At 41.7% G+C, this 72,089-nt stretch overlaps 3 protein-coding genes across 7 annotated transcripts in view; 2 read left to right on the top strand and 1 right to left on the bottom strand.

The window, feature by feature from the left end:
• Nucleotides 1–5,704: 5,704 nt before the first annotated feature.
• On the top strand, nt 5,705–34,799 carry LOC133647789 (potassium channel subfamily K member 10-like). Of its 3 annotated transcripts, XM_062043485.1 has the most exons (8): nt 5,705–5,875; nt 5,965–6,083; nt 16,981–17,351; nt 21,528–21,645; nt 21,721–21,881; nt 25,430–25,622; nt 25,865–26,007; nt 33,543–34,799. In XM_062043485.1, exons 2-8 carry the CDS (start codon nt 6,032–6,034, stop codon nt 34,215–34,217), a joined length of 1,713 nt encoding a protein of 570 aa, XP_061899469.1. In that variant the 5' UTR covers nt 5,705–5,875; nt 5,965–6,031; the 3' UTR covers nt 34,218–34,799. The 3 variants fall into 3 exon arrangements, with proteins under 3 accessions (XP_061899469.1, XP_061899471.1, XP_061899470.1); XM_062043486.1 differs by lacking the exons at nt 5,705–5,875; nt 5,965–6,083 and adding an exon at nt 11,277–11,667; XM_062043487.1 differs by lacking the exons at nt 21,528–21,645; nt 21,721–21,881.
• Nucleotides 34,800–65,071: 30,272 nt separating this feature from the next.
• On the bottom strand, nt 65,072–67,043 carry LOC133647790 (uncharacterized). The gene is made up of 3 exons (XM_062043488.1): nt 66,998–67,043; nt 66,134–66,425; nt 65,072–66,013 (listed from the first exon to the last, which is right to left on the bottom strand). The coding sequence occupies exons 2-3, from the start codon at nt 66,421–66,423 to the stop codon at nt 65,470–65,472; spliced, it is 834 nt and encodes a 277-aa protein (XP_061899472.1). The 5' UTR covers nt 66,424–66,425; nt 66,998–67,043; the 3' UTR covers nt 65,072–65,469.
• A 2,877-nt stretch (nt 67,044–69,920) lies between these two features.
• gja1b (gap junction protein alpha 1b) overlaps nt 69,921–72,089 on the top strand; it is a 12,633-nt gene continuing 10,464 nt past the window's right edge. For all 3 annotated transcript variants that reach the window (XM_062044545.1, XM_062044546.1, XM_062044547.1), the window contains exon 1: nt 69,921–70,070. The gene's annotated coding sequence lies outside the window, so the exon portion shown is untranslated. The remainder of the gene's footprint in view (nt 70,071–72,089) is intronic.

Consider the following 72,089-nt stretch of genomic DNA (forward strand, 5'->3'; position numbering starts at 1 on the left):
CGTGCAACAGCAACAAACATCAGTAGACGCGAAGTTAAATCATAAAATGCAACTTTACCCGAGCAAAAACAATGCATATTTATCTGTGAGAGTCTTGATGACAATTTCCTTGACCCAGCCACGCACATAGAAGTTGTAGACCTCCATGCTTTTCCAAGTTTCCAACTGTTTTGTCGTGTGTAATGGCGTCTGGAACACAATAGTTCGATATGTCTGAGAATGCAACGGATGTATAATCCTTGATATCAATCAAATCTTTTTTTTTTATAAAGTATAGCGATCTATTCCATTGCATAGTTTGATTTTTTTGCTCGTATCTGCTTTTTGTAGGAAGATTTAAGCAGTGATGGGCAGTAACGAGCTACATGTAGCTAAGCTTTGTCGTTTAACTATATTTCCCAGTAGCTCGGCGGTTAACTTAGCTGCTTTTTGAACGAGTAGATTTTCCTGTTGCTTAACTATTTTTAGAACCATGAAGCGAGGTAGCTTACATCAAAGCTACATGCTACACAAATAAAAAATGAGCACAAGTCATAAAAATGGGGTCCCACAGTACATTTCTGGGGTATCAGTTTTTTGTACGCATTTTGGAAACAAATGATAAATGTATGCATTGTCCTGTTATATCTCACATTCTATATTGTGTTTTGGAAAAAGGTTGTCACAAATGTTACTTAATTCATTAAAAAAATAATACAAAATAAAACAAATTTAGACTTACTGTAGACTTAGACAAACTTTAATGATCCACAAGGGAAATTGTTCCACACAGTAGGTCAGCTACAAAGGATGGAAAGAACAATGCAAGTATGAAATAGACTAAAAATGTACCGTAGCAGCAATATAAAATATAACATATATGTAATATTTACATAATATATGTACAATATATGAGAGAATAAGCGGTATAAAAGGGATGGATGGATGATATATACTGATATATTATATTATATTATATGTTTATATCATATATACAATATATAATGAATGCAGCTGAGATAGGCTCCAGCGACCCCCCGCGACCCCAAAAGGGACAAGCGGTAGAAAATGGATGGATGGATAACAATTACCATGTAGATGGTATTTTTTATGCATATGTAAATGTATTCAGTGAGCGTGTGCCTCACATTACAAAGATCCTGGGTTCAATCCTGGGCTCGGGATCTTTCTGTGTGGAGTTTGCATGTTCTCCTCGTGACTGCGTGAGTTCCCTGCGGGTACTCCGGCTTCCTCCCACCTCCAAAGACATGCACCTGGGGATAGGTTGATAGGCAACACTAAAATGGTCCCTAGTGTGTGAATGTGAGTGTGAATGTTGTCTGACTATCTGTGTTGGCCCTGCGATGAGGTGGCGACTTGTCCAGGGTGTACCCCCCGCCATCCCGAGAAGGACAAGCGGTAGAAAATGGATGGATGGATGGGTATTCAGAGTCACCCGCCTCTTCTGAAGTTTTACACATCATTATAGCAACTATCTTTTAAAACGAGGTGCAGCACTGATTTCTCCCTAGTCAGTTTTGGCCACGGACATTTATCTTCTTCACTTCACAACTCTTTTTTCTTTTTTTTCAGCCTGTGTTCAGTTTTCGGAGACAACGCAGTGACAGGCTTAATTTTCTTACATGATAATGAAGCAGTAGCAGCAGACTCCATGTTACAATCCAACAACCTGAAGACACATCCTCAGCTTCAACAGATGCCTGTGAATCTATCATCGATCCTGCTGACTGATGCAGGGGTGTCAAACTCATTTTAGCTCAGGGGCCGCATGGAGGAAAATCTGTGCACACACGTATTAAAATCATGGCATTAAAACAAAAAAATAAAGACAACTACAGATTGTTTTCTTTGTCTTACTTTGGCCAAAAATAGAACAAACACATTCTGAAAATATTACAAATACCGGCAGTGGTAAAGTTTAGATCCATGAAGGAAAGAAGAAAGTGAATGAATGTTTATAACTGAATACATTTACATATGTATACAAATGTGTTTTTGTCACGGCGGGGTTGCAGCTTGCTGCGGGGTCGTTCTTCCGGAATGCAGAACGGACAACTCCGGACAACAGCGTGAGGTAGGAGATGATTTATTTATCATAAATCACAGCTTAAACCAAAAACTGGAAACAAGCAAAATGAAAGTGTGCCGTTTGCATGATAAGCTAAAGGACCAAAACTTAGCACAGGAGTCATTAGCCAGAAAACAGGAATACCCAACTTAACGGTTGCATTCGCAAACAGTTAAGCCAGACCGAGTGTGGCGAGCAACGTGAATAAACAGCTCTCTGATTAAACGTAAACGTGCCAAACACTAATCAGAGGCCGGTGAAACCAATTAGTACCCATGGTAACCAAAACAAACCCAGAAGTGCACAAAACAGGAACTAAGGGAGTCCAAAACTAACAGAACATAACCAAACAAAACATGATCTGGCCAGGATCATGACAGTTTTCTTTTGTATTATTTTTTTTTAATGTACCAAAAAAAAGTACCAATGATAGTCACACACACACTAGGTGTGTCACGACGTGGACTATGGGGGGTTTGTTTTCCCGAGATGCAAGAGAAGTTGCAGTGGACATGGCGTGAAGGTAAAAACATATTTATTCTGACTATAAAAAGAGTGAACAAAAAGCGCGCACAAGGCGGAGATAAAACTTGGCTATGAACAAAAACTTACACTTAACGAAGACTAAGGACATGAAACAAAATAACTGTTAAACGTGACAAGAATTAACAAAACTTACTTGGAACAAGCATGGAACAATGGCGTGGAAGAATAGCATGATTGACAAGGGTAACAGAAGCAGCATGAGTAGTAATGTCGCCAGGCCGACACCTGGCAACTACAAGCTTAAATAATAGTGTCTTGATTAGTGTCAGGTGTGTGAGTCCAAACATTGAACAGGTGAAACTAATGGTTGCTATGGTGACAGAACAAAGGAGTGAAAAAGCAGGAACCAAAAGCGTCCAAAATCCAACAGAACATAACCAAAACAAAACATGACCACAGAACATGACAAGGTGTGGTGAAATTATTCTCTGCATTTGATCTATCACCCTTGATCACCCCCTGGGAGGTGAGGGGAGCAGTGAGTAGCAGCGGTGGCCGCGCCCGTGAATCATTTTTGGCAATTTAACCCCCAATTCCAACCCTTGATGCTGAGTGCCAAGCAGGGAGGGCAATGGGTCCCATTTTTTTTATAGTCTTTGGTATGACTCGGCCGGGGGTTTGAACTCACGACCTACCGATCTCAGGGTGGACACTCTAACCATGACAACCTTTTTCCATTTATCATACATTTATAATTTGTTTTGAAAACGGTTACAAAACAGTGGGACCCCAAAACTGCACCGTGTGACCCCATTTTTATGACTTGATGGGGTCCTATTTTGAAATATAGCGCCAACACTGATGGAGTATTGGTCATACTTGCCAACCCTCCCGATTTTCCCGGGAGACTCCTGAATTTCAGTGTGCCCCTCCCAAAAATCTCCCGGGGCAACCATTCTCCCGATTTCCACCCTGACACCAATATTGGGGGCGTGCCTTAAAGGCACTGCCTTTAGCATCCTCTCTCACCTGAAAAGGAGACTATTATATATGTCTCCGTTATCCATAGGTTTATCTATAACCCATAAAGTAGGCAGGCACGGAGCTATTTCTCAGCGTGTGTTTATTCCAGTCGGCACGTTAAAGGCCCACTGAAATTAATTTTTTAAAATTTAAACGGGGATAGCAGATCCATTCTATGTGTCATACTTGATCATTTTGCGATATTGCCATATTTTTGCTGAAAGGATTTAGTATAGAACAACGACGATAAAGTTTGCAACTTTTGGTCTCTGATTTTAAAAAAAGCCTTGCCCCTACCGGAAGTAGCGTGACGTCACCGGAGGAGGGGCTGCTCACAATTTCCCATTGTTTTCAATGCAGCAAGAGAGATTCGGACCGAGAAAGCGACGATTACCCCATTAATCTGAGCGAGGATGAAAGATTCGTGGATGAGGAACGTGAAAGTGAAGGACTAGCGTGCAGTGCAGGACGTATCTTTTTTCGCTCTGACCGTAACTTAGGTACGAGGGTTCATTGGATTCCACACTCTCTCCCTTTTCTATTGTGGATCACGGATTTGTATTTTAAACCACCTCGGATACTATATCCTTTTGAAAATGAGAGTCGAGAACGCGAAATGGACATTCACAGTGACTTTTATCTCCACGACAATACATCGGTGAAGCTCTTTAGCTACGGAGCTAACATGATAGCATCGTGCTAAAATGCAGATAGAAACAAAATAAATAACCCCCTGACTGGAAGGATAGACATAAAATCAACAATACTATTAAACCATGGACCTGTAAATACACGGTTAATGCTTTCCAGGCTGGCGAAGCTTAACAATGCTGTTGCTAACGACGCCATTGAAGTTAACTTAGCAACGGGAGCTCACAGAGCTATGCCAAAAACATTAGCGCTCCACCTACGCCAGCCAGCCCTCATCTGCTCATCAACACCCGTGCTCACCTGCGTTCCAGCGATCGACGGTACGACGAAGGACTTCACCCGATCACCGATTGGGTCGGCGGACCGGAGACGGAGGAAGTCAAGGTAAGGTCGGCGGCTAGCGCGTCTGCTATCCATCTCAAAGTCCGTCTGGTTGTGTTGCTGTAGTCTGCCGCTAATACACAGATCCCACTTACAACTTTCTTCTTTGCCGTCTTCATTCTTCATTAAACAAATTGCAAAAGATTCACCAACACAGATGTCCAGAATACTGTGGAATTTTGAGATGAAAACAGAACTTTTTGTATTGGATTCAATGGGCTCCGAATACTTCTGCTTCAACCGTTGACGTCATGCGCAAACGTCATCATATCGAAACGTTTTCAGCCGGAAGTTTGCCGGGAAATTTAAAATTGCACTTTATAAGTTAACCCGGCCGTATTGGCATGTGTTTCAATGTTAAGATTTCATCATTGATATATAAACTATCAGACTGCGTGGTCGGTAGTAGTGGCTTTCAGTAGGCCTTTAATACACTGACACACAACATCCGGATTCCCATCATGCATTGCTTCAAAACTACGGCAAGTAGTAATGTCCAAAAACATAACAGAGACGAAGCAGAAGAACGAAGAGGAGACATGGCGACGAGGAGTAAGAAGAAGAAATACGCTTGCAAGTTCCAAAATGATTGGAAAAAATAATTTCAGTTCATCCAGGACAGCTCGAAGGGGAAGGGGTATGCAAATTTTGTAGATCAGACTTCTCCATTGAACACGGTGGCCCAACGGATATACTCATTCATGAACGGATTATTTGTATATATATAAGAAATACTTGGAAATATATACACCCCCCACCCCCATCTCCCGAATACGGAGGTCTCAAGGTTGGCAAGTATGGTATTGGTGCGTGCAAAACAGCAGCAGGCGGCTGTGGCCTGCGGGCCGGTTCTAATACTAATCTAATATGATCCCCAGGGGCCTTGACTTTGACACATAGGAGGTAAACTCAGACTTCACATTCCCTGAAAGAGAAGATGGAAGGAGTTTCCATCACCACATTTAGGGGAAACTTTTCTGGGGGGGGGCTCACCAAATGATCTAGAGCCGGCCCTGCTCCTGCAGTATCTCCATTGTATTGCAGCTATTATTTCTCTGTCCTGCCTTGCCCCGCAGGGATGCTCCGAGTAAACAGTCTGGCATGGCATGACGTCACTGCGACGGCAGCCAGAGCAGCGCGGTGCCTGAGCGTCCTCCCGACCATGCAGCGCGTGTTTCTGCAGCAGCACGACGCCGCAGCCGTGCAGGATGTTGATGTTCTCCTTATTTACTTGACGCCTCTGCGCGCTCCCGAGGACCACCGGAGGTAAACGGCGGAAGGGCGAGTATAACCAGAAAAGAAGATGTTTATTTTATTTATTTATTTATTTTCCCAAAATCCACTCCCGGTTAAAGTCACGGCGGACGAGAGAGTGAATAATCCATTTCAAGAGTAAAACCATCACGAGCCTGGAGAAGCAAGATGAAATTTCCAAGTGAAAACCCAAGAAAACCAAGGACCAGCCCTTCACCAGGTTAGACATCTTTGTTTATTTCTCACTTGACGTTTGTGCCATTGCTCGCCTGTTATTTGCAAACATCTTTCTCTGCACCTCCTGGCTATTTTAAAAAATGTTCTCCACCAGATGTGCTCATGAAAAATGTATAGTCAAGTTAGTGGACTGCAGCTCCTTCAATCTGGTGAAAACAAATGGTGTTGTGGTGCAGTGGAGGGATGTTAAACATCATAAACCATCGGATCTTGCATGAGTGTCACGTCTGTGGGTTTGCACAGGCTTCCACGCTATCATTTTTAATTTGCATATTGTTATTGTCACACATCACTGGAATATATGTTACTGTTTTCACAAGTGCACCCTGGAAGTTTAATTGGTTGTGTACCTTCAATCAACCAATCAATCAATCAACGTTTACTTAAATAGCCCTTAATCACAAGTGTCTCAAAGGGCTGCACAAGCCACAATGACAGATCCCACATCAGGGCAAGGAAAAAACTCAACCCAATGGGATACAATGAGAAACCTTGGAGGGGACAGCAGATTGCGACCGGCGCAATGGACGTCGAGTGGATGTAGTTGATATGTGAGAGTCCAGTCCATAGTGGGGCCAGTGAGGTCATCTTGAGTGGAAACAGGTCAGCAGCGTAGAGACAGATGAGTGGTCCACCCCGGGTCCCGACTTTGAACAGCTAGCGCCTCATCTGCGGTCACCTGATAACCTCTCCGCGCAGGAGAGGGGGGCAGAGAGCAGAAAAGAGACGGCAGATCAACTGGTCTGAAAGGGGGGTCTATTTAAAGGCTAGCGTACACAAATGAGTTTTAAGACGGGACTTAAATGCTTCTACTGTACCTTGCAAAACAACACATTGAAAATAGTGAAAATACATTGTTGTGTGATTATAAATGTGATTTAAAAATGTAATTATTTAAATATCTTTAAAATGTTATGTATCAGCATTAGTATGACCAACACTGCCCCTGTGACTACTTGGCATTGAGTCGATATTGAAATATGTAGTATCGCACACAACTAATGTAAAGTACTCAAACAACAGAAAAAAATAAATTTTAACAGGGATGTAGATAGAACCCTGTTACAGCAGAAAGTAACACGATATTAAAGGTAAATTAACTTAATTACCTTAGACTAATAATACGTTTTTAGGAAATAAAAATGATGCAATATGTGACCGCATATGTCAGCAGGTAAATAAGATAATAAATATTTATTTCGATGCTTGTCCACCCGCAAACCGGCAGAATTTTAACCTATAACATGCCTTTTAAAAATAAAAAAAAACTCTTAGATAAGAAATATTGTACAAAAACAATACAACAGAATGTATAGTAGTTTTTTCAGAATTTATTGGATATTTTTCAAAACGGAAACAGAATGGCAGCATCCACAAAACAAAACAAAAACAATTAAGATTTAGTGGTCTTTAACATTTGTGAGCCCAAGATTCCTTGTCGTAAGGTTAAATTGATGACATTTTTAAGAAATGTTAGAAACCTGATGAGAATAAGTGATTTTGGAGCTGATGCGGATCATTTCTTGTACGTTACCTTATGTGCAGGCTTAACTTCTGTGTGTGCAGACAGAAGTTGTATTTCTGTGTGGTTTGAAATACAAATCCGTGATCCACAATAGAAAAAGGAGAGAGTGTGGAATCCAAAGAGCCAGCTTGTACCTAAGTTACGGTCAGAGTGAAAAAAGATATGTTTTGCACTGCATTCTAGTTAAGGCTGCAGCTAACGATTATTTTTCTATCGATTAATCTATATATTATGTTTTCGATTAATCGGTTAATCTATAGATTATTTTTTCAATTAATCTATAGATTATTTGTCCTTTTACCGATTATTTTTTTATTCAAAATGAAGATGAAAAAATAAATGTAGGCCCGTTTTTTCAAAAGGCATGGCTTTTATTTACAAAAAAAAAGAAGTATGGCCACTCAGTCAACATTGACAACAACATGACTAAATATTCTGTAACAATGTAAACATTTAAAACTTTTAACATTTAACAAAATTAAAAGTAGCTTATTTGCTTTTTAATGTAAAAATATAAAAGTCAACATCCAGTGCAAATCTTAATATTCTGCAATAGTATAAGCATTTCAAAAGTAAAAGTATTGCTTATTTTGCTTTAAAATGTGCAAAAATAAAGATAAACATCCAATACAAAAAAGTGCCAATCTAAATATTCTGGAGCACTGTAAACATTAAGTATTGCTTTTAAAATGTGCAAAATAAACATCCAGTCCAACACAGTACACAATAACCAATTCTACTCATTCCAGTGAGTGACTAACAGTTGTAATGAAGAAAGGTTAGCATGTGTACATGCTCTGGTTCTTTTCTTGTTTACAATATTCCCAGCAGCTGAAAATAGGCGCTCAGAAGGGGTCGATGTGGCTGGAACTGAGAGGTAATTAGCCTTCACCTCAAGCCAGGACTGCGAGTGAGCTGAGCTGCAGTTTATATTTCTAGAAGGTCAACGGGCTCATAGTGATGTTACTAGTAGTTGACTGGGAGGTGTTTATTATCATTTGGGGAGAGTCCGCTGCCTGATGCTCACCTGCTAAACACCTATCTGCTCCACGCTGAAGCGCTGACTACATGCGCTCTGAATACGCACTGCTGATTGGCTGATAATGCTTCGTGTTTACCAATCAGATGGTTGTGTGGGTGGGACAATGCTGCGTGTGTACCAATCAGATGGTTGTGTGGGTGGGACAATGCTGCGTGTGTACCAATCAGATGGTTGTGTGGGTGGGACAATGCTGCGTGCTGAGACAGAGGCAGAGGAGCGAAGCAGCTTGTTAAGACTTTAGCAGCTGAAGTTAGCTTTAGCTTAGAAACTCGTTCGGTACACCCCCGTACCGAACCGAAAGCCCCGTACCGAAACGGTTCAATACAAAACACGTACCGTTACACCCCTAGCAGATACAAATGACACATTCATGTTTTTGTGTAATGATGACAACGTATGCTCGCGCGGACGATTGACTAGTTGATGGTTTTCTTTTCAAATGTTCGTTCATAGCCGTTGTGCTGCTATGATAGGCCATTTCCGCTCGACACAGTGTGCATACAACAACATTATTAGGCCGTTTATTGAAATACTCCCACACTTTTGACCACTTTTGGCATGCTTTTCCCCCTCGCTCGCACCGCTCGCATCGTCTGCTTTGATCGTCTGCTTTGCGCTTCGCCATGACGGTAGTGTGACGTAAATATGCGACGCGTCGACGCACAAAAACGGCGTCAACGTATTTACGTAACCGATGACGTCGACTACGTCGACGCGTCGTTTCAGCCTTAATTCTAGTCCATCACTCTAACATTCCTCATCCACGAATCTTTCATCCTCGCTCAAATTAATGGGGTAATCGTCACTTTCTCAGTCCGAATCGCTCTAGCTGCGTTAAAAACAATAGGAAAATATGAGGAAGCGAACAACTGACTACGTCACGCTACTTCCCGTAGGGGCAAGGCTTTTTTTATCAGAGACCAAAAGTTGCGAACTTTATCGTCGTTGTTCTATACTAAATCCTTTCAGCAAAAATATGGCAATATCGCGAAATGATCAAGTATGAAACATAGAATGGATCTGCTATTCCTGTTTAAATAAATAAAAATCATTTCAGTAGGCCTTTAACAGGCCGCATGCGGCCCCCGGGCCTTAATTTGCCCAGGTCTGGACTAGAGGGTTCACTACTCTGTTTTTTAATTTCGCTGAAGAACAAATGCGCCCAGCTGCCTTGGGAGATGTAAAGAGTGACCTGTTTGCATTCAGCCTGTTTGGAAGTGACAAACAATAAAAAATAAAAAACCCACACACACAACACAAAAGAAAATGTCATTTATCCTTTTATTCCGTGTTTTTTTATTTATTTATATGCTTGTTAGTTAGTTGGCAACATAGTTCAAAAAGTCATGTGCGGGTTTAGATGAAACTTTCAGGAAACTTCAGAAATGAGATAACGAACAAGTGATTAGATTTTGGGTGTGATCTAGATAATTTTCTGAAATTAGGAATTTTAAAAGGCATTCTTTACTATTGGAAGATAGGGCAGACCTCCGCCATGAAGGCCCTAAGTGCTTTTTCAGTCAGTTATTGGTTATTTATAACATTTCCGCTTTTTTTCGGCTTTTCTTTTTCAGCTGAGTTGTTAAATGTGCTCTGCTGTGCAGGACAGTCAACACGTTTCTTTTTGAACAACTTAACCAAAGTGTGTATGTAGGGTTGCACAATATAGACAATATAAATACCGTATTTTCCAGACTATAAGGCGCACTTAAAATCTTTTTTTTCTTCTCAAAACTCGACAGTGCGCCTTATAACCCGGTGCGCCTAATGTACGGAAGAATTCTGGTTTTGCTTACCAACCTTGAAGCAATTTTATTTGGTACATGGTTTAATGATAAGTGTGACCAGTAGATGGCAGTAAAACATAAGAGATACGTGTAGACTGCAATTTGATGGCAATATGACTCAAGTAAACAACACCAACATTTTAAATGTTCCATTGAAAATATAGAACATAACAAACGGCGCTCAAAAATCTATCGACATTTTTTGTACGACTTTGGTAAGCTATCAAGCCACACCGCTTGATGGATTGTCAGCGCATTAAACAAGTATTATTATGGTGTGTGTATAAGGTAAGACATATCATCTGGCGTTTTGTTTCGCATTATTATGCAAATCAGAATCAGAATCAGAATCAGAAATACTTTAATAATCCCCAAAGGGAAATTAACATTTTCAGCACAATCCCATTCAAGAGCAGACAAACATTACAGGGAGACAGAACAGGATCAAACATTACAGGGAGACAGAACAGGATCGCTGACGGGTCTGCCAACTTCCGGCGCCCCTTACAATAAAGGTGAGAAACAGGGAGGGGGGGGGGGGGGGGGAGAAAAAAATCAGTCTATGCCTGGGCCCCTGGAGAGGGGGTCCAGACTGAGGCCAAGGAAGAAAAAAAAAACTTTTAGCCATAGCACACAAAAACATGTGTGTAATAGGGAAACATCAAACATCAAAGAAAACAAAGGACATTAAAGACATTAAAGGCCTACTGAAACCCACTACTACCGACCACGCAGTCTGATAGTTTATATATCAATGATGAAATCTTAACATTGCAACACATGCCAATACGGCCGGGTTAACTTATAAAGTGCAATTTTAAATTTCCCGCTAAACTTCCGGTTGAAAACGTCTATATATGATGACGTATGTGCGTCACGTCAATCGTTGAAACGGAAGTATTGGTACCCCATTGAATCTAATACAAAAAAGCTCTGTTTTCATCTCATAATTCCACAGTATTCTGGACATCTGTGTTGGTGAATCTTTTGCAATTTGTTTAATGAACAATGAAGACTGCAAAGAAGAAAGCTGTAGGTGGGATCGGTGTATTAGCGGCTGGCTGCAGCAACACAACCAGGAGGACTTTGACTTGGATAGCAAACGCGCTAGCCGACGCTAGCCGACGCTAGCCGACGCTAGCCGCCGCTAGCCGCCGACCGCACGGATGATCGGGTGAAGTCCTTCGTCCTTCCGTCGATCGCTGGAACGCAGGTGAGCACGGATGTTGATGAGCAGATGAGGGCTGGCTGGCGTAGGTGGAGCGCTAATGTTTTTATCACAGCTCTGTGAGGTCCCGTTGCTAAGTTAGCTTCAATGGCGTCGTTAGCAACAGCATTGTTAAGCTTCGCCAAGCTGGGAGTTATTAACCGTGTAGTTACATGTCCATGGTTTAATAGTATTGTTGATCTTCTGTCTATCCTTCCAGTCAGGGATTTATTTATTTTGTTTCTATCTGCATTTGAGCCCGATGCTATCACGTTAGCTCAGTAGCTAAAGAGTTTCGCCGATGTATTGTCGTGGAGATAAAAGTCACTGTGAATGTCTATTTCGCGTTCTCGACTCTCATTTTCAAGAGGATATAGTATCCGAGGTGGTTTAAAATACAAATCCGTGATCCACAATAGAAAAAGGAGAGAGTGTGGAATCCAATGAACCCTTGTACCTAAGTTACGGTCAGAGCGAAAAAAGATACGTCCTGCACTGCACTGTAGTCCTTCACTCTCACTTTCCTCATTCACAAATCTTTCATCCTCGCTCAAATTAATGGGGTAATCGTCGCTTTCTCGGTCCGAATCTCTCTCGCTCCATTGAAAACAATGGGAAAATGTGAGGAATTCTTCGTCCGGTGACGTCATGCTACTTCTGGTATAGGCAAGGCTTTTTTTTATCGGCGACCAAAAGTTGCAACCTTTATCGTCGTTGTTCTTTACTAAATCCTTTCAGCAAAAATATGGCAATATCGCGAAATTATCAAGTATGACACATAGAATGGATCTGCTATCCCCGTTTAGATTTAAAAAATTCATTTCAGTAGGCCTTTAAAAGAGCAGAGTTGATGCAACCAGCCACTTTTATACACAGCCACAAAAGTGAAACAACAAAAAAACATATACACTGTGGTGGCCTCTGCGGTGTTCCACGCCATCGTCTGCTGGGGTGGGGGGAGCATGGGCAGAGACAGGAGCAGACCCAACAAAGCAACCAAGAGAGTTGACTCCACCTTCGGCCGCCCACCAACTCTCGGCCGGTGTCCAGTCCGCATGGACATGAAGAACTTTCTTACCTTTTGGTACCTGCTGATCTGTATTTGGGATCTGCATAAATCCTGAAAAATTGTGCGGGTCCGCCTTTGTAGTCCGTGCCGACACCGTAGTCGATAAGCTTCTTCTTTTTCTCTATCTTCTTGTTATGGGACATTCATCTTACGCTGTTGCCATTTCTATTATAAAGTAGTGTAAAGTTCTTACTTATATCTATCAGTAAACTCGCCATGAAAGCGCTAAAACATACCGGTCTAGTGAGTTTATATAATTTACCCAAGGAACTTTAGTTATTAGAGAGTTCCGGTCGGACGGTTTTTCACGGGACACATTTGATGAGGAGATGCTGCTCCGTTATTGATTTAAGTAAAGTCTGAATGTCATTAGAATAGTTAGCTCCATATTTTGACACTTCTTCCACTCCCGTCCTTGCACGCTACACCGCTACAACAAAGATGACGGGGAGAAGACGCTGTCGAAGGTGAGCCACGCAAATAAGACCGCCCGCCTGTCAGAAAGCGACTTGATGATCTGTAAAACATAATCTATGCAACATTTTGACCAGAGAACCACCATTACATGTTATGTAGACCACGAGGAATTGTTTTCAGTTTAGAAAAAAACCCAATAATAATATGACTCCTTTAATGCGCCCTCTACAGTATATGAAAAAAAGATCGAAAATAGACCATTCATCGGCAGTGCGCCTTATAATCTGGTGCGTCCTATAATCTGGAAAATACGGTAAAATAAATCTGGCTGACAATATAGCTTTTACTATCAATACATTATGCATTATGACATAATGATGACACATTCTAGGTGTGTCTTGCAAATTTGACAGTGACAAGAAAATGAACACATCCTCAACGCCTTGTAGCATTCTTGCAAAAGCGCTAACATCTTTCCACAGTGCGAGGTCAGCAATCCTCACCTCTGTGGCGGCAAATAAACTAAGTTTCTCACAAGTATAATTACCACTGGAGGACGAGGAATAGCTAAACATGCTACACTACACACCGTAAGAAGATATGCTAACCGCTAAGCCCGAGCTTCTGAATGTGAACAAAGGTAGGCATATTGATACAAATATCGACAGTGACGATACCAAGTATAGGGTCAGTATAAGGCCAATACTACAGTGGTAAGATTGATGTTTTTTATTATCCAAACATTTTTCCTTATTATTATTGTTGTTTACAAACTCAGGAAATAAATCCCTGTACACAGAAGGGCTTTAAGATAGATAGATAGATAGATAGATAGATAGATAGATAGATAGATAGATAGATAGATAGATAGATAGATAGATAGATAGATAGGACTTTATTGATTCCTTCAGGAGAGTTCCCTCATAAAAATTAAAACTTTAATACCATAGGATTTAGTAGGAAATTAGATATTTAATAAATGTTGTTACACCACCATCCTGTGTTTTTGTCTGATTATAGTTGGAATCACAACTCTAATCAAGTGCTGTTGCCTCACAATACGGAGATCGTGGGTTCGATTCTCGGGCTCGCTGTCTTTCTGTGTGGGGTTTGTATGTTCCGGGACTGCGTGGGTTCCATATGATCAATACTGCCCCTGTAACTTGGTATTGACTCAATACCCGAGTTTGTGGTATCACCCAAAATTAATGTAAAGTATTGAAACAGCAGAAGAATAAGTGCTTATTACATTTTAACAGAAGTGTAGCTAGAAACATTTTACCACAGAAAGTAACCAACTATTAACAGTGAATTAGCAAATAAATTAATAATAGTTTTTACCAAATAAATGACAAACTATGTTACTGCATACTGTACAGTACAGGCCAAAAGTTTGGACACACCTTCTCATTTCAATGCGTTTTCTTTATTTTCATGACTATTTACATTGTAAATTGTCACTGAAGGCATCAAAACTATAACGCCTTTGAAGTGAAAACCATTTCAGGCTCTTTTCGCATTTCACCTCTTGAAGCTCATCGAGAGAATGCCAATAGTGTGCAAAGCAGTAATCAGAGCAAAGGGTGGTTATTTTGAAGAAAGTAGAATATAAAACATGTTTTCAGTTATTTCACCTTTTTGTGTTAAGTACATCCCTCTTACACACATGTAAGAGTGATGTGTGTTATGGCTATGAGTTGTTTTTTCCCTTGGCCTCAGTCTGGACCCCCTCTCCAGGGGCCCAGGCTTAGACCGATTTTTTATTTTTTTCTCACCCCCCCATTGCTTACCTGTATCTCACCTTTTTTGTAAGGGGCGCCGGAAGTTGGCAGACCCGTCAGCGATCCTGTTCTGTCTCCCTGTAATGTTTGTCTGCTCTTGAATGGGATTGTGCTGAAAATTAGAATTTCCGCGTGAGGCTGTAATATAACAATATACATTTTCGTCAATAACGCCCATACCAATGTGCCTGTATATTTTTAAATGTCAATTTCTTTGTTCAAATTCATGCTAATAGATGCTAATATCCATCCATCCATTTTCTATCGCTTATTCCCTTCGGGGTCGCGGGGGCGCTGGAGCCTATCTCAGCTACAATCGGGCGGATGGCGGGCTACACCCTGGACAAGTCGCCACCTCATCGCAGGGCCAGATGCTAATATACTTTTTAAAAATTATGTCTGATGAAGGTTCACTTTTACGTTTGAACCTTCTAACTCTCGCTCTAAGAGTCATTCTTCTGTTTTCTGCACGAGCCTCTTTACATTGTTTATACCAGGGGTCGGCAACCCAAAACAGTATAGAGCGATATTGGACCAAAAATAAAACATAAAAAATCTGTCTGGAGCCGCAAAAAATGAAAACCTGTATACAAGTTTTATAATGAAGGCAACACATGATGTAAGTGTCTATATTAGCTATAATAGCCTACTATCAAAATGACTATGTGTCGCAGGCTGAAGCAAATCCTCGTTGAGAGAAATGTTGAAATATAATATTTATTCTACACATTCTTACAACATTAGAAACCATTAGTAAATCAGAGGCTACTCAGAAGGCGAGATAACTCCTGGAAACTACTGGCTTTTAATGGCCAAAAGTATATAGATGTGTGTGTCCAAGTTAAAGGAAACGGCAGGCTGTCTTCTTTTAATAGATTTATTACAATCTTTGGCAAGATAGATAATGTTTGCTGTGGTCTGGAACAACATGGCACACAAACAAGTATCTGAAATGCAGCCAATATTACATACAGATAATATGTCATGAGACATGAAAATATAAATTATATACAAAGTGGATACAAGTAAAGGATATTAAATGAGCTCAAAAATACCTATAAATGAGGCATAATGATGCAATTAGTACATAGAGCTAGCCTAAATAGCATGTTAGCATTGAAAATCTTGCAGTCATGCACTGACCAAATATGCCTGATTAGCACTCCAACAAGTCAATGACATCAACTAAGCGCACCTTTGTACATTCGCACACAGTATAAAACTTTTGGTGGTCAAAATGAGACAAAGAAGGAGTGGAAGATTTTACATGTAAACATACTGTTACGTAGCGGTCCACACTATGGTGAGTTCAAGAACCGCCAAATTTAGTAGGACAAAACGATGTTCACCGAATACTCTCATCAGTGAAGCATACACAAACATATTAAACAGTGGGCTTTTTAACAATTGGGAAGGTTTGTGTCATGTTTGTCCTCAAACAAAAAACATAGTAAAACAAAACAATTATTTTCCCCATCTTTTTCCATTTTCAATCCTTTTTTAAAAATGCTCCAGGGAGCCACTAGGGTGGCACTAAAGAGCTGCATGCGGCTCGAGAGCCGCGGGTTGCTGACCCCCGGTTTATACCTTCTTCGTCGTCGTCGCCATCGTTTTGTTTGGCCCACTGTGGGGACCACTGGGTTCGGGTAAAATAGATCGATGGGATTAGACAAGATTCTAAATGCACTTGAGGTGTCATGGCAGAACACTTTTTTTTTTAATTGAAAAATGATATATTTAAGTAAAAAAGTATTTTCAGCATCACAAAATCTAAACGCCTATGTAGACATTAAAATGTGAATACAGTAACAACAATCTGTCATTTGTTTTTTTTTGTTTTTTATAGCTATGATGTTTTATTTACATGAACATATGCCTGATAAAATGCTTTTTTGTATGCAATTTATATTTCATGAATGCTCTGGAATCCCAAAATAACATGAACATCCAAAACTGAAGACGCCCTTGTAGATGCTGGTCGCATGTTTTTCAAGTTTCGGGCTGGCTTTGTTCCACACACTCCCTGAGATTGAAATTATTCTTGTCTTTCAGTGGCAGTTCAGACCAACCTGGTCCCGCCCAAGAAGATGCAGCCCGGTATGCTGCAGTCCAGTCTTGTCCACGCCAGCGTCGCCACCATGCAGAACCCCATGGGGTGCACCCTGCCCCGGGTCTCTCGGCCCAGCAGCGTGGTGGCCAGCATGGAGGCTGACGGCTCAGCTCCTTTCACCATGATGAAACTGAAGACGGTGTTGGCGGTGTTTGTCGTGGTGGTGGTCTACCTGGTGGCCGGTGGGCTGGTGTTTCGGGCTCTGGAGCAGCCATTTGAAAACAACCAGAAGATCACCATCACCGCCGAGAAGGCAGCGTTCCTCCAAAAACACACGTGTGTGTCCCCGGACGAGCTGGAGGTGATCATCAAAGTAAGAGCGGACGCTGATCTCTTCCATCTTAGCCCCCCGTTGGGTCCATTAAGAAGTCATCTACTCAAAGCTGAGCTTCATATTGATCTGATCTGAAGTTAAGCTTGATTGATTCAGACATGTTGGCAGTGTTTATGTTACAATAACTCACTGTCAACATTTAGGAATTCACACAAGAACATCGAATCTGACCTCATTTCAGTTCCAGTAATACATTTCATTTGGCTCCTTGACAAAAGTGTTAAAATGCACACATAACCAAGGCTGTTGATGGGTACTGAATTCGGTACTTTTATAGACACCGACTGAATTCTGTCGTTACTAAACGTAAAATAGAACGTTCAATACATTTGTTGCACGCTCAAACACTTGTCGGACAAACAATCAGTCAAGCAGCATTCAGAGCGTACTCGGTCAGACTACCTCCTTGTAATGTTGCAGTTTTCAATGCCAACAAAGCAAGCATGCCTGATAGAAAACACTTAAAAGTACTGTTAGGCTCCACTTTTTTCAAAATGTGCTAGCTCGATGCTAATTTACATTGAATATGTCATTTACCGAATTTTCTGGACCATAGGGCACACCGGATAATAAGGCGCACTGCTGATGAGCGGGTCTATTCCGGGTCATATTATGATTTTTTTCTGAATGTAAAACGCTTCCTTGTGGTCTACATCAGTGGTCCCCAACCTTTTTGTACGTCAACGCTTGAAAATTTGTCCCACGGACCGGGGGGGTAAGTAGTAAATTTTTTTTTTCTTTTTTTTTTCTCATAAAGAAATACAATCATGTGTGCTTACGGACTGTATCCCTGCAGACTGTATTAATTTATATTGATATATAATGTATATATTGTGTTTTTTATGTTGATTTAATTTAAAAAAAAAAAAAAAATATATATATATATATATATATATATATATATATATATATATATATATATATATATATATATATATATATATATATATATATATATATATTTCTTGTGCGGCCGCACCAATCGGTCCACGGACCGGTGGTTGGGGACCGCTGGTCTACATAACATGTAATGGTGGTTCTTTGGTCAAAATGTTGCATAGATTATGTTTTACAGATCATCTTCAAGCCGCTTTCTGACAGTCGCTTCAGGATGCGCCATTTTGTGGGCGGTCTTATTTACGTGGCTTACCTTCGGCAACTTCTTCTCCCCGTCATCTTTGTTGTAGCGGTGTAGCGTGCAAGGACGGGAGTGGAAGAAGTGTCAAAAGATAGAGCTAAATAAATGAAAATAACATTGTGGAAAGGAAGCTTACATTCGGCCAAATGTAAGTAAACAAAGCTTACATTTGGCCAAATGTAATCTTCGTCTACTTACGGTCTCACAGATTCACGCTGGAAGCCAGTTGCGCAGAGTTGACAGGGTTTTTAATATGTTTTCACAGTTCTCCAACAGATACTTTTGTGTTGACTTTTCAGTCGCTCCAATCCTCCTCCTGCACCCGGTCGCTCACTGTTAAAGACAACAGATGATTAGATGAACACGTACCACCTGTGCAATCTAATCATCTGCCAGCTGTGTCTCGCCGTCAGCACATGCCACACCCCCGTCTGATGGCGCTCTGTTTTCAGCACCATGGACAGAGGCGGTGACCTTTACTCCTGCAAGTGCGCTGATCACACTCCTATTCCACAAACATAACATAACATAACATAACATAACATAACATAACATAACATAACATAACATAACATAACATAACATAACAAAACATAAGATAACATAACATAACATAACTGTTTTAATGACATTCAGACTTTACTTAAATCAACAACGGAGCAGCATCTCCTCATCCGTGGCTCACTAGTAAAACAACAACACCAGAAATGTGTCCCGTGAAAAACCGTCCGACCGGAATTCTCTAATAACTAAAGTTCCTTGGGTGAATAATGGAAACTCACTAGACCGGTATGTTTTAGCGCCTTCATAGCGAGTTTACTGACAGATATAAGTAAGAACTTTACATTACTTTATATTATAAATGGCAACAGCTGAGGATGAATGTCCCATAACAAGAAGATAGAGAAAAAGAAGAAGCTTATCGACTACGTTGTCGGCACGGACTACAAAGGCGGATGCGCGCTAATTTTCAGGACGTATGCAGATCCCAAATACAGATCAGCAGGTACCAGAAGGTAAGAAAAGTTGCTTTTACATAATATTGCGAAACAAAACGCCAGATAATATGTCTTACCTTATACACACACCATAATAATACTCGTACATTGAAGCACAGTACAATCCATCAAGCGGTGCGGCTTCATAGCTTACCAAAGTCATACTAAAACATTTTGATAGATTGTCGAGGGCCGTGTGTAATGTTCTGTATTTTCAATGGAACACATACAATTTTGGTTTTGTTTACTTGAGTCATATTGCAGTCTACACGTATCTCTTATATGTGACTGCCATCATATTGCAGTCTACACATATCTCTTATGTGTGATTGCCATCTACTGTTTGCGGATGACTCGGCCTTGCTGGTATCAGACAGGGACAAGTCACAGGTGGAGAAAATCTTCAGTGCTGAACTCTGTAGAACTTGCACCTGGCTCGCTGACAACAAGCTATCCATACACTTGGGTAAAACGGAATCCATCCTATTTGGGTCCCACATTAACCTTAAGCAAGTCAATGACTTCACCATAAAAGTGGGTGACATTGTTATCACCAGGAAAGATGAGGTCACCTACCTAGGTTCCATTCTAGAGGCTAACCTTTCCTGTGATAAAATGGCAACCAAGGTAATCAAAAAGGTCAACCAACGAACGAGATTTCTCTATAGAATATCCTCTCTGGTCAACAAAAGCACCATGAGGATTCTGGCATGAACTCTCATTCAACCCTTTTTCGATTACGCATGCACCTCCCGGTACCCTAGCACCACCAAAACCCTCAAATCTAAACTCCAAACATCCCAGAACAAGCTAGTCAGATTACTTCTAGACCTCCACCCCAGATCCCACCTCACTCCTACCCACTTCTCCAAAGTGGGCTGGCTCAGGGTGAAGGACAGAGTTAAACAACTTGCACTGAGCCTAGTCTATAAAATCCGCTACACCTCCTTGATACCGAAGTACATGTCAAACTACTTCCTTATCGTAAATGACCGCCATAACCACAACACCAGGGGGAGCTCCACTAACCACGTTAAACCCAGATTCCGATCTAACAAAGGTCTTAACTCATTCTCTTTCTATGCCACATCAATGTGGAATGCGCTCCCAACAGGTATAAAAGAAAGGGCATCTCTATCCTCCTTCAAAACCGCAATAAAAGTACACCTCCAGTCAGCTACAACCCTAAACTAACACCCTCCCCGGATTGTTAATAATCAAATGTAAATAATCAAATGTAGATACTTTTTCTTATGCCTTCTGCCCCTCTCTCTCTCTCTATCTCTCTCTCTCTCTTTCTCTCTCTCTCTCTCTCTCTCTCTCTCTCTCTCTCTCTATGTCCACTACTTGCTGTCCATATCCTACCAAGTCAGACCTACACTGTTCCAATATCCATTTCTCTGTTCTCAATTGTTGATGTCTGATGATAACAACCAAACCTCCCCCCCCCCCTCCACACCCCGGATTGTAAATAATGTAAATAATTCAATGTGATTATCCTGTGTGATGACTGTATTATGATGATAGTATATATCTGATAGTATATATCTGTATCATGAATCAATTTACGTGGACCCCGACAAACAAGTTGAAAAACTTATTCGGGTGTTACCATTTAGTGGTCAATTGTACGGAATATGTACTTCACTGTGCAACCTACTAATAAAAGTCTCAATCAATCAAAACACGTATGATTTCACCATGTACAAAGTAAAAAGCTTTGAGGTTGGTGGGCACAACCAAAGGCGCACTGTCTATTTTTGAGAAAATGAAAGGATTTTAAATGCGCCTTATAGTCTGAAAAATATGGTAATTGTATTTGTGTATTTAAAAAAAGGGCATCGAAAAGTCTTTCTAAAACTCCAAACTCATTTCCATGGTCCTCATCCATGCAAGTAACATTCCACATCATCTATATACTCCCACAATAATGTAATAAACTCTTGTGTTGGACATACTTTGCCAATAAATGTGATTCTGATATATAAGACGCAAGCTTTGCCTGTCTTCTCTTCGCAGCACTCTATTGAAGCTGTGAATGCTGGTGTCAGTCCCGTTGGAGATACCTCTTATAATTCCAGCCACTGGGATCTGGGTAGTGCCTTCTTCTTTGCTGGGACAGTCATCACAACCATTGGTACTCTCATGTTTGCTAAAAAAGACTTTACTGTGTTTGTTGCAGAACACAATTTATTGTGTGTTATCTTTATAGGTTATGGTAACATTGCCCCGAGCACGAAGGGGGGAAAGATTTTCTGCATTTTGTATGCAATATTCGGCATCCCACTGTTTGGATTCCTGTTAGCAGGGGTTGGAGACCAGCTAGGTACCATATTTGTGAAAAGTATTGCCAAAGTGGAGAAAATGTTCCGGGTGAGTGCCATTTTTGGTGTGATGATTTAGACATGTGTAACACTCAGTAACACGATACTCAAGTTTATATCACATACTTTTTAGTCATCTTCATTGGGGCGGCGTAGATCGGATGGTAAAGGGTTCCAAGTAGGGTTGTACGGTATACCGGTATTAGTATAGTACCGCGATACTAATGAATCATATTCGGTACTATACCGCCTCTGAAAAGTACCGGTACACCACCCCCCGTCGTCGTCACGTCGTGTCATTGCTGGTTTACGAGCAGAGGAGCATGTTCGGCAGCGCACACACACACAGAGTACTTACAAGCAAGCACAGTGTGTAGACAGAAAAGGGAGAACAGACGCATTTTGGCTTAAAAACTAACAAAGGTGAAGTTATAACACTGAAACGCCCTCAGGAAGAGGTGCTTTAAGACATAGCTAGCTAGCTAGCGGCTAAAGTCCATCCGCAGTCCGCAGTGTTTTAGCTACTTTTAAATCACTAATCCTCGCCTCAATGGCGACAAATAAAGTACGTTTCTTACAAGTATCATCCCTGCAGGACGAGGAATAGCTAAACATGCTTCACTACACACCGTAGCTCACCGGCATCAAAATGTAAACAAACGCCATGGGTGGATCTACACCTAACATCCACTGTAATGATACCAAGTACAGGGGCGTATCTAGTCGATACTACTATCATTACATCGATATTTTTTAGCATCACAAAATCTTCTTTCGTTTTTAAAAAATGTATATTATGTTTATAAACTCAGGAAATATGTCCCTGAATATGACCAATGTATGATCCTGTAATTACTTGGTATCGAATCGATACCTACATTTGTGGTATCATCCAAAACTAATTTAAAGCATCCAAACGACAGAAGAATAAGTGATTATTACATTTTAACAAAAGTGTAGATAGAACATGTTAAAAGAGAAAGTAAGCAGATATTAACAGTAAATGAACAAGTAGATTAATAATTCATTTTCTACACTTGTCCTTAATAATGTTGACAAAATAATAGAATGATAAATGAAACAATATGTTACTGCATATGTCAGCAGACTAATTAGGAGCCTTTGTTTGTTTACTTACTACTAAAAGACAAGTTGTCTTGTATGTTCACTATTTCATTTAAGGACAAACTTGCAATAAGAAACAAAATATTGGTATCGGGACATCACTAGTTCCAAGTTCGATTCCAGCTTTCGCCATCCTGGTCACGGCCGTTGTGTTTTGGGCAAGACACTCCACCCACCGTGCTCCCAGTGGCACCCATACTGGTGTATGAGTGTGCAAAACTCCCTTGAAAAGGAGAATCCTAATCTCAATGGGACTTACATAAGTAAATAAAGGTTTAAAAAAAAAAAAAAAAAAAAAAGTTTGTACTTTTTAGGGGTTACATACCGAAGTGTTCGGCCCTCAATTACGGGACAATTTTTATCGCCCAGGGTGAATGGTAGATACGACACACCTTTTTGAGCTGCACGTTTACGTTGACCGGGGGGAGGAGCTGCACAGTGTCTTGGCATTCCGTGGATCTCCAAGGCACAAAACATAAAATAACAAGGTCGCCTGTTCACCACGTCGGCACGTCACTTAGCAGGCTGCTACTGTGCTCACAAATGCAGTCTTCAGTGTGCTTGATCATATTCTAAAAACCGGAAATCACGCAACATGTTACAGCATATAGTATGTCAGCAGCCAAAGGAGAACACTTATTTACATATTAATAATAATTAAATATGATTATAAATTTATGATATATGAAAATAATACACACAACTTATTATTGAATTGTAATGTGCACAAATAATCTCACCACTGATGCTACATCTAAATTATTTTTTTATTTTTATTAATTATTTAATAGAATATATATATTTTTTTTAAGTCAATATTTGTCTGTCCTCAACATCTGCCTTATCTACCTAAAAATTCAGGCACAAATGTAACTGCATAAGGATGCAGAGAAAAATAGTGCAGCAGGAATTGCACAGAAAGCAAAACAGTGAAGCGCAGGCAACATTATGCAGCAGGTCGAGTTCTAAAACAAAACAAAGCAAGGCATAGTGATCCTGTCCTGTCCTTTGTATCTGGCTGGATAATTTACAAAAGAAGTATCCTAATTGGCAACCAGGGAAAGGTGAGGGAGCCAGCGCTCAGACCAAAGAAGTGGTGGCAAATGGAGGCTAATGGAACTAACAATAAGACCGCTGGACAGGAAATAATACAAAATACTAATGATCAAGAGTGGATTTGTGTGGTCTCTATATCCTACTTTAAAAATAATACAGATTGCTCTTTTCTGTAAAATAAATAAAGTAGAGATGTCCGATAATATCGGCCTACCAATATTATCGGCCGATAAATGCTTTAAAATGTAACATCGAAAAATTATCGGTATAATTTTTTTAAATTATCGCTATCGTTTTTGTTTTGTTTTTTTTTGTTTTTATTAAATCAACATAAAAAACTCAAGATACACTTACACTTAGTGCACCAACCCAAAAAACCTCCCTCCCATATTTAAACTCATTCACACTCATTCACACAAAAGGGTTGTTTCTTTCTGTTATTAATATTCTGGTTCCTACATTATATATCAATATATATCAATACAGTCTGCAAGGGATACAGTCCGTAACACACATGATTGTGCGTGCTGCTGGTCCACTAATAGTACTAACCTTTAACAGTTAATTTTACTCATTTTCATTAATTACTAGTTTCTATGTAACTGTTTTTATATTGTTTTACTTTCTTTTTTATTCAAGAAAATGTTTTTAATTTATTTATCTTATTTTAATATTTTTTTTTAAAAAGGACCTTATCTTCACCATACCTGGTTGTTCAAATTAGGCATAATAATGTGTTAATTCCATGACTGTATATATCGGTTGATATCGGTATCGGTAATTAAGAGTTGGACAATATCGGAATATCGGATATCGGCAAAAAAGCCATTATCGGACATCCCTAAAATAAAGGCATCATGTTGCTGTGATATGTATTTCCCCATATTTCTGCACAATAATTGAAATAAGGTTGAATAATTGAGCAATATAACATTCTCATTGTGTTATACGGGAAACTGTATTTAACCTTGTTCAAAATAAATAAGCTTTTAGATACTTTATTTGTATATGTTAGTTATGTCTATTCTAGTTTAAAAGGTTGAATATTTGCTTAAAGTTATCATAATTTTTGTACACACCAGTTATATTAATTGTTTTTTTAAAGATTTTTTGAACTCTAATTCCAACTTTATGCATATTTTCCATTCCATTTTTTTAACGCTGTTTTTTTTCATTTTTTTTCATTTTTCAATTATTCCAGTGATTTCTGTGGGGGTTTTTTCTTACTTTTGGAAACAAAAATAATACAGTACCAACAATTTCCAACACATTCATTTATTTATTACAGAGCATATTACACCAATTCATTCCTGTCGTAGAATAGTAAATTATCTCCAATAGTGATAACACAGTAATTTGTGTGTTTGTGTGTGTGTGTGTGTGTATGTGTCTGTGTTGGATGGCTTCTGCAAACAGAACAAACACAACCAGATCAGTCAGACTAAAATCAGAGTGGCCTCGACTCTCCTCTTCATCCTGGCGGGCTGCATTCTGTTTGTGACCATCCCAGCTGTGATCTTCAAGTACATCGAAGGTTGGACAGCGTTGGAGTCGACATATTTTGTTGTCATCACCCTGACAACTGTTGGAATAGGAGACTACGTGGCAGGTGAAGACTTCTTTATTCTATGGAAAATAACAACAAAAAAACCAGAGTAAAATTGCTTCTGTACCACGATGAGCATACTTCTGACCGTTAATTGAAAAGCGTACTTGAACTTAAAAATGAGCATTTTCTGTATTACAAGTGGAATTTAAAAGATGACATTAAAACATTAAACATTTGCCATTCCTTCCAATGTTAATAATTGATCTAGTCATTTAATTGAGGATCTTTTCCCCCTCCTGCAGGTGGAAACCGCAGAATTGCATACCGCAAATGGTACAGACCACTTGTGTGGTTCTGGATCCTGGGTGGTCTGGCGTATTTTGCGGCTGTGTTAAATATGATTGGCGACTGGTTGAGGGTGCTTTCCAAAAAGACCAAAGAAGAGGTATGTATGTATGTAAAGGCTTATTAAGAAATATGTTTAGAATATAGAAAAATATTGCAATGTACTGTAAGAGTTTGTGCCACAGTCAGGCATGTCCAAACTTTTCCACCAAGGGGATGTGGGGGCCATTTTGATATTGTTTTATTTTGTAAAAAATAATGCTCCAAATAGACATTATATATACTGCATCACACTGTATTAAACAGCGTTGAAGCTGAGCGTCCATTGATCTCAATGGAGGAGCATGGAGTGGGTTGTTAGACAGCATCAATACTAGACAATCATTGAATAAATGCTTGGCTTTGTCCTGCCCATCGGATGCTTCGCGTTTCTGGAAGTACAAAACCCGAAACCAGTGAAGTTGGCACGTTGTGTGAATGGTAAATAAAAACAGAATACAATGATTTGCAAATCCTTTTCAACTTATATTCAATTGAATAGACTGCAAAGACAAGATACTTAATGTTCGAACTGAGAAACAACATTTTTTTTTTGCAAATAATCATTAACTTAGGATTTAATGGCAGCAACACATTGCAAAACAATTTTTACCACTGTGTTACATGGCCTTTCCTTTTAACAACACTCAGTAAACGTTTGGGAACAGAGGAGACCAATTTTTGAAGCTTTTCAGGTGGAATTATTTTCCATTCTTTCTTAATGTACAGCTTAAGTTGTTCACCAGTCCGCGGTCTCCGTAGTGGTAGTTTAGGTTCATAATGTGCCACACATTTTCAATGGGAGACAGGTCAGGCCAGTCTAGTACCCGCACTATTTTACTATGAAGCCACGTTGTTGTAACATGTGCACAATGTGGCTTGGCATTGTCCTACTGAATTAAGCAGGGGCGTCCATGAAAAAAACGTTGCTTGGATGGCAACCCGTGTTGCTCCAAAACCTGTATGTACCGTTCAGCATTAATGGTGCCTTCAGAGATGTGTAAGTTACCCATGCCTTGGGCACTAATACACCCCCATACCATCACAGAACACATTTTCACTTTGCATCAGTCCATCTTAGATGAGCTCGGGCCCAGCAAAGGCGGCAGCGTTTTTGGGTGTTGTTGATAAATGGCTTCTGCTTTGCATAGTAGAGTTTTAACTTGGAAATACAGCTGTAGCGATGAACTGTAGTTACTGACAGTGGTTTTCTGAAGTGTTCCTGAGCCCATGTGGTGATATCCTTTACACACCAATGTCGGTTTTTGATGCAGCCTGAGGGATCCAAGGTCACGGCCTTGCCGCTTATGTGCAGTGATTCTCTGAACCTTTTGGTGATATTACAGACCGTAGATGGTGAAATCCCTAAATTCCTTGCAATAGCTGGTTGAGAAATGTTGTTCTTAAACTGTTTGACAATTTGCTCACGCATTTGTTCACAAAGTGGTGACCCTCGCCCCATCCTTGTTTGTGAATGACTGAGCATTTCATGGAATCTACTTTTATACCCAATCATGGCACCCACCTGTTCCCAATTTGCCTGTTCACCTGTGGGATGTTCCAAATAAGTGTTTGATGAGCATTCCTCAACTTTCTCAGTCTTTTTTGCCACTTGTGCCAGCTTTTTTGAAACATGTTGCAGGCATCAAATTCCAAATGAGCTAATGTTTGCAAAAAATAACTAAGTTTACAAGTTCGAACGTTAAGTATCTTGTCTTTGCAGTCTATTCAATTAAATATAAATCGAAAAGGATTTGCAAATTACTGTATTCTGTTTTTATTTACCATTTACACAACGTGCCAACTTCACTGGTTTTGCGTTTTGTAACTGTGAAGAGGGCATGACCTCGGCTGGCCTGGATGCTGAGCTTCCGCATGATGATTGGATGATCTTACTGAGCCTGAATCCCTTTTTAATTGACAGCAAAATGAACGAATCACAGTTTTGAAAAGACAAAAAAACACTGCCAGAGCACTTTTCAAGTTGCGTTCCGTTGCTATGTGTATTTCTGGTCTTGTCACCTTCTCCCGGCCAGAAGGGCGACACGGCAGTGCGGCTGGATCAAAAGAGACGTCGGAGACGCTTTACTGAACTAAAAGTTGCTTTGTTACAAACGAGCGTCCTTATACAGGACTGCAGTTCCTGGAGGAGGTCAAGCCAAAAATGAGGCACTCCTAACTTGGAGAAGCCAAACCATCAGTTTTATATTCCTCCTTCCTGTATTTGGGTGTGTGCTAAGTCCGCACAGCACACCCTGACCATAAAAGGAGATGTTTGTGTGTAAGTGTCTGGAAAGACAACAGATGCAGGTCATATCTTAGATGCTGACATTAAAAGCCTACTGAAATTAAATTTTCTTATTTAAACGGGGATAGCAGATCCAATCTATGGGTCATACTTGATCATTTTGCGATATTGCCATATTTTTGCTGAAGGGATTTAGTAGAGAACATCGACGATAAAGTTCGCAACTTTTGGTCGCTGATAAAAAAAGCCTTGCCTGTACCGGAAGTAGCGTGACGTCACAGGTTGAAGGGCTCTTCACATTTTTCCATTGTTTACACCAGCAGCGAGAGCGTTTCGGACCGAGAAAGCGACGATTACCCCATTAATTTGAGCGAGGATGAAAGATTTGTGGATGAGGAACGTGAGAGTGAAGGACTAGAGTGCAGTGCAGGACGTATCTTTTTTCGCTCTGACCGTAACTTAGGTACAAGGGTTCATTGGATTCCACACTTTCTCCTTTTTCTATTGTGGATCACGGATTTGTATTTTAAACCACCTCGGATACTATATCCTCTTGAAAATGAGAGTCGAGAATGCGAAATGGACATTCACAGTGACTTTTATCTCCACGACAATACATCGGTGAAGCTCTTTAGCTACGGAGCTAACGTGATAGTATCGTGCTTGAATGCAGATAGAAACAAAAGAAATAAGCCCCTGACTGGAAGGATAGACAGAAGATCAACAATACTACCAAACTCTGGACCTGTAACCACACGGTTAATGCTGTACCGCCTGGCGAAGCCTAGCAATGCTGTTGCTATCGACGCCATTGAAGCTAACTTAGCTACGGGACCTCGACAGAGCTATGCTAAAAACATTAGCTCTCCACCTACGCCAGCCCTCATCTGCTCATCAACACCCGTGCTCACCTGCGTTCCAGCAATCGACTGTGCGACGAAGGACTTCACCCGATAATCGATGTGGTCGGCGGCTAGCGTCGGATAGCGCGTCTGCTATCCAACTCAAAGTCCTCCTTGTTGTGTTGCTGCAGCCGGCCGCTAATACACCGATCCCACCTACAGCTTTCTTCTTTGCAGTCTCCATTGTTCATTAAACAAATTGCAAAAGATTCACCAACACAGATGTCCAGAATACTGTGGAATTTTGCGATGAAAACAGAGCTGTTTTTATTGGGATACAATCTGTCCCAATACTTCCGCTTCAACCATTGACGTCACGCGCATACGTCATCATACATAGACGTTTTCAACCGGAAGTTTCCCGGGAAATTTAAAATTGCACTTTATAAGTTAACTCGGCCGTATTGGCATGTGTTGCAATGTTAAGATGTCATCATTGATATATAAACTATCAGACTGCGTGGTCGGTAGTAGTGGGTTTCAGTAGGCCTTTAAGCTAAACATGTAGTCTCTTCTCACGGATAGGGCCATCACCATTGCATACCAAGGTCCAACTTTATTGTCTTTTCTTCTGCGAGAACTAATCCAATCCACACACAAATATCAACACTAAAGAGCATTATGTTATCATGTGCCTAAACATGAAATACCTACTAGTTAAACTGGTGGTTAGCTTTCTCCATGATGAATATAAACATTCACCATATGCAATACATAATGAGTTAAAGGCCTACTGAAAGCCACTACTACCGACCACGCAGTCTGATAGTTTATATATCAATGATGAAATCTTAACATTGAAACACATGCCAATACGGCCGGGTTAACTTATAAAGTGCAATTTTAAAATTCCCGCCACACTTCCGGTTGAAAATCTCCTTTGGATATGATTTATGCGCGTGACGTCACAAAATGCACGGAAGTGTTTGGGCCCTATTGGACACAAAACACAAAGCTCTGTTTTCTTCGACAAAATTCCACAGTATTCTGGACATCTGTGTTGGTGAATCTTTTGCAATTTGTTTAATGAACAATGGAGGCTGCAAAGAAGAACGTTGTAGGTGGGATCGATCGGTGTCTTAGCGGCTAAGTACAATACTTACAGCAACACAACAAGGACTAATTACCCTGATAGAAGACGCCTAGCTGATGCTTGCCGCCAAACCCACGGATGAAGTCCTTCGTCGCGCCGTTGATCGCTGGAACACAGGTGAGCACGGCTGTTGATGGGAAGATGAGGGCTGGCTAATGTTTTATCATAGTTCTGTGAGTTCCGGCTGCTAAGTTGCTAAATTAGCCTTAGCATCGTTAGCAACAGCATTGTTAAGCCTTACCAGGCTGAGAATTTTTAACCATGTAATTACATGTACATGGTTTAATAGTATTTTTGCTCTTCTGTCTATCCTTCCAGTCAGGGGTTTATTTATTTTGTTTCTATCTTCATTTGAGAACGATGCTAGCACGTTAGCTCAGTAGCTAAGTGTGTCACCGATGTATTGTCTTGGAGATAAAAGTCACTTTAAATGTCCATTTCGCGTGCTCGACTCTCATTTTGAAGAGGATATAGTATCCGAGGTGGTTTAAAATACAAATCCGTGATACACAATAGAAAAAGGAGAGAGTACATAGTTCTGTTAGTTCCGATTGCTAAGTTGCTAAATTAGCCTTAGTGTCGTTAGCAACAGCATTGTTAAGCCTTACCAGGCTGAGAATTTTTAACCGTGTAGTTACATGTACATGGTTTAATTGTATGTTTGCTCTTCTGTCTATCCTTCCAGTCAGGGGTTTATTTATTTTGTTTCTATCTTCATTTGAGAACGATGCTAGCACTTTAGCTCAGTAGCTAAGTTAGGCTGACCATACGTCCTCTTTTCCCCGGACATGTCCTCTTTTGAGGGTGTGTCCGGGGTGTCCGGGCGGGGTTTCTTAAATGCCTCAATTGTCCGGCATTTTGAGTAAGGGTTGCGTGAATTTTCAATGTACGTCTTGGGCAGGGATCGGCAACCCCTAACAACTAAATAAAGGACGTGCCGTGATGGCACTGCATATATTATCCTCTGTTACTTGCACAAACAGCATGCCAGCCCGGCCTCATGTTGTATGAAGCTTTAACATGCACACGTGGGAGACAGCAAGGCATACTTGCTCGACAGCCACACAGCTTACACTGACGGTTGCTGTATAAAACAACTTTAACACTGTTACGTTACAAATATGCGCCACACTGTGAACCCACACCAAAAAAGAATGACAAATACATTTCTGGAGAACCTCCGCACCGTAACACAACAAAAACAACACAACAAATACCCAGAATCCCATGCAGCCCTAACTCTCTAACCTCAACCGACGCACGGAGGGAGGGGGGGGGGGGTCATGTATGGGGGGGTTTGGTGCTAGCGGGGCGTGTAGACTGGGAGAGTTAGGGCTGCATGGGATTCTGGGTATTTGTTGTGTTGTGTTTATGTTGTGTTACGGTGCGGAGGTTCTCCAGAAATGTATTTGTCATTCTTTTTTGGTGTGGGTTCACAGTGTGGCGCATATTTTTAACGTAACAGTGTTAACGTTGTTTTTTATACGGCAACCGTCAGTGTAAGCTGTGTGGCTGCTGACCAAGTAAGCTTTGCTGTCGTATTCGTGTTCAAGCTAAAAATGCATTCAACATGCGCTGTTTAAGCAGGCTGTAAAGGCAGTGCCATCACGCCCCAATCTTGGGTGTCTCCTGGGAAAAGTGGGAGGATTGGCAACTATGACGCTGTTGAACGCCATTCATGTAAATCTCGCGGGCCGCACTAACTTTAAACTGTCATATTAAAGTGCGGGCCGGGGCGCGTGTCTGCGACACATGGTTTAAACATAGCACAAAGCAATAAAAAGCTTTGTATACAGTGTAATTTAATTTAAAATTTCAAAAGAGTTTTGAGGCTCCCATTGTTTTCTTTCATTTGTGAAACTCGTCAAAATGGCTCTTTGAGTGATAAAGGTTGCCGACCCTAGACTCTAGGGTTAAGTTAAGAAGGGGTTAAACAAAACAAGCTGTGAAGGTGCGCACGCAGAAACATTGGTGAGGGAGGGGCAGAGACACAGAGCGAGAGAGCTAGTGAGTGGAGACAGACATGAAAACAAGAAATGCCGAAAAGTAAATGCAACTTCACGGATGATTTGCGGAAAAAGTATTTGTGTTTTGGTCCTGGCCGTGACACATGGGAAGCAGAATGCACTGTGTGCAAAGCAGGAACGTGTATGTCTGTGGCAAATAAAGATCTACAAGCCCATATCGACACTACAAAGCACAAAACAGCTGTGCAGGGCGAGAGCTCGTTTATGACAACCTTTTTCCAAAACACAACATAGAATGTGAGATATAACAGAATAATGCATACATTTGTCATTTGTTTTCAAAACGCTTACAAAAAAGTGGTACCCCAAAAATGTACTGTGGGACCCCATTTGTATGATTTGATGGGGTCCCTGGGACCCCATTTTGAAAATTCCTAGCGCCAACACTACTGTCAACATAGGAGAAAAAAATGCTTTATTTAAATAAATATATTACTTATGAAGCAAGTTCGAGTATCATTGGCAAATTTTCACCTAGTCCCGGCCTTGGCGTGCTGCCCGCCTTGGCACGCATATATGTCCTCTTTTTGGGATTTCAGAATATGGTCAGCCTAGCTAAGTGTGTCACTGATGTATTGTCTTGGAGATAAAAGTCACTTTAAATGTCCATTTCGCGTTCTCGACTCTCATTTTCAAGAGGATATAGTATCTGAGGTGGTTTAAAATACAAATCTGTGATCTACAATAGAAAAAGGAGAGAGTGTGGAATCCAATGAGCCAGCTTGTACCTAAGTTACGGTCAGAGCGAAAAAAGATACGTCCATCACTGCCTCTCAAGTCCTTCACTGTAACGTTCCTCATCTACGAATCTTTCATCCTCGCTCAAATTAATGGGGTAATCGTCACTTTCTCGGTCCGAATCTCTCTCGCTCCATTGTAAACAATGGGGAATTGTGAGGAATACTAGCTCCTGTGACGTCACGCTACTTCTGGTACAGGCAAGGCTTTTTTTTATCAGCGAGCAAAAGTTGCGAAATTTATCTTTGATTTTCTCTACTAAATCCTTTCAGCAAAAATATGGCAATATCGCGAAATGATCAAGTATGACACATAGAATGGATCAGCTATTCCCGTTTAAATAAAAAAAAATCATTTCAGTAGGCCTTTAATTAATTTACTTCAGTTATGAGTTGATATGGAGAATTTTACAATAACGTAAATGAGTTTCTTTGTAAAATCTAGCAACTTTGTATCTTTTATCTGTTAATGGAGACTGTGTCCTTTTTCAGAAAGTAACTGAAAATGAGCTTCTTCCTGAAGCATGCGGCCCCCGAGCCTTATTTTGCCCAGGTCTGCACTAAAGTCATTTGTGTGTTTTGCCAAAAGGTTGTGGAAATCAAAGCCCATGCAGCAGAGTGGAAAGCTAACGTGCGAGCAGAGCTGAGAGAAACGAGGCGTCGTATGAGCGTGGAGGCCAGCGACAAGCTCCAACGAGCAGCCACCATTCGCAGTATGGAAAGACGACAACTGGGCCTGGATCAGCGCGCCCTCTCTCTGGACGTGCTTTCTCCAGAACGCCGGGCCGTCTTCAATAGCCTGGATACCAACAACTACAAAACCTCCTCTCAGGAAAGCATCGAGGCAAAGTTAAACAATCTCCGCCTAAGGGGAGCCGAGCATTGTGACCGGCAATCCAACCACGAATCCGAGGTCGACATCTCTAACCGCTTGGGCTCCGTCCCCAAACCGGCCAAACGAAACAGGAATCGGGATTTGAAAAAGAACATCCCTGAAGACGCTCGCCGTCCTCGTAGTGAAGCCTACGGTTGGAGCACGCCCACCTTCGACTGCAGCACGCTCGCTATGGACGACGGGAAGAGGAAGGAAGAGGATCAGGAAGAGAACGAAGACAAAGAGTGCAACACCAGCTTGTCAGAGTTTCCGTTGTTTGTAGATGTTCGAAACGTACAAGCCTGCAAGTCGCACAGCGGGTTGTTCCTTGCACCAAACGGAGGAGAAACATTTAAAATGCAAGAGCTGCATCATGAGATGGGCCCATAGTTGTTTTTACATCGACACCACATGTTTCAAATCCCACCATTCGTGCCTTAAGTTGTCCTTTCTCCAGTGTGTGCTGAGACTATGTCTCCTTGTGTACTTTATGTTCAACACTACTCCCCTTACTCCACAGAAGTGATGGACGTACAGTACAGTGGTATCTCGGCCTGCCAGTGTAATTACCTTCGCCAGGAGGTTAGGATGACCTTACTGAGCCTGAATCCCTTTTTAATTGACAGCAAAATGAACGAATCACAATTTAAAAAAAAAAAAAAATAAACACTGCCAGAGCACTTTTCAAGTTGCGTTCCGTTGCTATGTGTATTTCTGGTCTTGTCACCTTCTCCCGGGCAGAAGGGCGACACGGCAGTGCGGCTGGATCAAAAGAGACGTCGGAGACGCTTTACTGAACTAAAAGTTGCTTTATTACAAGCAAGCGTCATTATACACGACTGCAGTTCCTGGAGGAGGTCAAGTCAAAAATAAGGCACTCCTAACTTGGAGAAGCCAAACAATCAGTTTTATATTCCTCCTTCCTGTCTTTGGGTGTGTGCTAAGTCAGGACAGCACCCCCTGACCATAAAAGGAGATGTTAATTATAGTGTTACAGAAAAATAACTCTATACATACATATATATACATATACATGTATATGTATACATTTATGTATATATACATATATATATATATATTTATGTATATATATATATATATATATATATATATATATATATATATATATATATATATATATATATATATATATATATATATATATATATATATATATAAAATATATATATATATATATATATAAATATATATATATATATATATATATATAAAATATATATATATATATATATATATATATATATATATATATATATATATATATATATATATATAATATTATATTATATATATATATATATATATATATATATATATATATATATATATATATATATATATATATATATATATATATATATATATATATATATATGTGTGTGTGTGTATATAGCTCAAGTTAGAACACTCGCGTCTCAAATCACCAAAGCTTATTAAAATGGATTGAAATGTATCTAATTGGTGCACATCAACATTTTAACATTTAACATGACTTTTAAAAAGAAAAAAAAACTTTTAAATAAGAAATATTGTTTAAAAAACATGACAATAGAATGTAGTACAAATAATGACAGTAGTTTTATGAAGTAACGTAATAATGTACAGCATTTACTTTGGCGAGTGAACTTCTATAGTATTATTATTTATTATTTTTGATGATGTATTTCTTTTTTTAATGCACAACATCCACTTCTTCTTCTATGCACTGTCCTTCACTCTCACTTTCTTCCTTCATGTGGTTGGAAAAACAACGTTTAGTCCATCTCTTGCTATAAGTTAATGCCAGCGAGTAAGATGGTCAGATTTTACGGGTTCACTCTGATTTTACGGGTTCACTCTGAAATTTGCTAAGCCTACTAACTGTGGGGAGGCTGGCAACTCGAATTGTTGCTAACAACCTAAAGCATAACTATTATCTAAGAGACAGCTCACATTGCAAAACATTGTGAGCTGGGGAGCTGATAGGCAGAGGTACCACTGTATTTTATTGTCATAGCTTTGTCTAATTCTAAATCACTCTGTTGATGTCTGGAGTAAAACAAAGTGGTCTTTTCAACAAGTGCTAAAGGATAGCGACTTTGGTAAAAAAAACAAAAACAAAAAACAAATACGATACAGATTTCTTCAGCATGATAGCAAAAGGACTGGACCCACTGCAGAGTGCCAAAATGTGGACTGGAAGATGCATGTTTGACTGATGTCATGAGTATGACTCTTCTGGTAGGCAGCTGGAGTCCAATATCAAGATTTTTTTTAGCAGACGTTCTATGAGTTTTTAAGTGTCAATACTAGCATTTGAATGCACTGACTGTTGACACTCCATGTTCATCCAGCACTGATTTTATGGATTAAGAGCTTTCTGAAGGACAGGCCACGGCACGGGTTGGTAAATGGTTTTAAATCTGGTCAACTGTTTTTAAAGACTAAGCTGATATTGTTTCGTATCCCACTTTCTCCTCTCTGTGTACACCAACGACATCAGTTGCAACAGAAACTGTCAAGGACTGCTGTCGGTCTTGAACCCCAAGATGCAGGCGCAGGAAAACATGACTTTAATGTCAAAATGCAGGGAAAACAGGAGACAGGCAACAGTATACAGGATACAGTCATCGAGCCCTGACTGTAGGGTGAGGCAGGCATAAATAGAGCCCTGATTGGCAATTGCAACCAGGTGTGCCAGGCTGCCAATCAGGGACAGGTGAGGGAAACGAGCGCTCTGGGAGACATGCAGGAAATGCAACCAAAATAAGAGCGCTGACAGGAAATAAACACAAACACAGAGGAAAAGCCAAACATAACCAAACTGTCAGTAACAAGCCTGACAGAAACGACTCTTAAAAAGAATGCAGATGACGTGGTTCATGTGGCAGACAGGAAATTGCTGACCACGCTGTCCATAAACCCATGAGCACTTTTAAGAAAAGCTCCCTCGAGCTCGATGTTACCAAAACCAGTGAGTGGTGCTATGGGATCAGATGAACGGTGGCTGTCTGGTATTGATGGTCAGCAGGTGAAGCAGGTGTAGTCTTTCAAATATTTGGGGAGGGGCATTGTCGGCCCCTCAACATGCATGCCGACTCCATCTACCTGAAAGTTCAGCTGCGCTTCCATCTTCTAAGGAAACTCCGGTCATTCAGCGTCAGTAAGTTCTCTCTGGTTTTGGTTTAGAAATAAGGCCTGGAATCCACAGTCATTCTCAAGGCATTCAATGGATGACAACTGGACTGTTTAGTTTGTCTGAGGCCTCGTTCACACTGCAGGTCATTTCCGATTTGTTTGCCCTTATCTGACCTGTATCAGATTTTTTCATGTCAATGTCAACAGTGCAATTCCGAAATGTTCATATCCGACCTACGTGGATATAAATCGGATATGTATGCGCTCCGGTCGCATTCATCCAACCAGAACGTCATCAAAAAGCGATACCTATCATTATTCTTTGCCAAAATAGACGGTTGCAAGATAAATAGTTGACAAATGAAGAGAAAACAGGTGAAAATAATTGGTTTTATAAACTCAGATCAATGCTTCACACGCTCTTCGGTGCAGATGTGGAAGTAAAATGTCCTGCAAACTGCAAGAGCCAAAATGCTTGCTCTCCTCCTTCTCAACTGTCAATGAAAATGTTGACTTTGACTGAACAAAATATTTCAAATTGTCACAAATGTGCCATGACTGAGACCTATGAGAATTGAAGCCATGTTTACTTGCGTAAACGTGTGATGTCATGAGGTCAAGTTTGCATGCGGGTAAAATTGCGTTCACATAGAGATGCGCGGATAGGCAATTATTTAATCTGCAACCGCATCACAAAAGTCGTCATCCACCCGCCATCCACCCGAACTAACATTTTATCAAAACCACAACCGCCCACCACCCGCCACCCACCCGTTGTTATATATCTAATATAGACGATGCAAGGCATTAGTGAGGTTAGAAAGCTTTTGCCTGTTAAAGAAAGGAGACTGATCCAATGCAGCAGAGACATTCAATGCGTGCCACACATTAATATCTCTTGGCCACACATTAGAGGCTAAGAGATATTAATGCGTGATAATATTATTTATCATTATTATAATATTATTGTCATTTCCATTAAGAAAGTGTTGACTATCATTGTTGTTTTTTTCCCTGGTCTTTAGTATTCCCTTTTTTAGTTTGTCGCGTACCACGTTTGCTGCCGGCGTTGCCATCTTTTTATTTTTTTCTTCTTCTGCTGTTGTGTTGTGGTGTGCTGTGTCACACCAAATTTCTTCCCCCTTCAAAACCCCCCACCCCCTATTTACTTCCGTGGTCATGTTTCCTCTTACGTCATTGACAGTGACGATAGCACTTCGGCTTTGACTGCCCGTCGCTGGAAGGATACTTCGTCTTTGACAGCTGCTGGAATCTGAAGAAATCGATTAATGTTTTTCTTTGTACAGGCACGAAACAGGACAGTCGCGTGCCGGTTAAGGACCCCCGGCAACTTTGTGACTTTATTGGACGCAGTAAATGGGGGGAAGGTTTTTGTAGGGGGAAGAAATTTGGCATGACAGCTGCAGCAGTGCCTGATGAATAATTGCCTGTTTCAAAGAGGGCTGCTCGTTTTTCGTATGTGGGTAACAACATTTAACTATGTATATATATTTCCGAATTGGTTCAACTGCCACCCACCGAATCTATTTAAAATCTATTGTTTTCGTCCTGCATCCGTCCGACCCGCGGATTATCCGCGGACTCCGCGGTTGTGTCCGCAAACCGCGCATCTCTAGTTCACATTGGAATTTTTTAGGACGACTACATAAAAAAGTTTTGGATTTGACAAAAATATCCGAATTGGAAATCCGACCCTGCAGTGTGAACATAGCCTTAAAAGACGTTTCGCCTCCCATCTAAACAAGCCTCCTCCGTTCATGTTTACTGACTTGTCTGACTTGATGTGTCTAGACTAGATCTGACCAATCTAAGGCTTTGTTCATACTGCAGGTCTATTCAGATTGTTTTGCCCATATTTGACCTGTATTGGATTTTTTCATGCGAATATCAACAGTGCAATTCCGAATTTTTCATACCCGACCCAGGTCTTTTTTCGTATGTGGATATGAATCGGATATGTGTCGCGTTGTGGTCGCATCCGGCGACGATTGCGTTCTCATGATGCGAAAAGGAAAGGCAGGAAGCGGCAGAGGCGTTGAGCAGGTAAGTAATGTAAGTGCTTTAATCTTCTCTCAAGTTGCACAAGGAAGTACAGAAGGAACATGCAACCAAATAACATAAGCAAAAAAACAAAAAGCAACAGGCATGCAGCTAATCAGACGCAACGTAATTGTAGTGTTGTTAATTGGTTGGTCGTGCGATGGGTTCAAACAAAAACCAATTGGTTTCAGCGAGCCTCAGACTGAAGCTGCAGCTCCAGGAGAAAGAGTATGAGCCTGATCACTCTTCTGCTGTCTTCTTGGACAACTGTCCTTAAATACATTTTACACAAAGACAGTTACCCTTGTTGTTCTAGCCTTGGGGCTGGCCAGTTTGGACAACACCCAGTTTGTTGCTTGGCCAGTCAGCCTATTTCCTGTGATCGGTTTGAGTCGGGTGACCTCCGACCCCTATCCTCTACTCCTACTTGCGAGGGCTTCTCACCAGATGTCGTTATTGTGTTTACACTTCCTCCTAAAATCCAACTGCTGCTATCCTTTAAGTTCCTCAATGTCCTGGGGGAAAAAGCCTCCACTCTCTGGACGAGCTGTGATGGACATGTGCACTTTTGACCTTAGTAGAATAATCCTCTAAATGATTATATGACCAAATACATACACATGCCAGCTCACAATCATATAAGAAAATGGTGCACGGTATAATTCACCACATTAGCAAAGAGCGAACATTGGAACCCGTGCTCACTGCATAGCGAGACGGGTGTAAATGAGGGAGACGATTAGCCTAACGACAGGTGGGTATGCTAATCATAATAAGAGACAGGTTTCAGCTCAAGTCAATGGAATGATAACAAAAAGAGCCCAATGGTGACAGGAACAAAACCAGAATTAAACATAGGAAAACATTAACTAGGACATGACCCGGGCAACGGGTCATGACATTAAGTATGCGATGCGACTGCAGTGTGAACGCTCCGATCGCATTCTTCCGACCTGAAATGTATCAAAAATATAATTATTTGCCAAAATAGACAGTTAACAAATGAGCAGAAAACAGGTGAAAAATGTGTTCTACCAACTCATGTCAATGTTCCACCACTCATGCCTCGCCGACACGCTCTTCGGAGCAGACGTGAAAATGAAATGTCCCGCAAACTGTCAGAGCCAAAATACTTATCCTCATCCTTTTTAATATGCTATGCGCAATAATTAAGTTCGGAAAATGTTGACTTTAATTGCACGAAATCTTTGAAATTGCCACAAATGCGCCAAGACCGAAACCGACTTAAAGCCATGTTTACTTGCGTAAACACTGTGTCAAAGTTGGGTGTGGTGAAATTTGTCCTCTGCATTTCACCCATCCCCATGTTCACCCCCTGGGAGGTGAGGGGAGCAGTAGCAGTACCTATGTTTAGCGCTCAGGAATCATTTGGTGATTTAACCCCCAATTCCAACCCTTTATGCTGAGTGCCAAGCAGGGAGGCAATGAGTTCCATTTTTTTGGAGTCTTTGGTATGACTCGGCCGGGGTTTGAACTCACAACCTCCCAGTCTCAGGGTGGACACTCTAACCACAAGGCCACTGAGCTGGTGACATCATGACGTCACGTCTGCATGCAGGTCGGATTGCGTTCGCATTGACAAGATCAGATTTGGCAAAAATTGGACATGTGAATTATCCCACCCTGCAGTGTGAACGTAGCTTTTGTAATTTCTTTTAAGACAAACTGAAAAGACCAGTTGCCATGGATTGAATTCCCTGAGAATACACTGACTAGATGTGAGAACATTCATACACAATCCATAATCATGATAAATGGTAAATGGGTTGTACTTGTATAGCGCTTTTCTACCTTTTTTAAGGAACTCAAAGCGCTTTGACACTATTTCCACATTCACCCATTCACACACACACACATTCACACATTCACACACTGGATCATCTTCAACAAGGCTTGCTGGTTCAACTCACTCATCGTCAAATTCCATCTCCATCGCTCAGGAGTCATGCGCCATCTGTACCAATCATTCGAGCGGCGAAAGAACGCCGTTTAAAAGTCCAGCTTGCCCAACATTCATCCCTTCTGCATCACCATTTTAAACAAACTGAAATGAACACATCTTATTTTTACCCATCTTGGAACACTGGATTTACATCTTTTACGTTTTGTGTGAATGTTTTTGTTTATTGTGATGTTTGTGTCTCGCATTGTTCTATCCTATAAATCTTACGGTGCCACGAAATTGAATTCTAAACGCAGTGCCATTGCATCATCAGCTACACTAAGGGGCCTGATCTATTAAGATCCTAAACAGTGTGTGCAAACTACTAATTGAATGTACTATTAGTGGGTGTATTTCATGTGATCTACTAAGACTGCGTTTTCAATTAATAACAAGTGCAGTGGTGCAGACTTTTAGTGTGAATCTGATTTTTGCATGTTTACCGGCTATCACCATGGAGGAACTCATTTCCCTCCACAATTATGACATCATATTGTCAAACCTGTGGCGTTTTGTCATTATGTTGACATGCAGCACACAAATATAATACGTACCACCTATTCTGTGCTATATTAAAGCGCGATCAAGACAACAGAACCTACTTTTAACACGCTGAAGGTGCACTCCGGGAGCCACTGCGGTGTTGTGATGGTGCGTCTGAAAATGATTCATCCATCCATTTAGCTTTTTCCGCTTATCCGAGGTCGGGTTGTGGGGACAGCAGTCTAAGCACAGAAGCCCAGATTTTCCTCGCCCTTCGTCCAGCTCTTTCTGGGGGATCCCGAAGTGTTCCCAGGCTAGCTGGGAGACATAGTCCCCCCAACGTGTCCTGGGTCTTCCCTGTGGCCTTGTACCGGTCAGAAGTGCCCTAAACACCTCCCCAGAGAGGCGTTCAGGCGTACCACCTTATCTGACTCCTCTCTTTGTGGAGGAGCAACAGCTTTACTCTGAGCTCCTGCCAAATGACAGAGCTTCTTACCCTATCTCTAAGAGAAAGCCGCGTCACCCGACAGACGCTTGTATCCGAGATCTTGTCCTTTCGATCATAACCCAAAGCTCATGACCATAGGCGAGGATAGGAATGACAATCCCTGGTAAATGGAGAGCTTTGCCTTCCGGTTCAGCTCCACATCACTGCAGATGCCCCACCGTCAATCTCACGATCCACTTTTCCCCTCACTCGTGAACGAGACTCAGAGGTACTTGAACTCCTCCACTTGGGGCAAGATCTCCAGCCCAACCCGAAGATGGCACTCCATTACTTTCTGGGAGAGAACCTTGAATTTGGACTTGGAGGTGCTGATTCTCATCCCAGTCGCTTCACACTCGGCTGCGAACTGATCCAGAAGAGCTGAAGATCCTGGCCAGATGAAGCCAGCAGGACCACATCTGCAGAAAGCAGATACTTAATCATGCAGCCACCAAACCGGATCCATTCAACACCCTGACTGCACATGGAAATTTTGTCCGTAAAAGTTATGAACAGAATTGGTGACAACATGGCAACCTTTGCGGAATCCAACCACATTTCCACGACCAAGACGAAAACCACTCTGCTTCTCCTGAATCTGAGGTTCGACTATGCGGAGTAGCCTCCTCTCCAGTACACCTGAATAGACATTACTAGGAAGGTTGAGGAGTGTGATCTCACGATAGTTGGAACATACTCTCCAGTTCCCCTTTTTAAAAAGAGGAACCAACACCCCGGTCTGCCAATTCAGAGGCACCTACCCCAATGCCCATGCAATGTTGCAGTCTTGTCAACCAAGACAGCCCCACAGCATCCAGAGCGTTAGGCAACTCTGGGGGGATCTCATCCACTCCCAGGGCCCTGCCACCGAGGAACTTTTCAACTACCTCGGCAACTTCAGCCCCAGAAATACGAGAGTCCACCACAGATTTCCGAGGCGCTGCTTTCTCTTTGTAAGACAAGTCTTCTTCCTCCTGAGGTGGCGAATGGTGGTCCAGAATCGCTTTGAAGTAATCCAGAACTCGTTTTCCATGGCTTAGCGGAACTCCTCGCATGTTCGAGTTTTTGCGTTTGCGACCGCGAAGCCGCACACCGCTTGGTCTGTTGGTACCTGTACGCTGCCTGCCTAAAGGATCTGATAGGACTCCTCCAGCTTGACGGCATCCCTCATGCGTCAAAGTGAGTCTGACTATCGGGCTGGATTTTCTCCACTTCGCGCACCAGCTCAGGCTCCTTCCCTACTCGAGAGGTGACGTTTCACGTCCCAAGAGCTTGCTTCTATAGCCGAGGATCGGACCGCCAAGGGCCCTGTCTTCTACTGCCACCCAGCCCACATTGCACCCGACCTCTATGCCCCCTCCTATGAGTGGTGAGCCCATTGGAAGGGGGACCCACCTAGTCTGTTTGGGCTGTGCAAAGCCATTGAGTCCCACCTCCAGGCCTGTCTCTAAAGGAAAACCCCGGTGACCACTGTTATGGGTGAGGGAAATCTCTGTCCTTGATTTTTTCTTTTCATGGAGGTCTTCGAGCTGCTCTTTGTCTGGCCTCTCACTTAGTACTTATTTGTCTTGGGAGACGCAACCAGGAGGCATATAATCTCCCAGACAACATAGCTCGTAGGATCACTGGGACACTCAACCTCCACTACCACGATAAGGTGGCAGCTCAGGGGAGGAGAGAATGATTCAGATACAAGAATATGCTTAATGCAAGACATTTAGGAGCTATATTATATTTCCTATATGAAAAAAACGAACGTCACAAAAAAACACTAGAAAAATCCAATTAGTTTTAATCAGACCTTTAAGTCATCAAGCAGCTATACAATTTGAAAAGGATATTTCTGAATAGACAGTATGTCTATTGTATTTTTATTTTTCGACAGCCCATATATGGTGACACAGACGGAATATTCTCCCTCTCAATATCATGTCTTTGCAGCCCGATCGCCTCCTTTCTCACAGCCATCGCACGTACATTTTAGACATACAAAATGCAGACGGAAAAGAGATTGATTAATTGCATTGCTAGCTGCTAAATGATTGGAATTGCATCTTCTCTCAGTTTTAATAATCATCACATTCTCCGTACACATGAAGACAGACACGCTAAATGGATTGGCTCACTATTTTTCCTCATTTGAGAGACGCAATCCTCCGCGCATGAGCTTAGTAGATTTACTTTGCGTGTGTTATCAAGTTTACATAAGTTTTATTACACACAAACCTTTTTTAGATCAGGCCCTTTAAGTGTGACAATATATCGATATGGCGAGCTGTCCCGGTATTTAACCTGATGATATGACTATCAATGTGCTCTTAAATCCACTAGCCACTGATTGTTTATTTTTTAAACATCTTTTGTGTCACTCCGCAATGAGTTGAGTCAAAATGGAAATAATAACATTTATATTGCACTTTTTTAGACCCTGAAAGCACTTTATAGTGAGAACTGGTAACCCATCATTCATTTACATCACATTCAATCCATTATGGTGGTAAGCTACATTTGTAGCCACTGCTGCCCTGGGGTAGACTGATTGAAACGTGGCTGCCAATTTGTGCCTACGACTCCTCTGACCACCACCCCCAGTGAGAGTGGCACTGGGAGCCAGGTGGCTGAAGTATCATGCCCAAGGACACAATGGCAGTGACTAGGATGGCGGACGCAGGATTCGCACCTGGAAGCTTTCGGTTTCTGGATGGCCGTTCTACCAAAAACGACGAATGGCTGACCCAAGTGGGGAAGTTGGACTGAAAGATGCACCAGCATGGTTGGAATCAAAAGTGTGGACTCACTTTGGCTTTTATAGTGTAGATAGGACAAAGCTGGATAGGGACTTTGCAGTGTTTAAGAAGTGTGATACATGCAGCACCACATACATACACAGCAATCTGTGGATCCTTGGTCATTTGCTTTTTTTTTTTTTGTAAACCAGCCTTCCCAAAAATTGCTAACATTCTTTTACAAGTCGTTTTTTAAGTACAATTTAACAATGATTTGTTTTTTATATTATCATTTTATATACAATAATTCAATCAAATATGAGGATGATGTATGTAATTTTTGCAAATCTATTTGATTCACTGAGTCTATCCGGGAGTACTTTTCTGGACTTGGGCTTGCAGGTAAACTCATGTAGAAGAAGAGCGAGGGGGAATGTATTCGGAAGTTATCCAGGTTATCGTCTTTTATTTCTGGCTCAACCAGACCAAACACTGAAGAGGTGGAATGTGCATTACTGCAAAGGCATGTCAATGAATGATGATGTCATTTCTCAACTGATTGGTCAGTGGGCAGGAATGGTATCTTATTGATCAGTGGGTCATACTGTTTTTGGCTATATTCCTGTATACCCACACATATCCTGCTCCTGAGCAGCTCCAGAACATGAGTTTCCTGCTAAGAAGTTGTTGGAGGAACATTTTCCATATGGACACAATCTAGTGTATTAGGGATCATACATACATCTTGCTGAAAGGAACAAACACAATTAGTGCACCATGTAGTATGTTAATACCTATTATGAATCACACATGTAGATTACTCCCTTGATTGAAACAGATAGAGAGAAAACCGACCCAAAAATCCACCTGCTTGGGAGGGGCCCTAAATGTAAGCCTTTTGTACAAAACCGAAAACCAGTGAAGTGACCAATTTTTTAAGCTTTTCAAGTGGAATTCTTTCCCATTCTTGCTTGATGTACAGCTTAAGTTGTTCAACAGTCCGGGGGTCCCCGTTGTGGTATTTTAGGCTTCATATTGCGCCACACATTTTCAATGGGAGACAAGTCTGGACTACAGGCAGGCCAGTCTAGTACCCGCACTCTTTTACTATGAAGCCACGCTGTTGTAACACGTGGCTTGGCATTGTCTTGCTGAAATAAGCAGGGGCGTCCATGATAACGTTGCTTGGATGGGAACATATGTTGCTCCAAAACCTGTATGTACCTTTCAGCATTAATGGTGCCATCACAGATGTGTAAGTTAACCATGTCTTGGGCACTAATACACCCCCATACCATCACAGATGCTGGCTTTTCAACTTTGCACCTAGAACAATCCGGATGGTTCTTTTCCTCTTTGTTCCGGAGGACACGACATCCACAGTTTCCAAAAACAATTTGAAATGTGGACTCGTCAGACCACAGAACACTTTTTGCACTCTGCATCAGTCCATCTTAGATGAGCTCGGGCCCAGCGAAGCCGGCAGAGTTTCTGGGTGTTGTTGATAAATGGCTTTCACTTTGCATAGTAGAGTTTTAACTTGCACTTACAGATGTAGCGATGAACTGTAGTTACTGACAGTGGTTTTCTGAAGTGTTCCTGAGCCCATGTGGTGATATCCTTTACACACTGATGTCAGTTTTTGATGCAGTACCGCCTGAGGTATCGAAACTCACGGGCATTCAATGTTACGTGCAGTGATTTCTCCAGATTATTTGATTGATGATATTACAGACCTTAGATGGTGAAATCCCTAAATTCCTTGCAATAGCTCGTTGAGAAATGTTGTTCTTAAACTGTTGGACAATTTGCTCACGCATTTGTTCACAAAGTGTTGACCCTCGCCCCATCCTTGTTTGTGAATGACTGAGCATTTCATGGACACTGCTTTTATACCCAATCATGGCACCCACCTGTTCCCAATTAGCCTGTTCACCTGTGGGATGTTCCAAATAAGTGTTTGATGAGCATTCCTTAACTTTCTCAGTTTTTTGCGACTTGTGCCAGCTTTTTTGAAACATGTTGCAGGCATCAAATTCCAAATGAGCTAATATTTGCAAAAAATTAAGTTTTCCTGTTCGAACGTTAAGTATCTTGTCTTTGCAGTCTATTCAATTGAATATAGGTTGAAAAGGATTTACAAATCATTGTATTCTGTTTTTATTTACGATTTACACAACGTGCCAACTTCACTGGTTTTGGGTTTTGCAGAAAAAATCATTAATTTTCAATTCTAGGTCCCTCACTTTTTTTAGACAAGCCATTAGAACAAAACAACCTGGGACGACTTCGCCCTTTAAAGGGAAAGTTATCGATGCACTTTTGTAGTAATGCACATTCTTTTTTCAATGTTTAGCTAAATATTAATAGATAAATTGGTTAAGAAAATGTTGACTCCAGTTGCAAAAAAATCCTTGAATGCCTACTGAAGACCTACGCAACAGGCACAAGACATTGATACAACGTTGATTATGCATACATGTTGTTTTAATACTGACTTCTAAACAATGTTGCAAAATATTTGTCTTTGTAAATTGAGACAAGGTTGATGTCTAACGTTAGATCAATGTTGGTTGGCAAATGACCACATTTCAGTGGTCAAATCAACGTCACAACCTGACATTAAATAAACGTTGTCAAAAAGCATGCTTTTATAACATTGTGTTTGTGTTGTAGAATATTGTTTGATAAATGACCAAAATTCAATGGTTAAATCAACGTCAGAACCCAACCTTAATTAAAAGTTGTCAAAAAGCATGTTGTTTCAACGTTGGCTTTGAGTTGCTCAACGCCAGAACCTAATTTAAAAAGTTCTCAAAGTTATTTTAATGTCTTGTGCCTGTTGGGTAGACAGAATTGTAAAATGGCATGTTTACTTCCGTAAACACACCGCAGCGTTTGTGGCGTAAAGCGGGTCACTTCCCGGTCACACTGTGCTTATATCAGACACCACATTTGTTTTTGTAATGTGAACAAATGCATAAATAGATGTTTGGTTTTTTTTTACAAAAAAATCTGTATTGGGCGTCATAATCTGCAATGTGAACGTTCGCTTTGTATTTGCACTATTTCTGTTTGTAGTCTGCTTAAATTAAGCTGCAAAATAAAACATTTTATGTATCCTTTTTGTTTTGTTTACCCCTATCGCAGCATCACCGTATCCCGATATTTTCATCGTGAGCCATGTATCGCATATTGTATTATAAAGTACCCTGAGATTCCTAGTCAAGTTAAAGTTAAAGTACCAATGATTGTCACACACACACACTAGGTGTGGCCAAATTATTCTCTGCATTTGATCCATCACCCTTCATCACCCCCTGGGAGATGAGGAGAGCAGTGAGCAGCAGCAGTGGCCACGCCCGGGAATCATTGTTTAGTGATTTAACCCCCAATTCCAACCCTTGATGCTGAGTGCCAAGCAGGGAGGTAATGGGTGCCATTTTTTTTTATAGCCTTTGGTATGACTCGGCCGGCCGGGGTTTGAACTCACAACCTACCGATCTCAGGGCGGACACTCTAACCATTAGGCCACTGAGTAGGTGGTTATCATGGCATTGGTGAGACCTCACAGTTATTAAGCTAATGTAACTTTGGCCAGCTGACACAACAATAGCAGACCAATATTTCAGCCATTCCCGTGAATAAAGTGCATTTGGAAATTATTTTTAAAATGAATGATATTTTTGCATTGTTTCTGTTCTGTTCAGTTGAATTTTTCAAACTATGTGTGGAGGGGGTCGTGGCCTGCGGACCTGCAGCGAAGCGGGGTGTGCCAGGACCGGCTTCGAGATCAGCGACAGGTGCGTAGATGGCCCACCTGGGCGTGCTTATCTAATCACCTGTCGCTCTGTTAAAGGCGGTAGCCGGGAAGGAGAGAGGAGTTGGTGGTGGAGCACGAGCGAGAGCGAGACAGGTGACACACTGGAGCGAAACCATTCATGTGCTCAATTTGTAGAAAAGACAACTGCTGAAAAGCACCCAAAAACCTTTGCACGTTTTATTGAAAAATAAAACACTATTGTAACCCTGAAAGAGCCTGGAATGTCGGTGATTGGTGGTCCGAAGAACCCGAAAGCGCAAGTCTTCCACACTATGTTTTCAGGGCAAAGCTGGGCGTTGTTGAGGTATGGTATACACTGCACACCAAATCGTTTTTTTATGCCCCTTAATTGACACAGACCTGATTTTTTTTGCCAGTGTAAACACTCCAAAGTGCTTTAAATCTGATCTTTTGGCATCAGATTCAGGCCATATCAGAAGTTAGTCCTGAATCCGATTGGAATCTGATCTTTCCAAACGCCACAGCAGTCTAAACGCAATGCGACCAGAATGTGATTTTTTTTTTGTCAGCTTTGAGAGCTACGTCACTCGTGTGCGCTGGAAAGACGCAGTCGCGAGCGGAAATGGATGTATCACCACAACGTACGGTTTTGTTTTTTATTTAAGACGACCACATTTTCGGTGCACCACTTGTCAGTAGTGCGCAAATTGATTGTACAGATATGGTGTTGTTTCTGCTCGGCAAGTATGCCTGACATGCCTCCTACAGCGCCTTGGGTCAGCTGCAGGGTCATCAGCGGGGGACCACCACTCATTGGAGTTTTGCTCTCTTTAACCCCGGAACGCCTCCTGGTGGCGGAGCGGAGGCAGGGACATCTCCCTGCAGCCGACCCATCTTATTGCCTCGACCCCCAGTACTTATCCCTCCTCCTCAGCCACAACCAGAAGCTTCCCTTTTCTGCTTCCTCAGCAAGGGCCTTGGTTTCCCTTTGGAGCTTAGCACCGGTTGTTCCCACATCTCGGAGCAGCCTTGTTGTTGATGTACCGACGAAGCCCCGACAGCCTACTTCCACAGGGTAGATAGTAGTGGACCAGTCTGCCTCTCTGCACTCAGCAATCAGATCTGCATACTTGGCTGCTTTGCGCTCGTAGGTTGCCTGGATTCCCTCCTCCCAGGGGATGGTGAGCTCTATCAACATGGCAGACTTGGTAGAAGCAGACCACAGCACGATGTCTGGGCGCAGTGAAGTGGTGGTGATCTCACGGGGGAACTGGAGCTGTTTGCAGATGTCGGCCCTCATACTCCAGTCCCTTGCCAGAGAGAGGACACTGCGGCTAGGTGACATCATACGCAAATACGGTGTTAGTTTTCACTGTTATGCTGATGACACCCAACTCTACATGCCCCTAATGCTGATCACCACGCCAGATTGTAGTCATCTGGAGGCTTGTCTAAATTAAATTAAACAATAGATGGTCCCCACATCTGCGGTTCCTTTCAAGGTTTCTCGTTGTTCCCATTGGGTTGAGTTTTTTCTTGCCCTGATGTGGGATCTAAGTCGTTGTGGCTTGTGCAGCCCTTTGAGACACTTGTGATTAGGGGTTTATAAGTAAACCTTGATTGATTGATTGATAAAAGCATATTAAGCTGGGAAAACCAAGTAGTGGCAAAAGACTGGACTATACAGAAGGATCTGAGGTGATAAAGGAATTTGAATAAGGACCAGTGCAGGGCAGGAATACGTGTAACATGCGCCCAGTCTGCCGGAAATCAAAACGAAGATGACAACGGAAGTGAAGCGTGTCTTAAACGGAAGTGAAGTTGAAGAGACAATACGTAACACAGAAAATAGAAATAATTTAAAAAAATAAATAAATACAGCTGAAATTAAGTTAAAGGCCTACTGAAACCCACTACTACCGACCACGCAGTCTGATAGTTTATATATCAATGATGAAATCTTAACATTGCAACACGTGCCAATACGGCCGGCCGGGTTAACTTATAAAGTGCAATTTTAAATTTCCCGCCACACTTCTGGTTGAAAACGTCTAGATATGATGACGTATGCGCGTGACGTCAACAATTGATACGGAAGTATTGGTACCCCATTGAATACAATACAAAAAAGCTCCGTTTTCATTTCAAAATTCCACAGTATTCTGGACATCTGCGTTGGTGAATCTTTTGCAATTTGTTTAATGAACAATGAAGACTGCAAAGAAAAAAGTTGTGGGTGGGATCGGTGTATTAGCGGCTGGCTGTAGCAACACAACCAGGAGGACTTACTTGGATAGCAGACGCGCTAGCCGGCGCTAGCCGGCGCTAGCCGGCGCTAGCCGCCGCTAGCCGCCGCTAGCCTCCGCTAGCCACCGCTAGCCTCCGCTAGCCGCCGCTAGCCGCCGCTAGCCGCCGCTAGCCGCCAACCGCACGGATGATCGGGTGAAGTCCTTCGTCCTTCCGTCGATCGCTGGAATGCAGGTGAGCACGGGTGTTGATGAGCAGATGAGGGCTGGCTGGCGTAGGTGGAGAGATAATGTTTTTATCATAGCTCTGTGAGGTCCCGTTGCTAAGTTAGCTTCAATGGTGTCATTAGCAACAGTATTGTTAAGCTTTGCCAGGCTGGGAATTATTAACCGTGTAGTTACATGTCCATGGTTTAATAGTATTGTTGATCTTCTGTCTATCCTTCCAGTCAGGGATTTATTTATTTTGTTTCTATCTTCATTTGAGCCCGATGCTACCACGTTAGCCAAGTAGCTAAAGAGCTTCGCCGATGTATTGTCGTGGAGATAAAAGTCACTGTGAACGTCCATTTCGCGTTCTCGACTCTCATTTTCAAGAGGATATAGTATCCGAGGGGGTTTAAAATACAAATCCGTGATCCACAATAGAAAAAGGAGAGATTGTGGAATCCAATGAGCCAGCTTGTACCTAAGTTACTGTCAGAGCGAAAAAAGATATGTCTTGCACTGCATTCTAGTCCTTCACTCTAACGTTCCTCATCCACGAATCTTTCATCCTCGCTCAAATTAATGGGGTAATCGTCGCTTTCTCGGTCCAAATCGCTCTAGCTGCATTTAAAACAATGGGAAATTTTGAGGAGTCCTTCCTCTGTTGACGTCACGCTACTTCCGGTACAGGCAAGGCTTTTTTTATCAGCGACCAAAAGTTGCAACTTTATCGTCGATTTTCTCTATTAAATCCTTTCAGCAAAAATATGGCAATATCGCAAAATGATCAAGTATGACACATAGAATGGATCTGCTATCCCCGTTTAAATAAAAACATTTCATTTCAGTAGGCCTTTAAGGTTACGGTTTGGTTACGGTTTGGGTTAGGGTTGGGTTTCGGTAAGGGTTAGGGTTATGGTTGTATATAATCAGCCAAACATTCAACAACTGAAATAATAACAACCAATGGTGCGTTGCATTAGCCATCTTGGATCATGATAAAAAAATCCAGTTTCCACTCGCCTTGTCTTTAAAACATGGTTCACTTATGTTGTCGTCACCCTTGTGGGCACAACTCAGAGTTGGCCATACCCTTCTCACCAATTCTCTTGTCTTAGGGCTGGCTCCTTCACTTGTCCCTGTTTGCCAATCAGGATGCTTTTCATGTCAGCCCTGATCATTTGCTGTGTACCTCAACACGTTGCTTTGCGTTGTGTGCTTCCTACTCCTGTATGAGCTTTGTGCGCTTCCCTATTGCATGTCTTTGTTTCTGTTCTTACATACCTTTTGACCTTCGTATCCTGGGTTCGAGACCAACACAGAACATAACACAATTCAAGTAAAAAAACAACAACATTCGTACTAAACCATTGCATTTGTGTCAAAATATTGTTCTCTTTTAAATGATGCAAGCGAGTAACAACATGTGATTAATCTTGATTAATCTAAATCCAAAAGTGTAATTAATCTAATTCAAACAAAATAATCGTAATTCATCATAGTTAATAAATTAGCAAAAAATCATTAAAAACTAATGCGAATATAATATGTGAATTAAAAAAAAAATAAAATTAGCAAACAATCATTAAAAACTAATGCGAATATAATATGTGAATTAAAAAAAAAAAAAAATTATGTTTGCAAATGTATTAAAAATAAGTATTCATAGCCTTTGCCATGAAAAGTGTGCTCAGGCACATTCGGTTTCAATTGATCATCCTTGAGATGTTTCTACAACTTAATTGGAGTCCATCTGTGGTAAATTCAGTTGGCACACACCTGTCTATAGGGTCCCACACTTGCATGGTAGAGCACAAACCACGAATGAAGTTGAAGGAATTGTTCGCTCATTACCAGGCCAATACCATCCCTACAGTGAAGCATGGTCGTGGCAGCATCATGCTGTGGGGATGTTTTAGTGGCAGGAACTGGGACACTTATCAGGATAAAGGGAAATATGAATGCAGCAATTTACAGTGACATACTAGAGGTGTCAAACTCAAGATCTGGCCCGCCACATCATTTTATATGGCCAGCGAAATGGTAATAATATACTTTAATACATAATATTTTCTGAGTAATTATTTGTTCTTTTCATTTTGACATTCAACAAATACATGAACTGCATGCTTATCTTTATATACATATCTTTTAAAATTGTATATTATCTAATAATGCAACAAAATGTTATAGATTTTTTAATTTTAAAATAAGTGTTGTGTACTGGGCAAAGGGAAGGAGGCGACACCAAGGCAGGATTGGGGGAGCATCAGGATTGGCACGGTAGAAATCCTCTAAAAGAGAGGGATCGGCAAGGTAGGAGGCTGGCACCCAAGATCTGTCCTCCGGTCCAAATCCCTCCCAGTCGACCAGATAAACGAGCCCCCTACCTTGTCGACGGACCCTGAGGATTTCCTTGACTGTCCAAACCTGGTCTCCATTTTCCAGAAACCTAGAGGGAGGGGGGGCAGGGACAGGAGGGGACAGAGCGCTCTCCGCTACCGGTTTGATCTGGGACACGTGTACCACAGAGTGTCTCTTGACTGAGGGTGGGAGAGCCAGCTTGACAGATACAGGGTTAATGATGGAGATGATGGGAAATGGACCTACATAGCGTGGAGCTAACTTTTTAGACGGTACCTGGAGATTAAGGTCCTTAGCTAGTAACAAAACTCGCTGTCCCGGCCGATAGGATGGAGCCGGGACGCGATGACGGTCGGCGTTGCGGCACATCTTCTCAGAAGCCCTCTCCAAGGCTGCTCGAGCGGCTCTCCACACCCTCTGGCACTTCCTGATATGGGCTTTAGTCGAGGGCACAGCTATCTCCTGTTCTTGTTGAGGAAACAAGGGGGGTTGATAGCCCAATGAGCATTCAAATGGTGACATACCGGTAGCGGAGCTCTTCAAGGAGTTGTATGAATACTCCACCCAAGGAAGGAACTTGCTTCAGGATGTGGGTTGTTTGTTGACGACGCAGCGGAGCATGGTCTCCAGGCTCTGGTTCGCCCTCTCTGCCTGCCCGTTGCTCTGGGGGTGGTATCCCGAAGTGAGACTGACCGAGGCCCCAATCCCCTTACAGAAGGCTCTTCAGACTTGTGAAGAAAACTGGGGGCCCCGGTCAGAGACGATGTCTACCGGGATACCATGCAGTTTGATGACGTGCAGAGTGAGAAGGTCAGCCGTCTTCGAAGCAGAAGGTAGTTTGCACAGCGGGATGAAGTGGGCTGCCTTGGAGAAGCGATCCACAATGGTCAAAATGGTAGTGTTACCTCTGGATGCTGGGAATCCCGTTATGAAGTCCAGAGCGATGTGTGACCAAGGGCGGGCAGGGATGGGAAGCGGGTGAAGGAGACCAGCCGGAGGTCTGTGTGAGGCCTTACTGCGGGCACAAGTAGAACAGGCTGCGATGAACTCACGTGTATCTTTGGCCATGGAAGGCCACCAGAAGCGTCTTCGGCTAAGTGACAGGGATCGTTGAAAGCCTGGATGGCACGAGAACAGACTAGAGTGGCCCCAATCCAGGACTCTGGATCGCAGTTCCCGATGGACAAAAAGTCTGTTGGGTGGTCCACCAACAGGACCTGTATTGGAGCGTAGTGCAGATTTGACGAGTTCCTCCACTTTCCAGGTAACCATCCCCACGATGCGAGAGGGAGGAAAAATGGGAACGTCCACCGACGGCCCGGAAGGTTCCTCCATTAAAAGTCTGGAGAGAGCGTCCGCCTTAGCGTTCTTCGACCCGGGTCTGAAAGACAGCAAGTAGTCGAATCGAGAAAAAAATTGTTGCCATCTTGCCTGTCGATTGTTCAGCCTCCTGGCAGAGCGGATGTGGAGGAGATTGTGTTGGTCAGTCAGGATTTGGAACTGGTGTCGGGCTCCCTCAAGCCAATGTCTCCATTCGGCAAGAGCCTCGTGGACCGCCAACAACTCCCTATTCTCAGCGTCGTAGTTTCCGCTCTGCCAGGGACAGTCGTCTGGAAAAGAAGGCACAGTGGTGAATCAGGTTATCAATTCTTGAGCGTTGGGAAAGAATAGCACCAATCCCGGAGTCGGAGGCGTCCACCTCCATAAGAAAAGCAACGTCCAGGTCAGGGTGGACGAGGACTGGGGCGGAGATGAAGCTCCCCTTCAGGTCCTCAAAGGCGTTGTTGGCTTTATGAGTCCAAACAAAAGGGCTCTTTGGAGAAGTGAGGGCATGGAGTGGTGCGGCAATCCAGCTGAAGTCCCGGATGAAGCGTCTGTAGAACCCGGCAAAGCCGAGAAACCTCCGCATCTCCGTTCTAGAGGATGGCTGAGGCCACCCTACCACTGCCTCCACTTTCTTGGGATCGACTCTGATGTGTCCCTTCTCGACCACAAAACCTAAGAACTCTACAGAAGAGGTATGGAAACTGCACTTCTCGACTTTAACAAACAGGCGGTTCTCCAGGAGTCTCTGGAGCACGAGTTGAACATGTTGTTGGTGCTCCGACACATTACGAGAAAAAATCCAAATATCATCCAGGTAAACTACGACGAACTGGTCCAGCATGTCCCGCAGAATGTCATTTACGAGGGCCTGAAAAACAGCCGGGGCGTTAGTTAGTCCAAAGGGCATGACCCGGTATTCGAAGTGCCCCAAATGAGTGTTAAACGCCGTCTTCCACTCGTCTCGATCCCTAATCCGCACCAGGTGATAGGCGTTGCGGAGATCCAACTTGGTAAAGATGGTTGCTGGGGCCAACGGTTCAAAAGATGAGTTAAGAAGAGGTAGGGGGTACTTGTTTTTAATGGTGATATTGTTGAGATGGCGGTAGTCAATGCAGGGCCTGAGTGAACCGTCCTTCTTGGTCACAAAGAAAAATCCAGCAGCCAGTGGTGATTTGGACAGTGTTATGATGCCTGAGGTCAGACCCTCCGTGATGTATGCCTTCATTGCCTCTTTCTCCGGGAGTGACAAGTTGTAAAGGCAACTGGCAGGTAACTTAGCCTCCGGGAGTAGCTCAATGGCACGTGGGGGCCATGTTGACGGAGCCAAGACCTACCCAGGACCAGCGGGGCGACGGGTGCTTCCAATACCCAAAGACTGATGGTCTCGATGTGGTTCCCTGAAATGGTCATGGAAATGGGCTCTGTGCGATATTTGATGGGTCCCAAAGGTCGCTCATCCAGGGCTTGGGCAGGAAGAGTCTTGTCCAAGTGGACCAACGGAACGCCCATCTGCCGGGCGAACTCGAAGTCCATCAGATTCTCGTCGGCTCCAGAGTCCAAATACGCCTCCACTTGAATGGTCCTTGATCCCCATGCTAGTGTAGCGGGTAATTGGAAGTCCGGGTTCTCCTCATCTTGGGGGAAAGACGTATGGCTTACCAGGAACCCCTCAGCTGGTGAGCCTGGTCTTTTTGGTTCCGCCGGACAATAGCGGAGGATATGTCCGGCTCGACCACAGTAGAGACAGAGGCGCTGCCTATACCTCCTCTCCCTCTCCTCAACGGTCAGCCGGGTCCTTCCCAACTGCATGGGTTCCGGAGTAGTCATCATGGTGGGTGGAGGCTGGAGTAGAGTGGCTGGGGGCTCATAGGTGGGAAGGAGTTGAGTCCTTGAACTGATCTTCGCAGCTCCCTGAGCGCGCTCAGCCGCACGTTCAGACAGTCTCTGGTCGAACATGAGTGCAAGTTCGATGAGACCCCTGCAGGATGTGGGTCTGTCCCTCAGTAGTCCGTCCTTAATTTCCTCGGAGAGCCCCCGACGGAACGCGCTCTGGAGCGCCCGGTCGTCCCAGCCGCTGTCAGCCGCCAGGGTCCGAAACTCCAGGGTGTAGGCCGCCATGGAGCGAAGTCCCTGCTGGATGGAGTGAAGACGTCCCGCGGCGTCCCCCCCCATCATTGGGGTGGTCGAATACGGCCCGGAATTCAGCACGGAAGGCAGCGTAGTCCGAGCTCAATCCCACAGTCTTGTCCATCGCGGCCGTAGCCCACTTGAGTGCAGGTCCAGTGAGCAGGGCGAAAATGAAGGCGATCTTAGCCCCATCAGAGGAATAGCGTGAGGGTTGGTGTTGAAAAATAAGATCACACTGCACAAGAAATCCCCTGCATAGTTCAAAATCGCCCTCAAAGGGTCTAGGGTGGGCAATCTTGGGTTCCCGTTCTAGACTGCAGCGTTCAGGTCTCTGGGCTGGGGAAATAAGCTGCTGAGTAGCTGCCGTGGGGGTCACTCTAGGAATTAGGCAGTCCAGCCTAGAGTGTAGTGTGGTGAAAGCTCTCTCCAAATTGTCTTCAAGGGCGAAAAAACGCTCTTGGTGTTCGTTGACAACGGCACTAAGGATAGTCAGGCCAGATGTCCTGGGGAATCGGGACTGGGCCTCGCCGGTGTCGCCTGGTTCCGCCATGTTTTTGGCCAGAACGTACTGTTGTGTACTGGGCAAAGGGAAGGAGGCGACACCAAGGCAGGACTGCGGTTTACTAGGTTTATTGAAAACCTTGATGAGTGTGCGGGGTGTGTATGCTACCACAAGTGAATGAGTGCGGACGATGTGTAGAATTAACAATGTAAGTTTTACCAGGGGTTGTTGTCGGCGCGTGTTGTTTGAATCTTTCGTGGAATCCAAGGGGCAAGGCGAAGAGGTAGTCAGCAGGGAGGCAAGCAGCGGCTGGAGAGAGGCAACGATTTCCGAGTCCAAGCAGAGGTCAAGGGTCGAGGGAAGCAAGCAGAGATCCAGGTGGAGGTCGTGAGGCAGGACACGATCACAGGCAGCAGGGAAGACACTGTGGAAGACACAAGGGACATCAAACACGGGAACGAGGAAGAGCACAAAGAAGGCAAGCAAGGAACGAGGGAGTGGTGCCAGACGTGATGCTTACTGTGAAAGATTGGCTACGTTCTGGCAAAGGTCTCTTGGGTCCGCTGGCTTTTATGCCGCTCCCTCTCGTCAGGTCCAGGTGTGCTGATTCGCAATTGTTTGCAGCTTTGTTGCTGCGTGGGCGTGCTGCGCCCAGCGCAAGCAGGGGCGTGTCTGGGCACGCAGCCAGAGGAGGAATTGGAAGACTCAGCTGCTGGAGAAAAGCGGGTTCGAGTCCGCGCCGTGACAATAAGTACTTGAATATCAGCTTGACTTATGATTTAAAATCAAGTCATCAAATTGTGCACTGTAAAAATGACAATAGACTTTACCGTAAAATTCGGGCAACTTAGCTACCAGGTTTTTTTTGCTAAGAAAACAACCTTGGTACTGTTTGTGTTTGCAGTAATACACTATAAAATCAACAACTCTAGATTTTACTGTAAAAAAAGAGTGGTACTGTTTTTCCATTCCATTTACAATATCATGCCGTAAAAAAACACTGCAACTTTCACAATAAAATTCTGGCAACTGAGCAACATTCTTTTACACTAAAATCTATTTTGGGTTTTTTAAGCGAGCATAAAAAAGGAAAATATATTCAAATCTTTGTTTATAATGTATATTTTTTGCTGGAGCTACTCTCTATTTTATGCTGCAGCTGTTACATATACTGTAATATTCTACATGATACTTGTTATATATTGTATATATTATATAAAAATATAATATAATATATCAGTATATACCATATACTGAATATAAAATATGTAAATATTACATATATGTTATATTTTATATTGCTACTATGGTACATTTTTAGTCTACTTTATACCTGCATTATCCTTTCCATCCTTACACTTTCCATCCTTTGTAACTGAGCTACTGTGTGGAACAATTTCCCCTGTGGATCATTAAAGTTTGTCTAAGTCTAAGTCTAAATGCTTAGACAATAATGCAGTATCATGAACCGAATCCTTACTTTTTAAAAAATCATACATTTACAAGTGGCCCTCTGAGGGCAGACATAACTGCAATGTGGCCCTCAATGAAAACAAGTTTGACACCCCTGTACTAGATGAAAACCTGCACCAGAGCGCTCTTGAAGTCAGACTGGAGCAACAGTTCATCTTTGAGCAGGACAAAACCAAAAGCACACAGCCAAGATATCAAAGGACTGGCCTCAGGACAACTCTGTAAATGTCCTTGAGTGTCCGAGCTAGAGCCCAAACTTGAATGTAATTGACAATCTCTGGAGGGATCTGAAAATGACTGCGCACCGATGCTTCCCATCCAACCTGATGTAGCTTAAGAGGCGCTGCAAAGAGGAATGGGCAAAGAGGAATGGACGAAACTGCCCAAAGATAGGTCTGCCAAACTTGTGGCATCGTATTCAAAAAGACTTGAGGCTGCAGTTGCTGCCAAAGTTGCATCAACAAAGTACTGAGCAAAGGCTGTCAATGCTTATGTACATGTGATCTTATTTTTATTACATTTCAAAAAGCCCCTCCAAAAAAGACATTTTCACATTGTCATTATGGGGTATTGTGTGTAGACATTTGAGGGCAAAATGAATGTATTGCATTTTGGGACTAAGACTGTGACATGTCCAGATGCGTTGTAATCCAGAGCACAGGGGCGCAGTACAAAAAACAACGGCACAGGAGGGAGTAGCCTGTTCCACCAAAGAACTCGCAAAGCAAATTACAAAATAAAGTTGCCTGACTTGGCCAAGCAAAACCGAAACAAAATGAGATCTCTAAGCAGTACTAGAAATACTTTAGGGATATCTGAAGGCTGGCTGATCTCGACATCAAGCAAGTGTGAGACTGGACAGTTTCACTAGTGAAAGATCCAACACCTACAGGTGGTGGCAATCAGCCAAAGAAGCCGGGTGGTGATTGCCTACAGGTGTGCCAAGCTTCTCGTGTCTTCCATGACAATTGGGGAAAGAAAGACAAAAGGAGAGGGAACAGAAGTCTTTTTCCATGAGTTCATAACTGACTTGAAATGCTAAGTTGACATGACTGAACCTCTAAGAAAAACTGAACCAAGGACTGCATTATGAACCCCAAAACATGCATTCCACAACTATCAAAATACACAGACTAAACAAATCAAACTACAGTGGAACCTCGATTTTTGAACATAATTGTTCTTGAACAGGGTTTGTAAATCGAAAAGTAAATATGAATAATGAGTTCCAGCTTCGACAAGAGTCCATATCTCAGTTAAGGTCTGTACACTTCGAAGACCAATATAAAGTGCTCTTGTTACGTTCCCTGATGGTTTTGAGTCGAGGGATCGTAGGAGAACGCAACATAAGTGTGTAAACTAAATGAGGTGTATATTAAAGACAACAAAGCCAATAATTTAAAGGCCTACTGAAACCCACTACTACCGACCACGCAGTCTTAACATTGCAACACATGCCAATACGGCCGGGTTAGCTTACTAAAGTGCAATTTTAAATTTCGCGCGAAATATCCTGCTGAAAACGTCTCGGTATGATGACGTTTGCGCGTGACGTCACGGATTGTAGAGGACATTTTGGGACAGCATGGTGGCCAGCTATTAAGTCGTCTGTTTTCATCGCAAAATTCCACAGTATTCTGGACATCTGTGTTGGTGAATCTTTTGCAATTTGTTCAATGAACAATGGAGACAGCAAAGAAGAAAGCTGTAGGTGGGAAGCGGTGTATTGCGGCACCCCCGCCGTAGAATGCACACCCTGACTGTTGTGCCGGATAACATTGTTTACATTCCCGAAAGATGACAGTCAAGCGTTACCATTGGCCTGTGGAAAACTGGGACAACAGAGACTCTTACCAGGAGGACTTTGAGTTGGATACGCAGACACGGTACCGTGAGTACGTAGCTGCGGCTTCCAAACATTTGATTGCTTGCCCGCTATGTGCATGTCACGTACGTAACTTTGGGGATTTTGGGGAAATATATGTGCTGTATGAACTTTGGGGAGGTGAACGGTACTTTGGGCTGTGGGATTGAGTGTGTTGTGCAGGTGTTTGATTTGTATTGGCGGGTTATATGGACGGGAGGGGGGAGGTGTTTGTTATGCGGGATTAATTTGTGGCATATTAAATATAAGCCTGGTTGTGTTGTGGCTAATAGAGTATATATATGTCTTGAGTTTATTTACTGTTTTAGTCATTCCCTGCTGAATATCAGGTCCCACCCGCCTCTCACAGCATCTTCCCTATCTGAATCGCTTCCACTGCCCTTTAGTCCTTCACTCTCACTTTCCTCATCCACAAATCTTTCATCCTCGCTCAAATTAATGGGGAAATCGTCGTTTTCTCGGTCCGAATCGCTCTCGCTGCTGGTGGCCATGATTGTAAACAATGTGCGGATGTGAGGAGCTCCACAACCGGTGACGTCACGCGCATATCGTCTGCTACTTCCGGTATAGGCAAGGCTTTTTTATCAGTGACCAAAAGTTGCGAACTTTATCTATGATGTACTAAATCCTTTCAGCAAAAATATGGCAATATCGCAAAATGATAAAGTATGACACATAGAATGGACCTGCTATCCCCGTTAAAATAAGAAAATCACATTTCAGTAGGCCTTTAAAACCAAAACTAGTGTTATTAAAAGGACAGACATACCGAAAGACATCTCTGACAAAGAAAGGTATGCTAACTAACTAAAGCTATTTAATTAGCATAAACCAAAAAACTAACTACTCTAGCCAAAGGAGTCCAAAACCTACAAGGGTTAAAGACACCACTAAGCACACTATAAAGATAGTTACAAAAAAAACATACAGTTGAAAGGTAAAAAAAACTGACAAAAAAACAGGTGGCACAAGTTAAGCAAATAGCTTAACAAAAATGGGTACAAAAACAAAGTAGTGTCAAAGACAAAGTAGGTCTGACCCCAGCAAAATCAAGTAGAGTCTATCAAGGCTACAACACAGCATGGCAGAAAACAAATCCATCTGACCCAGGTGGTTTTAGGCAGGATAGGAGGATGAATGGTGGACCGGGATTGGCTGGCTGATTAACAGGTGTAATGAGGAGCAGCTGGGAACAGGAACCGGTTGATTGGCAGCAGAGGCAGCGAATAAATGACCTGTAGCAAGATTAGGGGAAGAAACACAAACAAACCACCACTACGTGGAATCTAACAGCTACACAGTACTGTATATCAAACACAACAAGGGGGTGATGGGCCAACTTTTTCATTAACAACAACATGAAGCTGCTGCTCTGCCAACAGGTGCCCTCACAAACAATCGGATATCACAACAATCCTTAACTTTAACAACCATATTGCTACAGTAATAAATATTTTAAAAAGTGAAGTCCACTTTCATTAATATCGACAAAGAAGGAGCTGACGAGAAAACAAGCGGACATAGGGGAGAACGGTGTGGTCGGGGGGAGGGGCTGTGTCTGTGTGCTCTTGGAAGAAGCTGTGCTGAATGAGAGAAAGTCTTCTCCTCTGCTGTGATATAAGTCAACTTTGGCATCTTTTTCCAGAAAAGTCCAGTGTCATCACATTCCACACCTGCTATGGTACGAAGCCTGGTTTGTCAGTTCCTGCCAGTAGTGCTGGGAGCAGTGACCCCCAAGCCGGGTGGTTCGTATGGCATCTGACATCTCCGTCCAAAAGAGTACAATACTGGGAACAGCTAAAATAATAATAATAATAATAATAGATTTTATTTGTAAAAAGCATTTTATATTGAGTAAACAATCTCAAAGTGCTACAGTGTATTAAAAAATAAAATAAAAAATAAAAAAAGATAATAAAGAAAAAAATCTAATAAAAACTAGAACAGCCAAATAGCTATAGCTAGTATGCACATATCTAAAAAAAAAGGCTGTTTTAAAAATAAGGGCTTTTAAGCCTTTTTTAAAAGCACCCACAGTCTGTGGTGCCCTCAGGTGGTCAGGGAGAGCATCCACAGACTGGGAGCGGCGGAGCAGAAAGCCCGGTCTCCCATTGTTCGTAGCTTTGTCCTCTGAGGTTGGAGGAGGTTAGCCTGTCCGGAGCGGAGGTGTCGTGTGGAGGATTTGGGGGGGGAGTTATTTGAGGTAGAGGGGGGCATTTCCATGGTTAACAGGGAGACCTTGAATTCAATCCTGAGTGGAACAGGAAGCCAGTGAAGGGATTTGAGAATTGGGGTGATGTGGTCATATTTCCGCACTCTCATCAGGATCCTAGCAGCACTATTCTGTAAGTACTGCAGCTTCTGGGTGTTCTTGCTGGGGATCCCGACAAGAAGCGCGTTGCAGTGGAGGAGACAAAGGCGTGGACGAGCCTCTCGGCATCAGAGAGAGTGAGTGAGGGGCGGAGTTTAGCAATGTTCCTGAGGTGGTAGTAGGAGGTCTTGCACAGTTGTTTTATTTGAGCCTCAAAGGTCAAGTAAAAATCCTGTGCAAAACCCCTCAAAACTCCCAGGCGGCTGGTAAAGGACGCCAGTTTAAAGAGGATGCTGCCCAAGTGCACGACAATAGATGTTTGAAATTTATTCCAGATATATTTGTTGATGCATTTACTGGTGAAGTGTATTTCTGGTCTTGTCTTCCTCATCCGGACAGAAGGGCGACACGGCAGTGTGACTGGATCAAAAGAGACATCAGAGAAGCTTTATTGAACAAAAAAGTTGCTTTATTACAAGCGAGCGTCATTATACAGGACTGCAGTTCCCTGGAGGAGGTCAGGTCAAGAAAATGAGGCACTCCTAACTTGGAGAAGCCAAACCATCAGTTTTATATTCCTTCTTCCTGCGCCTGGGTGTGTGTTAATTCGAAGAACACAACCTGACCATGTAAGGAGATGTTTGTGTGTAAGTGTCTGGAAAACAACTGCTTTAAAGGCCTACTGAAACCCACTACAACCGACCACGCAGTATGATAGTTTATATATCAATGATGAAATCTTAACATTGCAACACATGCCAATACGGCCAGGTTAACTTATAAAGTGCAATTTTAAATTTCCCGGAGAACTTCCGGTTGAAAACGTCTATGTATGATGACGTTTGCGCGTGACGTCAATGGTTGAAACGGAAGTATTGGGACACATTGTATCCCAATACAAACAGCTCTGTTTTCATCGCAAAATTCCACAGTATTCTGGACATCTGTGTTGGTGAATCTTTTGCAATTTGTTTAATGAACAATGGAGACTGCAAAGAACAAAGCTGTAGGTGGGATCGGTGTATTAGCGGCCGGCTGCAGCAACACAACCAAGAGGACTTTGAGATGGATAGCAGACGCGCTATCCGACGCTAGCCGCCGACCACATCGATGATCGGGTGAAGTCCTTCGTTGCGCCGTCAATCGCTGGAACGCAGGTGAGCACGGGTGTTGATGAGCAGATGATGGCTGGCGTAGGTGGAGCGCTAATGTTTTTATCAGAGCTCTGACGAGGTCCCGTAGCTAAGTTAGCTTCAATGGCATTGTTAGCAACAGCATTGCTAAGCTTCGACAGGCGGCACAGCATTAACCGTGTAGCTACAGGTCCAGTGTTTGGTTCGGTGTCTCCTGATAGTAGTATTGTTGATCTTCTGTCTATCCTTCCAGTCAGGGGCTTATTTCTTTTGTTTCTATCTGCATTTAAGCACGATGCTATCACGTTAGCTCTGTAGCTAAAGTGCTTCACCGATGTATTGTCGTGGAGATAAAAGTCACTGTGAATGTCCATTTTGCGTTCTCGACTCTGATTTTCAAGAGGATATGGGTCGTTTTTTTTATAGGGTGCTATTTGGACTTCATAACTTGTAAAAAATAAATAGTTGATTTACCAATATTTTTATGTTCTATTGTATACATGACATATGTAACTTGCTGAAAAACATATTGGTCGAACTCAGGCACCTAAATCATAGTATATTTAGCTATATTAATGAGAGGTGACACACGGGATATGTCCACTCTGTTAAGGACATATGCATAACAGCATACATGTGTTTTCAGTGCATGATTGCCTGTATAATGACTTTCCTATATGGATTGTATATCCCTCACTCTAAGCAGATATATTTTTAGAATACATACATTTTTAAATAGCATATATTGAGAAAAACAAGGGCATTTTTGAGAACGGGGGATATTAATCTATTTCATTTCTTAAGAAATATGAATTATGATACAAATTCATATTTGTATCATATCTCCCCGCGTTATATCATTATTATCAACCCCTTACATATCTTTATGTAACTACAAGTACATAGTTGATATATTTTATTTTCATTAAACGTTTCAGTGAAAGAATACTAACATAACAGAGTGGACATAGCTCTAACAGGGTGGACAGTTTCATAACATAGTGGACAAAATTCAGATAAAACCGGAATGTGATTGAATGCATTTTATTAATTATAGTATGACTAAACTTTCTGACTTGGAAGAAAGTGAAAGAACATAGATTTCCAAATATTTAATTTTCTGTTCATTTTCTTGGGTAAATTACACATTTCTACAAAATAACCACCGCTCTGGCGAATCACAAAACAGGAACCATTAAACAGAATTGCAGGAAATTAGGCTGGATTGGGCATACCCTGAGGAAACAGCCCAGTAACATGACCAGACAGGTCTAAACCCCACAGAGGTAAGAAAACACAAGAAGCCCCAGGAGGAACAGCTGGAGAATTTCTGTGGAGCCAGAACCCAAAGAAACAGGAACATCGGCTAACAATGAACCAGTAAGAAAACCTTTTTGAATGACCTATGGTCTCCAACAGTCACATTCTAGTTTACATAGTGGTCTTCCATGTATTTCCATGTGGACTTCTCCAGTTGGACAGAGCGCTTGTTGAGTGCTTGTGGCTCTGGTATAAGACAGAGAAGTTGGTCATCTGCATACCAGCTGACATCATCGCGTGGACTTGGCCAGCAGAATTTGTTTACCCCATTGCGATGCATGCACTTCACCCGAATGCTATGCTCTTCGACATCCATGATGATTCCAGGGTACACGTCATCATCATACTTGACAACACACCAATCTCCAATGTACTTGCTGTCAACCTCCTCTGGTCGCCATGGGGTCTCTCTGTTCTCGGTTGGGGGTGTCTGTGTTGGGGGCGGCACTGGAACTCCATCCAGAGTAGCTACTTTAAGGTCGAAGCAGGCACAATCCAGTTGACCATCCAGCCTCTGACAGAAACAACTGATGTCCCTGTACTTTTCCTTGCTTCTTATTTCTCTATCCAGTTGGGCTTTTAAAAGGGCCATGTCTCGTTGACGCTTTCTCCTTCCAATTCTTGTTCTTTTTTCACCTTGACGGCGTTGCCTAAAACAGAGAAAACAAACAATAATACATCCTGACATTTAAATAGCATCTTTCAAGAGCTCACACTAGTCTTAAAACATACACATTTCCTATTACACACATTTTCCATTAAGCTCTAACCTTGGAGGCCCTGATCCTGTCTCTGGCTGATTGTCTGGAGTTGCAGGGGGAGTGTCCTGTGATCTCCTGGCTTTGGCCCTGGTTGCTCTCTTTGCCTCTCTCCATTTCTTCCTCTTTGCCCTTTTCTCTCTCTCACTGACATCATTGATACCAGTATGTATGCCTTTCTCTCTGTCCCTTTTCCATTTTTCTCTCCCGTTCTCCAGGTATTGCTGTCTTCTCTCTGGGTCAGCATCACGACGTGCTCTGTAACGCTGTTGTGATTCAGCTGCACTTAGTGGAGGTGCCATTCCTAAACAAAGGCATGCATTGTATTTGGGTCATATTAAGGCTATCACATAAATATTAAAGGTATTAGTACGAATTTACCACTGAAATCGTAACACTTCACACTGAAAAGCATTAACACTGTACTTTTAACACCAATGTATTTGCTGTATATGATATTTTGCAACAGCAGTGATGATTAACCAAGAATTATGAAAGAAACTGCTGTTGAATGCATAATAGCACTACATATACATTGTGATAAGTCAACATTACTATATACATGTCCACTCTGTTAGGTTGATGTCCACCGTGTTAGTTGAATGAGGCTAACACGGTGGACACTAACACGGTGGACATTTTGAGCTAAAGTTAGCCTTCAGCCTGCCTGTGTTAACATAACAGCTAGCATGGACTTGAATAATTGATAAGAAATCTATAATTTCACACAAACATGTTTTGAAAAATTTCAATTTGATTGATCTCCTTATTATTTAGGCCTAACAGAGTGGACACGTTATGTTCAACCACATTAAATTCACTTCATAAAAACATCAACATCAGATAGTAAGAGAGCTAAAAAACCACACAGCTTACCAGAGTTGAGTTTCCCGCCACTGGTGTGATGTTACCTGATGAGAATGATGTCACTGACAAATGTGGTTGTTTTCTTAAAGGGACAGTAACGCAACTTAACAGAGTGGACAGCGACCACAGGGACAGACATAGAACCTTATTTTTTTGTAATTCTTTTTACGATTTTGATAATATACACCATATGACTAAAGAGAGCTTGTCTATGATAATTATATCATAACAAAAAAAAATTAAAAATATATGTTTTTATTTGTTATTTTCTAGATTAAAGTTGAATAAACAGCACCAGGGACATGGCAAAATCGCATAATAGAACTTTAACAAAAGCTTTAAAAAATATATATTCTAATGTTTGAAGCCCATATCACTGTATTTATGATAGACAACAATTTACCATACACAAAGAAACTAATGGAATGAGCAATTGTAAATATTTTGAGAAAATATGACATGATTTATACTGGGGACGCAAAAGGCACCATATAAAAAAATGACCCATATAGTGTCCGAGGTGGTTTAAAATACAAATCCGTGATCCACAATAGAAAAAGGAGAAAGTGTGGAATCCAATGAGCCCTTTTACCTAAGTTACGGTCAGAGCGAAAAAAGATACGTCCTGCACTGCACTCTAGTCCTTCACTCTCACGTTCCTCATCCACAAATCTTTCATCCTCGCTCAAATTAATGGGGTAATCGTCGCTTTCTCGGTCCGAATCGCTCTTGCTGCTGGTGTAAACAATGGGGAAATGTGAGGAGCCTTTCAACCTGTGACGTCACGCTACTTCCGGTACAGGCAAGGCTTTTTTTATCAGCGACCAAAAGATGCGAACTTTATCGTCAATGTTCTCTACTAAATCCTTTCAGCAAAAATATGGCAATATTGCGAAATGATCAAGTGTGACTCATAGAATGGATCTGCTATCCCTGTTTAAATAAAACAATTTCATTTCAGTAGGCCTTTAATCTACTGTGACTGGACTTACCACTCAATTGTATCCACCATTGCCATGAACTGTAGGATCTGTCTCCGCAATTTCATTTCAGTAGGCCTTTAAGTTATAACTTAAATGTTGGCGTTGAGCTGGACAGGTAGTATCTACACAAGGTTAGGGCTATCACTTTAGCATTGTGAAGTCCCAATTAGAGCCTCTTTTCCTACGAGAAGTGATCCAATTCACCTGCGAATGTCAAACTAAGGGTCCTTTTTATGTGTTCAAACTGAAATACCACTATTGAATTAAACTTGGTGGTTTGCTTTCTCCAAGTTGGATGTAAATGTTCCCCATAAGCAAAACCTGATATGAGTTAATGAATTCACTTCACTAGAATAAAAATGTAACATTTAAACAAATTGTTTCATAATTCCTGTATGTTAATAATTGTACAGAATGCAGTTTTCACTTACAGAATGAACAATTACTAATATGACGACAATGACATTGGTCAATGGATTGAACGATACAAATAGCATTACTTACTTACTTACGCCTACTGCCCCTTCTGCGGCATCTGTCTTGCCCCGTTCTCTCCAGTTGGGTCCAGGTCATCTTCATGCTCTTCGTGTCTGCCTCCAGGTCTCTGCGCCAGGTGTTTCTGGGACAGCCCCTTTTCCGCTTTCCCTGCGGGTTCCATATCAGAGCTTGTCTAGTAATGGTATTTGTGGGCTTACGCAGGCTGTGGCCTATCCAGCGCCATCTGCGTTTCTTAATTTCCACTTCTGCGGGAACCTGATTTGTTCTTTGTCAGAGGTCGGTATTGCTGATGGTGTCTGGCCATCGGATGTGGAGAATCTTCCGCAGGCAGCTGTTAGTGAAGACCTGCACTTTTTTGACGGTGTCAGCTGTGGTTGTTTGGGTCTCTGCTCCATATAAGAGGACTGGTTCGATGTTGGAATTAACAAATCTGACTTTGGTGTTGAGGGTCGTATAGCATTAAGTAAGTACCACTGATAGTCACACACACACACTAGGTGTGGTGAAATTACTCTCTGCATTTGACCCATCCCCTTGTTCCACCCCCTGGGAGGTGAGGGGAGCAGTGAGCAGCTCAGATCGCCGCGCTGGGGAATCATTTTGGTGATTTAACCCCCAATTCCAACCCTTGATGCTGAATGCCAAGCAGGGAGGTAATGGGTCCCGTTCTTATAGTCTTTGGTATGACTCTGCCGGGGTTTGAACTCACGACCTACCGATCTCAGGGCGGACACTCTAACACTGAATGTAATAATGATATAATATTGATGCATTAGATTTATATAGCACTTTTTCTAGGGATTCGAAGGCATGACACTGTTCCATTACAATCCCATAGAGTTTATGTATTAATAATACCTAATAACATCATTATATTAAATATATTTTTAAATTCAACTCATATTAGTGTTAAGTGCATAACTGAGCTAGCTTCCTATAGTGTATGTACAACAATTTAATCAAAACAGCTGGAAATATATGATAAACTGCAACTGAACTAAAACTGAACTGAACTGAACCAATAATCATTGCAGTCGTGCAGATGCATTGCATAGTTTTGACCACTAGAGGGCAATACACACCTGTTCATTGAAAATAAACCTCTGCGCAGTCAATAAAAGTCTTACTAAAGTATTGCTTTTTTTTAAAGTTCCACAGCGACGCTTTATTTACATTACATATGTTACATATATTACATATAACATATAATATTACATATGATATTATGTGCACTTTGTTTTTTGTTAAAAAATAAATGTTTTAACAGTACAATAATGGAATATTTTGCTTATCCTGCTCTCAATTGAAAAAAGTTGGTAAACTATTCTCTGTAAAATTACAAGAAGCAGGTGTCGACTATTACTGGCGGATTTAAACTTCTGAGCAAGGAAAAAAAAAAAAACTTCAATGGAGAAGGAAAAGTTTGACGTCAGGTCAGCTGACTCCTGTGACGGGACACTTATAAGACAACTTGGACAAAGTTGGACTCACTTTCTGCTCTCGTCCCAATCGTGGATGACGACTTTTGAGGACACTTTTTCATTTACTTGACAGAAAAAAGTCCAGCTGGACTTTTTTTGCTCCTCTCTGTAACTTTCCAGGTAAGTTGGAAACTTTAAACTGGATTTTTAATGGTCATTTAGTTTACAAAGATTAAATCTGTAAATTCTATATGTGATAATTCTATACTTTATAAACTTTAAATCATTAAACACGATATTTCCTGGTCATTTATTTAAAGAATTGTAATCTTTGAACATCATATTTAATGGTAATTTATTTGAAAAAGTTAAAATCTTTAAATTTAATATTTATTAGCCATTTATTAAAATGAAGTTCAATTCTTTAAACTCTATATTTAATGGTCACTTATTTTATTACATTTGAATCTATTTAATGGTAATTTATTTTTATAACGTTTTATTCTTTAAATTGTAATTTATTACATTAAATTGCAATCTATGAACTTGATATTTAATGATAATTTATTTGAAAAAGTTTAAATCTTTAAATGTAATATTTAATAGCCATTTATTATATGAAGTTGAAACCTTTAAACTGTATTTAATGGTCACTTATTTTACTACAATTGAATCTATAAAGTAATAATTAATGGTAATTTATTTGATAACATTTTATTCTTTAAACTCCATATTTAATTGTCATTTTTTACATTAAATTTCAATCCATGAACTTGATATTTAATGATAATTTATTTGAAAAACTTTAAATCTTTAAATTTAATATTTAATAGCCATTTATCATATGAAGTTGACATCTTTAAACTCTGTATTTGATGTTCACTGATTTTATTACATTTGAATCTGTATAATGGTAATTTATTTTTTATAAAGTTTTATTCTTTAAACTCAATATTTAATTGCCATGTATTACATACAATTTCAATCTATGCACTTGATATTTAATGACTATTTATTTTAAAATGTTTGAAACTTTAAACGTGACTTTTGAGTGTCATGTAGTTTTTTTTGTGTGGACAGCGAGACAGAGAAATGAATAATAGGAAAAAGTAAGTCACCTTTTCACCTCAACACGTCTCCTTTCTTTTTTAAACGGAAATATTTGATAGAAGTCAGGACTTTGACGCTGTTAAAAGTCTGAAAAAAAGGATTTTGAGCTGCTCCAGAAAAGCAGGAAGCCTGAAAGTAGGAATGTTTTTCCATTCATATCCTGTCTTGTCCTCAGTGGACTATTGTTCGGACTCTTTTGTTCTGGGCTGTCTTCATCATTTAGCACAGAGTCAGTCATGTAGAAAGTGGCGGGACTTTGTTGTAACCTGAAAATAATGAGTCTACTTGATGAGGAGATTTTCCACCATGATGACTTATATCAGTGCTGTGTATTGTTTGACAGGACATTAACCACAAATGAGACCCTCAGTGTTGCTCTGGTCCATCGCCACTTCTTTTCATTTTGGAGCTGGTGCTGATTTTCTCCCAATAAATTGACTTTAGGATGAATATTCCCATAATTAGACCACTATACAGTCCTGCAAGATATTGCAGATTTTTATTTGGTTAATTGTTGCGGCCTGAATTGGCGGCATCTTTTTCAAAAAGTTGCAATGTTTTGAGACTTTTTTTAAATCTAAAACATTGAATCAACTTGTGATTTTATGCTATTGTTAATCATGTTTTAAATCCCCTTTGTCTAACATTTTTATTTATTTTTTTGTCCTGTCCAGCTACTCAGGCAAATCATATTGTTGATGTAGATGCCCAAATCGGCTGTACACATTTACTTTACAAAAGAGAAGTGTGGGATACTAATCTTGTTGCCTTATTTGTATTTGACTTTATTAAATGGAGTTAGAGAGACAACAACAACAACAACAAACACAACAATAACAACAACAACAACAACAGAACAGCATCATCAAATAGGTTATACACAAATATGATGGTAAAAGTGATAGCAAACAAGCAGTTAGTGAAGTAAATATTAATAACACAGAAATGACAATGAGCATTATTACACTACATATGGAGCAATACAAATACCAATAGAAATAGCACTATTGATAATGAATAATAACAATAATTACCTCTGTTATCAACAATGCAATTGTTTCAAATGCAACAAATATATGTAATGATAAC

The sequence above is a fragment of the Entelurus aequoreus genome, linkage group LG04, assembly GCF_033978785.1.
Source record: "Entelurus aequoreus isolate RoL-2023_Sb linkage group LG04, RoL_Eaeq_v1.1, whole genome shotgun sequence".
Lineage (NCBI taxonomy): Eukaryota > Metazoa > Chordata > Actinopteri > Syngnathiformes > Syngnathidae > Entelurus > Entelurus aequoreus.

What these genes read in the sequence shown, in the direction of transcription:
- LOC133647789 (XM_062043485.1), top strand. Translation starts at nt 6,032, where the DNA reads ATGAAATTTCCAAGTGAAAACCCAAGAAAACCAAGGACCAGCCCTTCA. An exon ending in AGCTGGAGGTGATCATCAAA is followed by an intron (nt 17,352 to 21,527) that starts GTAAGAGCGGAC and finishes TTCTCTTCGCAG; the next exon opens with CACTCTATTGAAGCTGTGAA. An exon ending in AAGTGGAGAAAATGTTCCGG is followed by an intron (nt 21,882 to 25,429) that starts GTGAGTGCCATT and finishes TTCTGCAAACAG; the next exon opens with AACAAACACAACCAGATCAG.
- LOC133647790 (XM_062043488.1), bottom strand. Translation starts at nt 66,423, where the DNA reads ATGGCACCTCCACTAAGTGCAGCTGAATCACAACAGCGTTACAGAGCA. An exon ending in ACAGGATCAGGGCCTCCAAG is followed by an intron (nt 66,014 to 66,133) that starts GTTAGAGCTTAA and finishes TCTCTGTTTTAG; the next exon opens with GCAACGCCGTCAAGGTGAAA.